We start from the raw sequence: 72,089 nt of genomic DNA on the forward strand, positions 1-72,089 counted from the left end.
TACAAATTGGTTATGTACAATTCATCTAGGCTTGCAATGCAATCAATCTTTACTAGTTTACCCTATTGTCGGCGTGCAGTCAAAAGAGATAGAATAACATTCAGGAAATATATACATGTAAAAAGCAAATTAACTTGATTCATGTGAGTTCATAATCAAATACAAATGTCAAACTTTTCCAATCAACCTCTACCTCCCAATTGATTGCCTATCAAGCAGATGAAATGAAATCGCATCACTAACCATTCTTATCCTGAAAGACGCTTTGAAAATCTGTACCTGTCTCCTCCGCTATGCTCCATATTAAGAATTGAAAGGATATCTGATGACATCCCAAACCATCTGTTGTTCATTTTAGATGTTACTTAAGCACATTTCCAGAATATTTTGCACTCGCATTAAGATGCATCAAAACTCCGCAAATCATGAGAGTGAGGGTTGATCTTGTGAGATTGATGGCAGTTTCATGTGTGAGATGATTTTGATTACCTCCATCAAGTTCTGAGTAAGTTGAAATGTGTCTTATTACATGAGATGTCATACAACTTCAGAAAATGTATTTGCTCTGGTTAATTCACTGGGTGGCCAATAATGCATTAATGCATAGTATTCCAAAATACACAGGGCCCAGCAGGACTGAAAGATGAAGAATGGTTTTAGAGGTATCAATCAAGAAAATGCCACCTAGGTGGTATTAAGTTCACCAAATGAAATATATTCTTTGACTTGGTATTACTGTATCTGTACAAGTTATTCTTGGAATATTAAGGAATATATGAAACTCTAAGGAGTAAGGAAGGATGAAAAGAGTGCTGAGATCTTTAAGGAATTGTGGACATATGGAAATGGGTATAAGAAAGCTGGGAAACGAGATTTTAGTGGTAAGAAATTGCTGGACAAGTATTAAATGAGAAGATAATGACCTTTTGTCTTTTATTTACGAACACTTTCTTCAAAGATTTGCACAGATGGTGAAAGGAAGAACTAGATTACTGAAAAGCCTTCATCATATATTACTAGTAATTCATCTAGATAGAAGTGTAGTAAGGAAAGGAAATTGGTGGAATTGCTGTAGCAATTCAAAGAAAAAACACTGAAGAATTGAATTAAAAATTCCACATAGACACTGCACACAAAATAAACAAGAAGAGAATGACCCACATTTATAAAGTAGGTTATGGCTGTTGTTGGCATAAACTTCACTGCTAAAACATGAAAAATTATAATGTGTGACATTTTAGTGGTAAAATGTGCGACATTTCTCATCGCTCGCCAAATTTGGAAAATGATGAGACATAGCTAAGCCTAGATTTATAAGAATAGGTGAAAATAGCATACATTTTGGTGCAAATCTACACCTTCTCATAGTTGGCATATTGTAGATTTCATTTCCTGAATGTCAGACAGGTGAAAATGCACCAAATATATCAGGAGGTGTATGCCTTTTAAAAGATTTGGCACAAATCATTACAACTACTATATTTGCTCAGACTGACGTAATCCAGGCTGGTGTAGTCTTAGACGTGGGTCAAAAATTTTTTCAGATGCTAAATATGTATGTGTATGTCATTTCAAATACTAGATTAAAAAAATAAAAACTACAAAAAATAACACAAAAACTATTTCGACCATTTAACAAGATGTGTTTAAAAACAGGTGAATTCAGATGTATTGGCAACATAATAAAGGACATGAACATCTATCTATCTATCTATCTATCTATCTATCTATCTATCTATCTATCTATCTATCTATCTATCTATCTATCTATCGCTATAGGGGTCACGATTGCGACCGGGCCCTGAAGCCAGGGGGGCCCACAGCCCCCCGCACCACATCAATAAAAAGTTACTATAGTAACTCGGGCCGCGGGCCCCTGTTACTATAGTAACAGACTGACCTTACCTTCCTGGTTCCGGATCGCAGCGGAGGTCCTGACGTCACAGTGCTATGCGCCGCGCACAACATCAAGAGGACAGAACTTTCGCCGCGGCTGAAGAGGAAGGTAAGATTAGTTGCCCTGACTGGCGGGGTCCGACTCCCGGGACCCGCCAATCAGCTGTTTTGAAGGGGCTGCAGCACTCATACGAGAGCTGCTCCCCTTCATTCCGGTCACACTGTGAATCGTGTCGGTGATTCACAGTGTGAGCGAGTATTGAAATGAAGGGGAAGCAGCTCTCGTACGAGTGCTGCGGCCCCTTCAAAACAGCTGATTGGCGGGTCCCGGGAGTCGGATCCCGCCAGACAGGGCAACTAATCTTACCTTCCTCTTCAGCCGCGGCGGAAGTTCTGTCCTCTCGATGTGCGCGGCGCATAGCGCTGTGACGTCAGGACCTCCGTTGCGATCCGGAACCAGGAAGGTCCCGGGAGTCGGACCCAGACACATCAGCTATTGATGGCCTATCCTGAGGACAGGCCATCAATGTTTAGGGACTGCACAACCCCTTTAAGCCTACGATGTAGCAGGCTTAGAGGGCCCATGAGACAGGATCACAGATTGTGTAATCCTGTCTGCTGGGCCCTGTATCTAAGACAATCACATGGTAGGCTTAGATACATGGCCCATGTGTGATCCTGTCTGTGGGACCCTGTATCTAAGCCTACCACACTGTCGGTTTAGATACAGGGCCCCAGCACACAGTAATCTTATACTGTATAAGATTACTGTCTGCTGGACCCTGTATCTAAGCCTACCTTGTGGTAGGCTTAGATACAGGGTCCCATAGACAGTATCACGCATGGGCCCTGTATCTAAGCCTAACACACGTGTTGCTAATAGTTTTTTGTGTGTTTTCTTACAGGTTCGGTCGTTGGACTATGTCGGATTCCAGGACTACTTCGATGACGGCTTTTTATCTTATCAATAAAATGGTTAATGAGGGCTGTGTGTTTTTTTTTTTTTATTTCAATAAAATATTTTTTCTATGTCTTTGTGGTTTTTTTTAAACTATATTACTACCGCCTTAGTAATGGCCGCCGGCCATTGCTAAGGCGGGGCTTAGTGTTAGCCGGTGCAGAGGCTATCACTAACCCCCTTTATTACCCCGGTACCCACCGCCACCAGGGGTGCTGGGAAGAGCCGGGTACGATCCAGTACCTGACCATCTGCAGTGATGGTCGGGCACCGGGGTGGCCGCAGGCTGTTATTATCAGGAGGGGAAAGGCCAAAAACAGTGGCCCTTCCTACCCTGGTGATGCTAGGCTGCTGCTGCTTTATTGTATCTGGCTCGTTATGAAAAATGGGGGGACCCCACGTCATTTAAAAAAAATAAAAAAAAAATTGGAAAGAATGATGTGGGGTCCCCCCCAATTTTCATAACCAGCCAGATACATTACAGCAGCAGCAGGCAGCATTACAAGGGTAGGAAGGGCCACTGTTTTTGGCCTTCCCCAGCCTAATACTACCAGCCTGCGGCCACCCCGGTGCCTGCCCGTCACTACAGATGGTCAGGTACTGGTTCGTACCCGGCTCTTCCCAGTACTCCTGGTGGCGGTGGGTACCGGGGTAATAATGGGGATTAGTGTTATCCTCTGCACCGGCTAACATTAAGCCTCGCCTTAGTAATGGAGGTTGTCAATCAGCCAGCGGCCATTACTAAGGCGGTGATAATAAAGTTTAAAAAGATACAAGCACATAGAAAAAATATTTTATTGAAATAAAAAAACACAACCCTCATTAACCATTTTATTGAGAATAAAAAAAAACGCCGTTATTGAAGTCCTCGAATCCGAAGTCCAACAACCGAACCTGTAAAAAAAAACACAAACACACAAAAATAATCAGTAACACATAAAGAAGCAAAATTATTATTCTTACCTATCCTGGGTCCAGCGCTGGAGCCGCAATGTCAGCGTGCTGAGTCCTGTATCTAATCCAATCATGTGTGATACTGTCTGCTGAGCTGTGTATCTAATCCTATCATGTGTGATACTGTCTGCTGGGCCCTGTGTCTAATCGTATCTTGTGTGATACTGTCTGCTGGGCCCTATATCTAATCCGATCATGTGTGATACTGTCTGCTGAGCCACTATCTAATCCTATCATGTGTGATACTGCCTTCTGAGCCACTATCTAATCCTATCATGTGTGATACTGCCTTCTGAGCCACTGTATCTAATCCTATCATGTGTGGTACTGTCTACTGAGCCACTGTATCTAATCATATCATGTGTGGTACTGTCTACTGAGCCACTGTATCTAATCCTATCATGTGTGATACTGTCTGCTGAGCCACTGTATCTAATCCTATCATGTGTGATACTGTCTGCTGAGCCAATGTATCTAATCCTATCCTGTGTGATACTGTCTGCTGAGCCACTGTATCTAATCCTATCCATAGTTTATAGGGTCGTAGTGCTATAGATATGCTATGCTGTCTCATATACACACTTTTTTTTGGGCGGACACATATGTATTGGGGCTATTTCCTTGACATTTTAAGCCCTGAGGGTATGTTCACACGGCAGCGTCTGTTACGGCTGAAATTACGGTGCTGTTTTCAGGAGAAAACAGCACCGTAATTTCAGCCGTAATGGCATGTGCAGGCGTCTTTCGCTGCGTCCATTACGGACGTAATTGGAGCTGTTTTTCTATGGAGTCCATGGAAAACGGCTCCATTTACGTCTGAAGAAGTGACAGGCACTTCTTTGACGCGGGCGTCTTTTTTACGCGCCGCCTTTTGACAGCGGCGCGTAAAAAAAAATGACCGTCGGCACAGAACATCGTAAGACCGATTCTAATGAATGGGCAGATGTTTGCCAACGCTTTTGAGCCGCATTTTCGGACGTAATTCAATGCTAAAACGCCCGAATTACGTCCGTAAATAGGGTGTGTGAACCCAGCCTTAGTGACGCCCCGGCTGCTAGTGCTGCATTGTTGGGTCACTTAGGAGACCCAGCGATTCAGTTGAAAGCTGCGGACCGTCGGCCATGAGAAGTTTGCGGGGGGGGGGCCCAGTAAGAATTTTTGCATCGGGGCCCATGAGCCTTTAGCTACGCCCCTGCCATGGAGGTCTATAGAGAGGGAAAGGGGGAGGAGGGTGCATGATGAAAGTAAAAGAGTGGCAGGGAGACACAGATGCTGCTGCAGCTTTTAGTAAGCATTCATCTCACCCCAGTGATAGGTTCTCAGCTACACTGCTCCTTACAGCTGTATAATGATGATGCTGCTGTTCTGCATATACACTCCTCAACATTGAAATTGCAACACCAAGAAGAAAAAGTTTTGGAATTGTGGAAATCACACGATCGAAAGACATGTTAATGATATGCAAATGATTTTTTTAAAAACGGAAAGAAAATATTCCAAACATCTTGATTTATTCAATAACGTGTATGAGCGCAACACACTGAAATACATTCACTTACACTCCTTGGCATGCTATCAATGAGGTTATTAATGTTTGCCTGAGGAATGTTATGCCACGCTGAATGCACTTGGTCACGCAAATAATGGCTGCTGGCATCTTCCTTTGCAATTGTCGACCAATGACGTCCCAGATATGCTCGATGGGAGACAAGTTCGGAGACACTGCAGGCCATGGTAGCACGTTTAGGCCACGCAGGCTGCTCACAGTAGCATGAGCAACATGTGGCCTGGCATTGTCCTGTTGAAAAACGGCTTATTGTATACTTTGGAGAAATGGCCGTACCACTGGTTCCACAACCAAATCAATGTCATGCCAAGCTGTAAGTGTACCTGAAATTGAGACTAGAGGGGTACGGCTACGGTACATTATGCAACCCCACACCATAATCCCAGGAGTAGGACTGGTGTGACTTTCCCTTGTGTAGGCCTCTTCGTGGCATTGCCCACATGGTGTCCAGACCAATCTCCAGCTATTATTGCGTCCAAGACAAAAGTGGGACACATTGCTAAAGTGGGACACATTGCTGTGCACCATCATAGCCTTTGAGAGCGATGGCGTGTGGTCTATGGAACATCTGTGGCTGGACGTCTGGCTTGTGGCCCAATGTTGTGCAAATACCTTCTGATGGTTTGTGTTGACACTGGTTGCTGCCCTAGGCTTGGGATGCGAAGTCCAATTTCACTTGCAGTACAAAATGGATCATTGTGCGCCATTCTTCCAATCAGACGATCTGTCCATGCACAGGTTCCCTTCCGCGCATATTTTGTTGTCATTCTGTTTAGTTTTTGTTTCCCAACCTCTGGCATACGCAACGGTGAACACTACTGACATCTCGGCCTAGGCGCGTAGCGATCTTTTTCCCAGAGTGATAAACCAAGGTCTCTCAGTTCAGGGATTCCGTCCCTCTCAGTTTGAGACCAGTGTATGCTTTAGGAATGGTATTTTATTTATTTTTTGCCATATCTCGGCCTATTTTCCTAATGTCACTTGGCAGGAAAATGGCTTCGTTTCAAGGAGTGATGTTTAACAATAAGTGCATACGGGGCCGCCATCAGGAATTTCTGGGCCCCATACAGCCAAGATGTTCCGCATCAAAAAGTAAAAACCGCACCTAAAAACTTATCAAAAAACGCACTAATACGTGCAGATTTTACCTGCGGAATTACCTGCAGTTTTGATGCAGATTTTGTGCACCGGATTCCTCAATGTGTGCGTTACAGAATTTGCTGGGGATTTACAGCAAATTAACCCTTTACATTGTAAAGGATGAAATACGTTACAATTCTGCAACATTAGGGTATGTTCACACAGCTTATTTTCGGCCGTTTTTCTGGCCGTAAACGCACGAAATATCAGAAGCAGAACGCCTTCAAACATCTGCCAATTGATTTCAATGAGAAAAAAACTGCGTTGTGCTCCGATGGGCCGTTCTTTTTACAACGGCGCGTAAAAAAACGGCCGCGAAAAAGAAGTGCAGGTCACTTCTTCAGACGTTTCTGGAGCCGTTTTTCATTGACTCTATAGAAAAACAGCTCCATAAACGGCCGTAAAAAACACTGCGAAAAACACGAGTTTGCGTAAAAAACTTCTGAAAATAAGGAGCTTGAATATCTCCGTATTTTCAGACTGTTTTTGCTAATTGTTTGAACATACCCTAATAGGCATGCAGCTTATTTAACCCCTTCCCTCCTCAGCCATTTTTGGGATTTTAACTTTTGTTTTTTCCTCTCCACATTCCAAAAGCTATAATTTTTTTTACTTGAGGGCTTGTTTTTTGCAGTACAAGTTTGTAGTTTTTCATGGCACCATTTATTGTACTGCATAATGTACTGGGAAGCTAAAAAAAAATTATTTGTGGGGTGAAATGCTGCACGTGCATGAGGTTTTGACAAACCCCATTCACATGAGTTGGGGCTTATTCAGACTAACGTGTTAATCGTCCGTGTGAAGGACGTTTTTTTAATGGCCGTCACACGTCTGCATGTATTTCTATGGGGTTATTCACATGGTCGTTGTTCTAACGGACCGCGTGAAGGGCCTGTTAAAAAAAATAGGACATGTCCTATTTTTGTGCGTTTTCACGGATCCCTCAATAGACTCAAGTCTGTGAAAACGGGTCCCGCACGGCTGCAAATCAGCCACGAAAAACGGCCATTCTTCATGTCTGATTTCACACACGTTGGTCTGAATATCGCCTTAGGCCTTATTCACACGAACGTGTCCGTTTTGCACGCGCAAAAAACGCTGCATTTTGAGCGAGCAAAAGTTCAGTGTGGCATCAGCATATGGTGCGTGGCTGCGTGATTTTCGCGCAGTCGGCATCATTATGACACTCTGTTTTGATGTTACGACACAGTAAAGAAAGAGGGGCTTTTATGTTTCCCTTCACTTCTTTACCTACTGTAGCGCGAATCACGCGCGTCACCGGTAAGTGCTTCCGTGTGCCGTGCGCGATTTGCACGCACCCAATTACTTCAATGGGTGCGTGCTGCGCGAAACATGGGCAAGTATAGGACATGTCGTGAGTTTTACACAGCGCACACACGCTGCGTGAAATTCACTGACAGTCTGAACGGCCCCATTCACTTACAGAAGTCCATGCGACGCCCGTGAAAATCACGCGCGTATCACGGACGTATAACACGTTTGTGTGATTAAGGCCTTATATTGTAATTTGTAGTGAATTTTCAGTGCGCAATCCGCACCAAAAATAGGAGACAAGTAAGTGGCTTATTCAGACGTCCATGTTCGTTTTGTGATATACGGACCGTGTATCGGCCATAATTCCTGGACTGACCACAGTTCAGGAAGCCGGGTTTCTAGCATTACAGTTATCTATGATCATAGGAGTCCCTCCCTTCCCGTGGGAATACTGTCCCCGGTCCCGTACTGAAAGCATCATTACAGTATGAGACAGTATTCCCGCGGAGAGGCAGGGACTCCCAGCAACACTGATAACTATGATGCTAGTAGTCCGGCTCCATGAATTGTGGTCAGCCTAGGAAATACGGCAGATACACGCTCTGTATTTTACGGACCGAACGCGGCCGTCTGAATAAGGCCTTAGTCTAGTTATACAGTGCGGTGAAATCCCATTTTTTTGCCACAATTTTTGAAAAATCGCGGCAAAAACGTGATTTGACCGCACTGTGAGAATATAGCCTAACAGCACTTATCAAGTTTTGAATCCTTTTTTTTATGCAATTTTCGTAATTGCGGCATAAATCACGCGGTTTTGCCGCAATTTTTATATCATCGCGGCAAAACTGCGCCATTTTTGCCGCGTTTATGAAAATCGCGGCCAAAAAACGCTAGAAAAACGAGAAAATAACAAAAAACATTTTAACCAACTTTATACATTCTACAAATAGGGTCAGGGGGAATGGGAAGCAGGATGGATAGGGGAAAATACTCACCAGCCTGCAGGTCCGGTCAGCAGAGTAGAGGAGCTGGCTGGGGGGCGGGATCTCCACACGGAGCTTCTGCACATGCTGATTCTTCCCCGTCCAGTGAAGCTACAACAGGTATGCAGGAAGTGCCGTGAGCGTTGCTAGGGGGTGCCGCGAGCGTTGCTAGGGGGGTGCTGCGGGCGTTAGTAGGGGCGGGGCGCGAGCATTGCGAGGAGGGGCAACAGTCTGAGGGAGGGGCGACGGCAGCCCAGCGGGCCCCTTTTCTTCATCCATGTGGCCGGGCCCCTGATGGGAGTACCAGTAATACCCCCTGATGGCGGCCCTGAGTGCATAGCGCCATGTCCCACCCTCTCCCGTCTAGGTGTGGCCACCATCGCCGCCACTCTTCTCTTGCATCTCAGCCTCTTTCTAGCACACGCTCGCGTTGACCCTTTCTCTCTTAAAAGGCCAGAACGTGACAATTAAATCACAGCTTTTCCCAGGCTATAAAAGGGTTCCACCCACACTAGTACCTTGTCTAAGCAATTAGGTTCCTCCAAGCTTGCTAGTGATACTCTGTATTATACTTTGTTTGGATTTTCTGTTAATGACATCTGCCTGTACCTTTGACTATCCTTTTTATGGCAAATCTTCTATTGAATGCAATTTAAACATACAATAAGTGAATCTTTTAAATCCAACCACATTAATGTATGTCCGGATCTCAAAGAGAGACATGAATGGGAACCATTAGAAAATTGGCTGCCAATAAAGTTATTGAAGGTTCCCAGAAAGCTCTCAGCTTCATCATTTTCCATCTTTATAACTAGCTGTAACAACTTATTGGTTGCAGCATATTTATCATGTTCTATCATTTCATAAACCATTTTATATAGTCTGCATTGTAGTACAATATTTTAGGTATAATTGAATTAAATGAGTTACAAATCTGAACCAGACAGATGATAATTATTTCTCAATCCCTCTATTTTAACATTTCTTTGTACATTATATGTAAGATCAGCATTTGCATATGACCTGATGTGATCCCACTTGAACCCTCCGGCAAGAGACATAATTGTTACAAGACAGATGTGCTCAGAAACAAGGACAAATAATATTGGCCGAAATGTTTCCAATTATGCAGATATTAGCATTTAAGACCGCCTTGACAGTATTCTTAGCATAACCAAGTTGACGATTAAATGTGTAGAAAGGTTGGATACTTGCAAGTTTTAAAAATCAAATATTTTAAAGCTTGGTGCATATTTTAAAATCAAAAATAATTAAACACCTACCCAAGTAAGCTGACATCTTTTGTAACCAAGTGGGATCAAGTATCACAGAACGGTAGTTAAAAAAATTCTTCTGATTATAAGAACCATGTGCTCTTATGCATAATTTATGAAACATTCCAAATTGACTTGTAAATTAATGTGGTCTCGAAATGAAAACAACGTAGAGCCTCCGTGTGTGTGTGTGTGTGTGTGTGTGTGTGTGTTTGTGTGTGTGTGTGTGTGTGTGTGTGTGTGTGTGTTATATAAAAATGACAGAAACCACCCTCAAGAAATGAGAAAATACATTTTTAATTTTTCCAGATCATTAATATAGAATATATATGTTTTTTAAAATGGTATAACAAATAAAATTAGACTAAAACCCACAGGTATGGGAATATGAACACAGATTCTACTTTTATAAGCATCTGAACATGGCTGAGAAGTGCTAACTGGCAATTGTGAATTAAATGTCTTTTCTGGACTTCCAGTGTTTTCTAAGAATGGGCTACTAAGTCTTGAGTAGCCATACTGTTTAGGGCAGTTGTGACCCTATATTTAAGGGCAGCATAGGGGACAGGTTCACTCTACTATTAGTTCAAACAGCAAAAACAATAAATAAATTGTGGGGTTTGACTAACAGCACCTAACAAAGAAAACAGCAGACTCATAGTAATGTGTCTGATGTATTTTAACCGGTTAAGGACTAGGCTGTTTTACAGCTAAATGACCAGAGCAAATGTCACAATTTTGCTATGCGCTTCTTTAGATGACTATAACTCTGTAGGTGAATAAAGTTCATCTTTGAATTTTACACTCTTTTTAAAGGACAGATAGGGCTTTGTTTTAGTGGCATTTGTCAGTATATATCATTTTTATTTTTTTCTCTAAAGTGGGCAAAATTGGAAAAAAATGCAAGAATTTAGCAAATGCGTCAGTTTAGGCTAGTATTTTTCACACACGGTATAGTCCACGGACAAAATTCATCTCCTTTCACATTCTTCCACTTCTCCCGTGCATGGGGATACCAAATATGTGTGCCTTATTCGCTGTGCGGGCATGTGCCAGGGCTTGGCATAAAAGGAGGCTTTTTGGCCTTTTCGGTCCAGGAATTTTGCATTTGATTTTAGAGCCGCATACTGTTTTCTGGGGGGCCTAATGCTGCTGAAACATTAGAAACACCCCATAAATGACTTCATTCACACAAGTAGACCCCACAAGGTTTTCTTCAAGGGGTTTATCATATTTGTAGACAGTCCAGTTTTCTTCTGAAAGTTTCTTGAATAAGATGGAACAAAATAAAATCAGCACTTTTTTAGCAAATGCGTCAGTTTAGGCTAGTATTTTTCACACACGGTATAGACCACGGCCAAAATTCATCTCCTTTCACGTTCTTCCACTTCTCCCGTGCATGGGGATACCAAATATGTGTGCCTTATTCACTGTGCGGGCATGTGCCAGGGCTTGGCATAAAAGGAGGCTTTTTGGCCTTTTCGGTCCAGGAATTTTGCATTTGATTTTATAGCCGCATACTGTTTTCTGGGGGGCCTAATGCTGCTGAAACATTAGAAACACCCCATAAATGACTTCATTCACACAAGTAGACCCCACAAGGTTTTCTTCAAGGGGTTTATCATATTTTTAGACAGTCCAGTTTTCTTCTGAAAGTTTCTTGAATAAGATGGATCAAAATAAAATTAGCAATTTTTTAGCAAATGCGTCAGTTTATACCAGCATTTTTCACACACGGTATAGACCACAGTCAAAATTAATCTCCGTTCACATTCTACCACTTCTCCCGTGCACGGGGATACCAAATATGTGGCCTTATTTATCACATAGAGATGTAGGAGGGCGGAGGATAGAAGAAGATTATTTCACAAATCGCTTTTTTTCAAAGCTGGTTTTACAAAACTCAACAGAGTTTCTATAACACTTCCAAAATATCTGCTCTTGAAGCAGAAATCCCAAAATATTCATCTAGGGGTATAATGGGAATTTATTTTTTGGGGTTTTCTAAAATAAGAAATTGCAGGTTAATGCAAATGGAGCTCTCCAGCAGATGAACTTTAGAAAACATCAAACATGACATCCACCCCCCACCCATTCCCTCCCTCACCCTTGGAGTAAAATCATGGGAAAAATAAAAACGTAATGTAGGGCAAATATATTTTCAACAAATTAACTAAAATCTAATAATTCAGAACAGTGTGGTATTTTTTAAAACATGGCTCAATGCACAGGCCTGGTTGCGAGGGACATGAGGGACAGAAATATCGGGAATCTTTGCGGTGCCCGTCTTTTCTGCAGACGCGGCACTTTTTCTGGGGGTTGCTTCTGGTTGCTGTTGGGGGAATCCGACTGATGAAGTGTCTTTCAGTCAGTCGCGTGACATCCTCAGACTGGGGGCATTCTCGGGTGTCCTGAACATCAAAAATGAGGCCTTCAATAATTTTTTCCTGGAAATCCAGGTATGTGTCTCTGCCTCTGTTTTTTTTATACAGCACAAATGAATTGTGGATTGCCACCTGTAACAAATAAATGGCCACCTTTTTGTACCAGGTTTTAGTTTTGCATTTTACTAAATAGGGCTGTAAAACCTGGTCGCTTAAATCCACCCCCCCCCATGTACTTGTTATATTCGGACACGCTCACTGGTTTGTGCTTGTCCGATGTTGCCCCTCTTTCCCTCACTGCCACTGTTCCTGCGGTATGAATCGTGCTTAGCACATACACGTCTTTGCGATCCCTGAACTTGACCGCCAGCAATTCTTCAGATGCATAAGCACAGGAGTCCCCCTTTACCATGCGCTTCCCCACTAATTGCTGTGGAAAACCAATTCTGTTTTTGCGCATGGTACCACATGCCCCAGTCCTTGCAGCATGCAAATGCCTAAACAGGGGCACACTCGAATAAAAATTATCACAGTACAGGTGGTACCCCTTGTGAAGTAGAGGCTGCATTATCTCCCACACGATCTTACTGCTGGTGGAAAGATCAGGGGGGCATCCAGGAACATTTATTGTGCGGTCCCGCCCTTCATAAATCCTGAAGGCGGTGGTATATCCTGACCCGCTTTCACACAATTTGTAGAGCTTAACGCCATATCTTGCCCTTTTGGAAGGTAGATATTGGCGAAAGCTAAGTCTGCCATGAAAGTTGAGGAGGGATTCGTCCACACTTACATTCTGCTCAGGGGTGTAGAGTTGCAGAAATAAATTATTCAGGGAATTTATTAGCGGTCTTATTTTGAACAACCGATCCCGGTTTGCATCGGTACTTGGGGGGGCCTGTGCGTTGTCATTGAAGTGAAGGAACCTCATTATTGTCTCATAACGAGACCTGGGCATTACTGCAGAATATACTGGGGTGGCTTGGGCGGGTCTTGTTGACCAGTAAGACCTAATGGAGGGCTTTTTGACAATACCCATATTTAGGGTGAGCCCCAAAAAAATTTTTAATTCCTGCAAATTGGTGGGCGTCCAATCTCTGGCATGGGTGGATGAAGGTTTCTGCCTTATATATTGCGTGGCATATAAATTTGTTTCGTGGACAATCTGATTTAGGATGTCGTCCGTTATAAATAAATGGAAGTAATCCATTTGGACAAAATTTGTATTGTCCACGGTTATGCCAGGAGTGGCCGTAAATCCATGGATTCTAGGCCCAAAAGATGGGGCAGGTGCCCATACAAGAGCCTGGACTGGAGGGACCAGGCTGTCCCGTGCTACAGTGCTACTTGGCCCTGCGCTTTCATGTTCTGCAGTTTCGACTGCATCAGGGACAACGTCCCCTGAAGATGAACCTGAAGTGACGCTGTCATCGTCACTACCTAAAACAGGTTCCATCTCGGACGCCATCTCTGATGCGGTCTCCGACTCAGACCACAGCATGGCGTATGCCTCCTCGGCGCTAAACAACTTCCTCGCCATAACGTAACTAACACTAACACTAACGAAACAAATTTTTTTTTTTTTTTTTATAAAACACACAAACTAACTGCTATATATATCTACACTACCGCTAACAAAAAAATAAACTGCTATTGCTATATATATTATATATATGTGGATATATATATAATTATATACTCCCTACCTGCCTATTCTAATAGAATAAAAGAAAGAAAGGTAGATAGATAGATAGAAAAAAAGATAGATGGATAGATAGATTGTATAGATAGATAGAAATCTATCTATACAGAGAATGTTTTAGAGTGTAACTGTATTTTTTTGTAACTGTAACTGTATTCTTCTGGCAGCAATTCTCCCGAGTCTCTTATTCTCCTCAAACTGAAACAATGTTTGAGGAGAAGAAAAGAAGCAGGAGATTTACTGCCAGAAAAGTCAAAATAAAACAAATGTGGTCGCTGTGATAGGTTTTCACAGCGACCACATGTTCAGGGACCATCAGATTGGTCCCTGATACTCTGCCCAGTGCCCAGAGCTGTTGGTAACAGCGTGGGCACAGGGCTGTGTGCACGCGATCGCGTGCACACTGTTTTATAAGCAGGAATGCATGTGATCGCTGTGATTGGTTGTCACAGCGACCACATGTTCAGGGACCATCAGATTGGTCCCTGATACTCTGCCCAGTGCCCAGAGCTGTTGGTAACAGCGAGGGCACAGGGCTGTGTGCACGCGATCGCGTGCACACTGTTTTCTATGCAGAAATGCATGTGATCGCTGTGATTGGTTGTCACAGCGATCACATGTTCAGGGGCCAAAAGATTGACCCCTGACAGTCTGCCCAGTGCCCATGGCTGTTAGCAACAGCCAGGGCATAGAGCTGTGTGCACGCGATCCCGCGTGCACAGTCTCTGAAGTGCGGCCGTATATATACTATATGCCGGACTTTAGAGACCCTGACCGCTGGCCGTATAAATACGGCCAGCGGTCGGGAAACTGTTAAGAAGAACACCCCCCCCCCTCACCACATGTCTATGTATGGCCACCCAGTGGTTGTGATGTGGATTGCAGTCTGTCAAGGGTTTTGCTAGCATGTCGCAATATTGTATTTAATTTGCTTAGTAAGTGTGGACACATCTGCATCTTTAATTATTTTGCTAGATTAATGACTATAGCATGTAAAGCTTGCGCTGCTTAGTAAAACTGAGATTTGGTTTTCTCTAGAATTATGAGACAATTGAAATCCACAATCAGTTTTTTTTATTGGAGGAACTGTCATAGATCATCTTATAATAAGAATTATTGTAATATGTCTAAAGGCAATCTTTATTGAGGAGTCCCTAAACTTTAGAATTATTTGTTAAAGGGGTTTTCTGGACATGGGCCGGTTTTTTTATACTGATGTCCTATCCACAGGATAGGTCATCAGTATATGAGCGTGGGGGTCCAACACCCCACACTAATCAGCTGTCCTGGCTACCTACTGCACTGGGAGGTATACAGTATTCGGAACCGGAAGCAGAAGGCTCCGTACTCTGTATAGCGGCCGTGCTGGGTTACTGGAGCTCTACTCCTCTTTACTTGAATAGGAGCACAGCTGCAGTACTGCTGCACGGCCGCTATACAGTGGTTAAAGCCTTCTGCTTCTGGCTCCGAACAATGTATAACTCCCGGTGCAGTAGGCAGCCGGAACAGCTGGTCAGTGCGGGGTCCTGGTGTCGGACCCCCACCGATCATATACTGATGGCCTATCCTGTGGATAGGTGATCAGTATAAAAAAAACACCCCATGACCAGAGAAACCCTTTAAAAAGAACCTTTCACCTCCCCATACATGTGCAGCTGAGTGCAGCATGTAATAGGCAGGGCTGCACAAACCCTGGGGCACTTTACATTTTTTCCTACCCTCCTCCGTTATTTAGATATCGGTGCCGTTATATTTGGCGCCCAATATTTAAATAACCCCCTGAACTGTCAATGGGGCGTGTAATGGCAAGGGGGCGTGTTACTATGGCTGTGACACTGTCCAATCAGCTACGGACAGTGTCACAGCAAGAGCTGGAGAGAGGAGAGCATGTGCGTGCACGCGCGCGCACGATCTCACTCACTCTTCAGCTCTCGGCAGACAAGGACAAGACTGTGCGATCTCTCGCGAGATCACACAGTCCACACTACATCTGTCCATGAAGCCATTTCAATTAATTTACTGATTAACAAAGATGAGTTAGTTGACTTGCTGGGTTCTAGTTTTGCACCGAAACTTGACAGTTTGCAAGATTCAGCAAAAGTACAACTTTTTCAGACTCACTCGCGGAAAATTGCAAACCAAAACAGCCAATCCGAAATGTGCTTTGGAGTATGTGATACATCATACAGCCACACTACATGTCATATAAGTCAATGCAATGTTGTCCTGGATTCATTTTCTAGCACAGATAGTATCAGTTTGACACTGTTAACCAACCATATCCCCATGTTATTTTTGTTAAGTGGGCAAAGTGTTTAGCAACAATGGCAAAAACATTAACGCTGCCCTACATTTGTGGAAACATTCACTTTGCTTATAACTGGTGGTGCAGATATGTTTAAGACTTTTCATAGGGGTGCAGAAGATTTCTACAAATGTTCTACTGGATTTGCAGCAGCATAACGGATTTCTACATCACCATTTGCTGTGTGATATTCTCACACATTAGAATACTATGCTCCACAGGATTCCCATTTTATGTACAGAACAGAGCTGTAACAGTTATCTCATGCAGCACAGCAGCAAATTGGAAAACGTGTTTCTGTAAGTCAGGCTGTAATGTCAGGATAGGGAGACAGACAGGTGAGCCCTAATCTACCCGCCACTGAGTCCCTGCCTACTTGCACAGCCCGTCCTAGGCGACGGCGTACAACTGGGCGATGGTCCCTACGCTAAATATGTGCACGACAGACAAACAAGACAAGGGAACACAAAAGCAAAGGAATGTGGGGCAGTTGCTCACGGCAACACCGTGAGCAACAGAGTAGTGGACCACCCGAGTCAAACCAGGAGTGTACGTGGTAAGAAATGCAGAACAGGAGAATAGTCAGTCAAGCCAGGGTCACTATGAAGCAGCGGTCAATAGTAACAGCAGGAACAGCAGAGTCAGGAAACGGAAGAAGCACAGGCAAAGGACAAGCAGCAAATTAAGGTATAAGTGGACCAAGGGTGGGAGCTAGAACCGTCTGGTCAGGCTGCGATAGGCTCTCCCACTCCTCAGCCTACCAGCCTGAGTGGTAGCAGATCGAGTCACTCTAGCAGACCTAGGAACAGATGCAGGCTGATTAACCACGGGCGTCGACACAGAAGCTGTGTTAGGCAAATCCTTAACAGTACCCCTCCTTTTATGAGGGGCCACTGGACCCTTCCTAGGTGGACCTGGCTTGTTGGGGAACCGAAGATGGAACTTCCTGAGCAATAACCCAGCGTGAACATGCCAGGCGGGTACCCAAGTCCTCTCCTCAGGCCCGTATCCTCTCCAATGGACCAGGTACTGGAGGGAGCCTTGGACCATCCTGCTGTCCACAATCTTGGCCACCTCGAATTCTACCCCTTAAGGGGTAAGAACAGGGACCGGAGGTTTCCTCGAGGTAGCCAAGGACGGGGAGCAGCGTTTCAGGAGGGAGGCATGGAACACGTTGTATATTTGAAAAGACGGGGGTAACTCCAGCCGGAAGGAGACAGGGTTAATGACCTTAATGACCTTGTACGGCCCTATATACCGGGGAGCAAATTTTTGGGACGGAACTTTAAGGCGCAATTTTTTTTAAGACAGCCACACCCGATCCCCGACCACAAACAAGGGGTTAGCAGAACGTCTTTTATCTGCCTGAGTCTTTTGTATGCTCTGGGATGCCTCAAGGTTCTTCTGAACCTGGGCCCAGACTGTGCACACTTCGCGATGAATGACATCTACCTCGGGATTGTTGGAACCACCGGGTGAAACGGAGGAGAACCGTGGATTAAATCCAAAATTACAGAAAAAGGGGGAGACCCCTGACGAGTTACTGACCCGGTTATTGAGGGAAAATTCGGCGAGGGGAATGAAGGAGACCCAATCATCTTGGCAGTCAGAGATAAAACACCTTAAATATTGTTCTAGAGACTGATTAGTCCTCTCGGTTTGGCCATTAGTTTCAGGATGGAAGGCAGAGGAGAAGGACAGATCAATCTCCAACTTTTTACAGAAGGCTCTCCAAAACAATGAAACAAACTGTACTCCTCTGTCAGAAACAATATTGACAGGAACCCCATGGAGACGCAGGATGTGTTTGACGAACAAGGTAGCTAACGTCTTAGCATTGGGTAGTTTCTTGAGGGGCACAAAGTGGCACATCTTACTGAAGCGGTCTACAACAACCCACACCACCGTCTTGCCTTGGGATGGAGGCAGATCGGTGATGAAATCCATGGAGATATGAATCCAAGGTCTCTGGGGAATGGGCAAAGAACACAGTAAGCCCTCCAGGAAGTGGCGCCACTCTTCAAATGCCCATTTAATAGCTAAGAGTTCGCGGTTGCCAACGTCGTAGTTACTCTCAGTGGGGGAGAACTTCCTGGAGAAGTAGGCACAGGGACGGAGATGGGTGAGAGACCTAGTACCCTGGGACAAGACAGCACCCACTCCCACCTCGGAGGCGTCAACCTCCACGATGAATGGCTCCATCTGGTTAGGCTGAATCAGCACTGGGACAGAGATAAAGCATCTCTTGAGGACCTCAAAAGCCTGGACCGCCTCTAGAGGCCAGTGGAGGAGATCGGCACCTTTGCGAGTAAGGTCCGTAAGAGGCTTAGCGATGACCGAGAAGTTAGCAATAAATCTCTCAAATTTATTCTGGAGCACCCTCACTTTAATGTGGCAATATAGGTGAGAATTTAACATTCCTAGTCTGATTTTAGGACATGTTTATATTGAGGAACTAGGTAAGGGGTGATCTGCACCGGAGTGACTGGAAAGGAAGGGTGATCTGCTTCTTGTTCAAGAGAGGAAGGAGGTGGAAGAGGAGGAGATAGCACATCTGAAAGCAATCCAGCTTCGAGAAAAGGAACACTCTGACTTGATACTAGTCATATGTGTACAACTTGGTGACAATTGTAACTTACTGGGCTGCCACCCACCCACATTCGCTTGGTGTTCCTAAAACCTTACCTAACCGACCTACCATACGTTGAGAAAAAGTCTCTTTAAGTGAATTCCCACCTTTTAACCAACCATGTTGTATTTAAAGAGACCCTGTCACTAGGTAAGTTGAACTGGTTTAGTTACCTGAATAGCACTGTCTCCCTGATTCCAGCTCTGTTTTTCTTTTCTTCCCTGGAGCCACCTCGTTTCAGAGATATGGCTTACTGTTGTGTTAGCTCCTTCTATGCTAATTTGCTGTAGTTAGCCAACAGGGTGTGAACTACCCTCAAGCTGTCTTGCGCTAATTGGTCAGCATCTGAGGCAGGGAAGCTAGCTCCAACCTGTTGGCTAACTACAGAAAATTTGCATATAGGGAGCCATATCTCTGGAACGAAGGGGTCCATGAAAAAAACAGCTGCAATTAAGGGAGACAGCACTATTCAGATCAGATAACCAGTTCACTTATATGACTTAGTGACAGGTCCAAGTTCCTGTGCTGATAATTTCTTCATAGTCGTTAGAGCTTCATTTTTCTGAAACAGAGCTCCAAATCCCCTGCATAGATGTGGACTAGTGGGAGTGTAGGAGCTTATTGTAAACTGTTTTATTTTTTTATTTCAATGAATAACGGTATCCAGTAAGCTCCTTTGCTCCCTCTAGTGGGCCAGAATGTTATGTTAAGGAGAATGTGTCATCAGAAAATGACCTATTGTTTAACCAAGTTTTTATGTTAAACATAATTTGAAGAATTTTAGGTGATGTTTTTGAAATTGTCTTTGTCATTCTCTATATTAAAAATAAATCCCTAAATCTTGCCGTTTTCACACTAGCCACTGATCCTCATATTAGACTGACACCTCCTGTGCTATAAAGATAACTTTTCATCATCACAGGCAGGATTACAATGACAGGTAACACCTATATATAGATAAGACACGATCCACCATTGAAAATAGGTGATCGACATAGTTCAGCTCCTATTCCTTTCTGCACAATGACCTATGCACAGGTCACAGAGCATGCCTAGAAAACACTCCCATATAAGTCAATGGCTCCTGTTCACAAGTTCCTATGATCCATCAGGCAAGATGACTGCCCCCATAAGCATGTGCAGGAAATTAATTTTAAAAAATCTAAAATAAAAGAATGAAAACAGATTAGCGAAAAATATTATTTTTCACTGTCTGGTTTTAATTAGAAAAACAATATATATATATATATATATATATATATATATATATATATATATGCAACAAATTACTTTTAAATCTGTGTCTACATTGGGGATTTAGAGCTTTGTTTTCAAAACCGAAGAAATTAACTCTATAACGATAAATTATACAGCACACAATTTTTAACCTATTTAGATAAAAAAAAACAAAATGGTATTCAAGGGTAAACATTGAGGCTTTAGATCAGGGGTCTCAAACTCGGCCGGGTAAATGGGCCTCACATAGAAAAAAATGTGAAGTTGACGGGCCGCATTACTTTCAAATTTGAAAAAACACAAAATTATTGTCAATCAATTAGTTATTCGGACTACTATAATAATACTGCACTACTATAACAATACTACATTACTATAACACTACTGCACTACTATAATAATACTACATTACTATAACAATACTACATTACTATAATAATACTACATTACTATAACAATACTGCACTACTATTGTAATGTCGGGGTAGGGAGACAGACAAGTGAGCCCCAATCTACCCGCCACTCAGTCCCTGCCTACTTGCATCGACCCGCCCTAGGCGACGGGGTACAACTGGGCGACGGTCCCTACACTCAATAGGTGCACGACAGACAAACAGACAAGGGTACAAAGAAGCCAGGGAAATGGGGAAGTTGCCCACGGGGACACCGTGAGCAACAAGCGAAGTGAACGAGGCGAGTCAAACCAGGAGAAGAGCGAGGTACAAAAACGCAGAGCAGAAGAGTGGTCAGTAAAGCCAAGGTCAAACACAAGCAGAGGATCAGTAGTTCAAGAAGCTGCAGCAGGGCCAGGAAACCAGCAGAGAAGAATCACAAGCAAAGGAGGAACAGGAAAGGCAGGTATAAATAGACAGAGGGCGGGAGCTAGCTCCGTCTGGCCATGCTGTGATAGGCTCTCCCACTCCTAAGCCTGCCATCCTGGGTGGTGGAAGATGGAGTCAGTCTCACAGACATAGAAGCAGGTGCAGACTGATTACCTATGGGCGTCGACACAGAAGTTGTGTCTGGCAGATCATTTACAACTATAATAATACTACATTACTATAATAATACTACATTACTACATTACCATAATACTACATTACTATAATAATACTACTTTACTATAACAATACTATATTACTATAATAATACTAAATTACTATAATACTACATTATTATAACAATGCTACATTACTATAATATTACTACATTACTATACCAATACTACATTACTATACTACTACTACTACTACTACTACATTACTTTAACAATACTACATTACTATAATAATACCGCTAGGTTTAAACGTACCGTAAATTTGCCTGCTTACTTCTCGTGCATATTTTACCAATCCTGTTTTCTAGTTTAAGTGTGGCTAAATGTAGTCTGGCTGCACAGTTGGCAGCCTTTGGCAGACACAAGAATGTCAAGATTCGGCAGCCCTTTTTTGAAAGTGCCACAGTGCCCTCTGTAGATACTGCAACCCCCCCATAGATAAAGCCACAGTGCCCTCTGTAGATAGAGCCACACCCCCCTAGATAATTCCCCAGTGCCCCTTGTACATAATGCTACAGTGTCCACTGTGGATAATGCCACACAAAGCCCTTTGTTGATAGTGCCACACACCCCTTTGTAGATAGTGCCACACATATCCTCCTATAGATAGCTCCATTGGGGCTACCTCTAGGAGTGGAATCCCCAGCCAAAGCGTTGCCGGCATTTTGGTGAGGATTCCTCTCCTGGAGGAGCCCCTGGCATCACTGTCCATATATGGACAGTTACGTGAGAGGCCTCGTCTATCAGTGGAATCCCTGAATAGTGCATCGGCAATGCGCTGGCCGGGCATTCCGGTCCAGGAGGAGCCATTGACGTCACTGTCCATATATGGACAGTGATGTCAGAGGGCTCGTCTGTCAACTAAATCCCTGACCGCTCTGGCTGGGGATTCCATTCCTAGAGGGAGCCCCAATTAATCTATCTATAGAGAGGGGGTGCAGCGCTGTCCACAGGGTGGGGTGTGTTGCGTGGCACTATCTACAGGGGGTGTGTGTGGCTGTCCTCCTTCGGCTTGCTCTCTGCTCTCCCGCTGTCAGCGGGCCACAGATGACAGCTTCAGGGGCCGGATAAGACCTCTGCTTTAGATAGACCAATATAGAATAGAATATATTTTTTTTTAATGAAAAGTATGTATGATTTTTATTTCAATGGACATATGGCCATATTTGCCGAAACGCTGGAAAAATATAATTGTTCCAGAGTTGTCTACTGCTCAAAATATTTATATGTATAAAAACCTATGATTTATATGGTCACCTATTTATATGTAGTTGTCGCAAAAAACGCAATTGAAAAAACAGAATTATAGCATTTTTTTTATTTTTTTTTAAAGGTGGAATCTCCCTTTAAATGTATAGCATATTTTTACCATAGGATTCTTTAAGGTTAATGTTCTTTAGTAAAAAAAAAAATGTGTGTAAATACCTTTGTGCAAAGGCATTACTCTTTTATATATTGTTTTGACCTGAATAACTTTAATGGTGGTGATTTTTTTTTTAATAGACCCAATTTTTTATATTTTAGATGACAGTATTTCTATCAGATGTATTTATATGATGTGTGTAACTTTGCTTTATTTCATGTGACCTGTAGAGCTGCTTCTGTAGTTTTCTTGACCTAGGTGTGAAATCCATACCTTAGACAGAAAACATGTGCCTTCTCATGCCGCTCTGTGTACATTTGTTGAAAGATTTACTAGGAAAACATTAAAAGGGAAGAAAGCCCTAATAAAAATGGCTCTAAATTGTCAAATATTGCTAAGTTATATTTTTATAGTAAAGAATCATGTACTTTGTCTGACATCACCTAGCCTGCTAAAGTGTTATGAGAGAACAGCGAGTTTTGCCACACAATTTGGCAACATTTGTGCTTATTTTATTATTGAGTAAAGTGGCAAAAGGTAAAAAACCAGCAGAGCCATAAGGATCACAAATTTGAATCAATATTCTTATAGCACTATTTATATTCTTACTGCACTAGCTACTACATTGTTTGAACAACTACTTATGCAGTGCTTTATCTGAAACCAGGTCCTGAAATCATCCCCTTGTAGTCAAACCCCTGTGTGGCACTTTTATTTTAAGTTAGCATTGTGTTTGCCACAATTGTATTCAGGGGCACAATGTGTGAAGTGACTGTATTTGGAGGAACAGTGTGGCAGTATATTCATGGACACAGTGTGTGGCAGTATATTCAGGGTAAAATGTGTTGCAGTATATTTGGAAGACAGTATAATTAGGTGCACCGTGTGAGGCATGTGTTGGAAAAGAGCGCAACCGAAAACATCTGAGTGGCAAACTCTACAGAGAGGAGTCATGTCGAAAGAAGTCCTCATGGTGGTCTGGACCGGAGAAGGAAATGAAAGAGAACGACTTCAGTCAAATAAGCTGTCACCTGTGAGTCACTGAATGTAAATGTTTATTCTCTCTCTAACTGATCAGTACTGTAGTTACTGTATGAACTTCAGCGAAATAGCAACTCCCAGCATAACCATACCATTGTTTAGGCCATACTGGAAGCTGTAGTTTCACATGGTACAAATCGCAGAGGTTAAACTGAATTTTCATATAATCTCTGTGCTGATCTGTATTTGTGCTGGTATTGTACAAATACTGAACTTGGTCCTGGTGCTGTATTTATGTACTGAGTTTTGTTCTGGTGCTGTATGTATAAACAGAGCTTAGTTCTGCTGCTGTATGTATGTATTGAGCAATGATGCGGCCCGTGCCACCTGCCCCGACACATAACATTATGTGCCGGCCCGGGCGGTACGGGCCCGCTCATTCCCGATGGCATTGCTAACACTGGGCATCTTGGGCCCCTGGCGACTGCCACGTTTAATTGTATGTGCATCCTTAGGATGCAGATACAATTGAATACTATTGCAGAGCAGGGAGCTAGCTCCCTGCTCTGCTGTTTACTAGGCTCTCGGCCACATTAGGCCTGCAGCCTATAAGGCACTGGGACAGGATCCCTGCGCAGGCCGGTGCGATTACGTCACTGGATCATGCCAGCCTGTGCACGGGTCCCCTCTCAGGCTGCTGAGGAGGCTGTGGAGCAGCTCCGTTCGTCGTGGAACAGGGCTGGGGGAATATAAGGTTTTTTATTTTTTTGAGGTGGCACTATCTACAAGATGGGGCTCCCGGGGGGCTGTGTGGCACTATGTTCAAGAGGGGGTTCTGTTTGGGACTATCTACATAGGGGGCTATGTGGCACTATCTACAAGGGGGGTTGTGTGTGGCACTATCTTCAAGGGGGCTTGTGTGTGGCACTATCTACAAGGGGGCTTGTGTGTGGCACTATCTACAAGGGGGGTTGTTTGTGGCACTATCTACAAGGGGGGTTGTATGTGGCACTATCTACAAGGTGGTTGTGTGTCGCACTATCTTCAAGGGGTTTGTGTGTGACACTATCTACAAGGGGGTATGTGGCACTATCAACAAGGGGGCTATGTGGCACTATCTACAAGGAGGTTTGTGTTTGGCATTATCTACAAGGGGGTTATGTGGCACTATTTATAAGGGGGTGTATGTGGCACTATCTACAAGGGGGGTGCATGTTAACTATTTGTTACAATTTTTGTAACCCTGTAACTAAAGGTTAATAAAGGTACACTTAATGGCCTAGCTGTATTTTTACATTGCACACAGAACTGATAAATGTTCATTGTTGGGAGCAGTGGCATAACTATAGGGGTCATAGCGGGCCCCCATTACTATAGTAACTGACAGTAGTTACCTTCCTGGTTCCGGAGCGCAGCAGAGGTCCTGACGTCACAGTGCTGTGCGCTGCGCATGACGACACAATGCTATGCGCTGCGCACAGCATCCCGACCCTGGATGGAGTCAGGACGACCACTGCGGCTGAAAAGGAGGGTAAGTTTTATATCACTGTCTGCTCGAACTGATGGGTCGGAGTCCGACTTCTGGGACCCCCGCCAATCAGCTGTTTTGAAGGGTATGCAGAGCTCGTATGAGAGCTACTTCCCCCTTCATTCCGGTCCCTTTCTCATACTGAATCTCTGACATGGACATGTCAGCTATTCACAGTGTGAGCAAGTGAGGGAAATGAAGGGGAAGCAGTGCTCGTGTGAGCTCTGCACCCCCCTCAAAACAGCTGATTGGCGGGGTCCCGGGAGTTGGACCCCGACCCATCAGCTTTGATGGCCTACCCTGAGGATAGGCCATCAATGTTTAGGGACTGGACAACCCCTTTTAAACCTACCGTGTGTTAGGCTTAAATACAGGGCTCCAGCTTATACTGTATAAGATTACTGTCTACTGGACTCTGTATCTATGCATACCTGTTTTTTCTATGTCTTTGTATTTATTTTAAGCGTCATTACTACTGCCTTTTTAATAGCTGCTGGCTGATTGACAGCGTCCATTACTAAGGCAGGGATTAGTGTTAGCCGGTGCAGAGGCTAACACTAACCCCCAATATTACCCAGGTACCCCCTGCCAGCAGGGGTATCGGGAAGAGCCGGGTACGATCCAGTACCCGTTCATCTGTAGAGATCACCCTCGTTATCCATTTTATTGAGAATAAAAAAAACGCTGTTATCGAAGTAGTCCTCGAATACGAAGTAGTCCAACAACCGAACTTGTAAAAAAACACAAACACACAAAAAATAATTAGTAACACTTAAAAAAGCAAAACAGTTTATTATATTTATCTTTCCTGGGTCCAGCGCTGGAGCCGCAATGTCAGCGAGCTGGGCCTTGTATCTAATCCTATCATGTGTGATACTCTTCTGCTGAGCCCTGTTTCTAATTCTATCATGTGTGATACTGTTTGCTGAGCCATTGTATCTAATCCCATCATGTGTGATACTGTCTGCTGAGCCATTATATCTCATCCTATCATGTGTGATACTGTCTGCTGAGCCATTGTATCTAATCCTATCATGTGTGCCACTGTCTGATGGGCCTTTTATCTAATCCTATCATGTGTGATACTGTCTGATGGGCCTCATATCTAATTCTATCATGTGTGATACTGTCTGCTGAGCCACTGTATCTAATCATATAATGTGTGATACTGTCTGGTGATACTGTCTGCTGAGCCACTGTATCTAATCCCATCATGTGTGATACTGTCTGCTGAGCCACTGTATCTAATCATATCATGTGTGATATTGTCTGCTGGGCCGTATATCTACTCCTATCATGTGTGAAAATGTCAGGTCCGTATTTCAGGGTAGCTTCCTTCTCCCTGTTATTTCACACAGAATAACCACCTCTGTAAATTGAGAGCTGAAGGCATGCCTGGAAAGAAGTAAACCAGCCGGAGATGTTGGTACACAGCTTTCCTCAGATAGGACAGGAAGTGAACTGAACTTTATTCAGAACAAAGAAACACAGGAAAAGACACATGCCCCACCGGCTTCTCAGCTGCAAGTTCTTCTGTACACTCCTCTTGCATTCCAGGGGGCGGTGCCTTCCATAGGCGTGTCCGACATGAACAAAGAACTTGTTATATATCAGTATATTACACAAAGAACTGAAATGTATATACATATGTGTGAGGATAATATATTTGCAAACAATATACATGGTAATGATCCCTGACAGTCCCCCCTAAAAATATTATTACTCTATCCCTGAGTCTTGCCTAGCAACCTACCACTGACCACTCGAACCAGACGGGTAGGGGTTTTGGATTTCTTCACCAGCTTGAGACGAGCTACTACTTATAAGTAACCCCCCTTTGTACCTGGACTTCCAAGGTTTCGGAGTGGTCCTAACTTTCCCTATTCTCCTCAGGATACAGGATGGTTGTCTTGATATAATCTACAAACCGCTGCTGGTTGTAATATATATAATTAATCCAGTCTACATTTTTATTAATGGTAATAATTGTCGCACTGTCACTTACTGTCCTAATAGGACTTTTACCCCTGCAGATATAACAGGTCATGGGCAGCACAGTGACCTTCACCTCACACCCTCACATAAAACTCCTCAGATTGTAATTTGCAGCCCCGTGGCATATTTACACACATTATAATTATAAACCTCAGACATTATAAACAATAGGGCCTCAACTAATAATATAATGCTATCACCAATTTCATGCTATAACCCTGAGGTTTCGGGTCCCATCAGTTCATTGCCAGTCCTGTACATCATTGTCCCCTTCTTTTCCTGTCTTCTGCTCTTCACTGACTGTCACCCTCAGGGTAACCCACACAATTGTGGAGTCAGACTACGTTGGTGTCCAGTGGGGGAGTTGTTATTACCCCCTCCTAGCCACTTACTTATCAAAACACTTGATACTGCTGACGGATTCACTCAGGTCTGTGGTCTTTACTTTGATCTTTGCTGATGTCATCAGGACTTGGTTTGGTCCTTCTCATCTGTCCGACACCATCTCTTTTAGTTTACGTCACCAGGCTGTACATAGCACCTCATACTGTGAGCCTGGGGTGAGATCTCACGTAGACGGAGTAGTGGAGTTGTATTGTGCCTACCACAAACCCTTCGCATCTGTACTCTTCCTCTGGCAAGTTACTTGTCTGGGCGGCTGTTTAGAATTGTGACACTGCCGTCAGTTCATGATAAACGCATTGTAGTGGCTCAGGCTGCGCCTGCCGCATCTCAGTGATGGAGTTCATCGTGTTAAAAGTCTTTTAGTTCATATTTACTGGCACTTGCTGGGGACCCCCAACTATTGTCAATTGTTAAAATAAATACTAATCTGGTGATAACATCATCCGCATACATTATAAACGTTGTTCTAAGTACATACAATAATGTCAGGCCCTTAAACGACATCAAACACCTTTATATAAGGAAAAAACTTCTCTGTTACAATGGACAGGGCACCTAGAAGTTGTGTGATTACTGGGTACATTTCATTTGCACATGGTGATACTTTTTCAGCAGGATTTGTACCTTGATCTCAGCTGATTGCCGAGAACATCTCCACTTCACAGAAATTATACACAGATTCCACATGTTTATCTGACAAGTGTCTCAAACCAATTTTTCTTATTCTAATCTGGTTCGTTCTACCTGGGAAGGCCTCTCAAGGTCGTTTCTCTTTGTGGGAGGCGGGTATGATAAGGTTGGCACCGGTCTGCCAGGACTATTCTGTAGGCAAATCAAACAGCTCTAACAGAATTTAGCAGCAACAGCTGTAAAACCTGGGACATACCAATTAGATCTTACCACGTCAATCCTTGCAGTCTTGGGGCATATGTGAGGTCATACACCATCAATACAAGTGCTATCAAGAATGCATTGGGCGCTACCGGTTTACCTTCCTTTATCCGTCCACATTCTGTCAGAATCTGGTTCTCACGCCTTCCGCTCGAAGTTGGACTCTTCCTGTGAAGAACAAGCTTTTCATAGCCTAATCAGTAATTGATCTTAATCAGATAATTAACTTGAAGAAAAACATTAACAATGACAGATTTATGTTAAACGTTCACACTGGTCAGTAACTAAAACTGATACCTACAAACTGATTCCTCTTCTCTTTATATATATATCTATACATACACATATACATTGCACAGAATTCTCTGCTCTAAAATGTCCCTTTCACAACGACAACAAAATAAACAAATAAAAATGTTTTCGAATGGGAATATTCCGCTTTTGCACCTTTTATCTGACGCTTCCAATAGTCCAATGCTGAGGCTGGTGTAGAACTTTACATAAAACTTAACCTCAGTATTTAATATTCCCACAATACTTCTTAAATACAGTTATTAAACAAACTAACCTTGGGACAACGTTTAGAGAACTGCTGACATCTTATAATTGTACAAACACCAGATCAATACTTGGGATAACACTGTTCCCCTGAAGATAACGGCCGGGCTTCAGGCCCCCCTTGAGAACAGGTCTACACATACGAGCACATTGTCATACACTTCTACCTCTGGTAGTTGTATGTTCTGCAGTCGCTGGGACGGGTAATCTGGCTGGGCTGCACTTTTCACAGGTACCTTTGCTGTTTTACCTATGTCATGCTGTGCGCACATCATGCCGGCTGCTACAAGCCTAGTGGTGACATTATTGTATCCAGGGACAAGCCAATTTACTGATACCTGGCTGCACATACTCTTGTTGTCAGGTCTGTCTTCTCTCGCTCTCTCAATTGGCTTACCCGATGATCCAATGAAGTTCCTACTACCAATGGACCCATAATTGTGGGCAATGCAAAAAGCGTACCTAGAGTCAGTGTAAATGTTGGCCGTCTTACCTTTTGCCAGGTTACAAGCCTCAGCAAGCACCTCCAGCTCCGCTCCTTGAGATGAACAAGAAGGTGAGAGTGGTTTCTGGGTAATTTACCTTGTGCCTCGTATCCTGTCTTGTACATACTGTATATGATGAAGTATTTCTACATTACAAATTTACATTAAAACCCATGTCACATATAGATAGAACATTTCAAGAACATTTCAAAGGGATGGCGTCTTCATTCTCTAAAATAAAACCAAATGTTATACTCTTCTCCACACTCATCTGATAATCCAGAACACTTTGAGAATTTCACTTTTATCAGGGTCTGTAAATACTTGATTAATACAAAAACAAATAAAAAATTCCTAAAAACTTTACATCAAATTAACAATGTTCAGATAATTTTCACCTCCTTCCTATATTGCTTGCGAACAGCGGTTTATAATTTTCACCTCCTTCCTTACTAAATCTGTGAAGACTCATCTGTGAGTGACGTCACCTCGCCTCCTGTGTAAATTTGCTGGAGGGGGATGGTCTTTTACACACTACCTCATATTGGGTGGAGCCTACAGCACAGCTTACCCAGTGCCATATTCACTGTTCTGGAAAGATCTGGAACCATCTACACAGAAATACCTCAAAATGTAGGTTACTGTCATACACATTTAATCTGGATTACTCATTGGGGTCTCATACACATTTTGTAGATCTCCTGAAACCAAATTCATTAATTCAAAACAAACCAAAATTGTACCTGATCAGTTCCTTCACCATTCCCCCCTTTGTGGACTCTGCGAAAGTAATGTAGCAGAGATCAAAACTACATCTCAACATAACAAAGTCGGGCACTCTATCTGGGGGGCACTAGTTTAACCCCCTGTAATGCACAACAGCCTGGAACAAAAATGACTTTCTCCTGACAAAAATACATTTTATCTTTAAAATGACTTGCAACCATTTACCTGTAAAACATCTCACATTTTCCCAAATAACATTTAGGCCACACTATAGCACGTGCCTCATGTGTGAAAACAAAAATAAAACAATTGTAATTAGTTATTCAATAAAACGGAAAATATTATATCTGATAACATTAATTACTGCAAACCAATAAACTGTACATAAAAATAGGGAACGGTGGGGGGCACATACATTTTCGAAACCCCGTGTCTCACAGTATCTATAGTTTAATACATCTGAATTATCAAAATATTCCAACATTAAATCTTATCACATCATAACACATAAATATGCATCGTAACTGTTATCTTTTTACAAACAGATCCAGCGGTCTGTAATATTTTTCTCACTTGGTGTAGTTACAGACGACAGCGCGTGCGCAAAGATAAGAAACATTCCATTAAAAAGTGGAACTGAGTTAAACCCCATACACAAAACACTAAGAATTTTTGTTTTTTAGACATTACTTCTGTTAACAATAAGAGCATAGAATATAGATCCAAAAGCAGTCCACGCCCTGTATAGCACAGCACACAGCACACAGCCCACAGCCCCCCGCCGCCTCCTCTTCAAATTCTACAGGAGGGGGTCACACACTCATTCCTCACAACTTCTATTCTCACAATCTTAACACTTTCAATGCCGGCAAAACAACGTACGTATCTGCAATCATTCATCACACCATTGTATAGGAATTATCTACGTTCAAAACATAAAACACATAATCTGGAACTGTCCATTCTGTCGGCCACCATCCCTATATAAGGATGACGTGTTGTTTCATCAGTGAACAGCGTCCTGCACCCTGGAATGGAATCTAAAATAGAAAAAAAACATGTGTTACCAATGACAAATTTAACAAAGCGATTATTTCATACTGATTTGGTTGGGCCGGCGTGGCCACATCAGGGGTGGGTGGGGGGCAGCCTCGAAACACATTGTGCAGCTGTGAGGGGGGGTTTCCCGCCCACAATGAGGACACACTCAACATGAGGTACGGACGCCATTACCGGGCGTCGGCTGGTCCTGTGTTTTCTAATACATATAACATACAATGCCTTTCTTATTCCTAACTTCCATTCGCTTCACCAAATCATATGAATAGGATCAACCATTTATTCTAACAGTCTATATTATGCACACAATTTATAACAATTTTCGGTCTACAACTCTTGGTCTGGCCGGAAATATTACAATTTCGCAGTCTGCAACTCTAAGTCTCGCCGAAATATTACAATCTCTAGTCTGCAATGTATTTATTACATCTCGCTAGGATATAACAATTTCCCGGTCTGCAACGCACAGGTCTTGCCGGAAAATTACTTACGACTTATCGTGCCCCTGTATAAAACAGGTTATATTTTCTATCTAGTCCCTAATTACCTAGAGGATGGTTAGTCGGGCGCGACTAAGGTCTCACAGGTTTGCGACCTCACAGCGGCAAATATCGCCTCTGTCGCCTGAGATAATCCAGGAAATCAACAAAAGGGTTCTACAGATCACCACAAGACTGTCCACTAACACAGATAAGTTGAAGATTTATAAAATCAACTGACTTACCATGCTTAGTGGAGGTGATCAAGCTCTTATCAGTGGGCAACCTTGGGTCCTCTGTTTCAAACAATATACATGGTAATGATCCCTGACAATACTGTCCACTGGGCGTTATATCTAAACCTATCATGTGTGATACTGTCTGCTGAGCCACTGTATCTAATCCTATCCATAGCTATAGGGTCGTAGTGCTATAGATATTCTGTCTACTACATGCATATATACATCAGGGGCGTAGCTAGGGGGGGCAGGCGGGGCATGTGCCCCGGGCGCAACCCGGTGGTAGGGAAAGGGGGGATGCCAAAGAGCAGCTGATCGCTGCTGACAGGCGCCCCGTTTGTTGGACACCTGCAGCAGCTTTAGGAAGAGCCAGGAAATTACGGCGTTCTGACTGGTGTCTGTGACGGCCAGGGAGTGGACCAGTCCAGTCACCTGACTTGTCACCTGACCTCACATCAGTGACATGAGGTCCGATGAGACTCAGGTCAGGGGACAGGTCCACTCCCGTGCTGCAGCCTTCCAGCATCTGCCTCTACTCTGTGCCCTACACAAACACACGCCGAGAAGCAGGGAGGAAGCTCCGCCCACAGCCCATCCTGACCTGTCAGCAAGGAGACATGGTGAGTGTCTGTGTGTATATGTGTGTGTAGTGTGAATACAGTGTGTGTCTCTGTGTTTGTATGTGTATATGTTACAGTGTGTGTGTGTGTGTCTCTGTCTGTCTGTGTCTCTGCATGTGTTTCTCTCTTACATCTACTACATTATCTGTACTCAGAGAGCTATCACTGTGTGTTATCTGTGGTGTTACATAGGACTGCAGGTAACACTACTACATTATCTGTACTCAGAGACTTATCACTGTGTTATCAGCGGTGTTACATAGGACTGCAGTAACTACTACATTATCTGTACTCAGAGTTATCACTGTGTGTTATCTGTGGTGTTACATAGGACTGCAGGTAACAGCTACTACATTATCTGTACTCAGAATTATCACTGTGTGTTATCTGTGGTGTTACATAGGACTGCAGGTAACATCTACTTCATTATCTGTACTCAGAGAGTTATCACTGTGTTATATGTGGTGTTACATAGGACTGCAGGTAATATCTGCTACATTATCTGTACTCAGAGTTATCACTGTGTGTTATCTGTGTAGTTACCTAGGACTGCAGGTAACATCTGCTACATTATCTGTGCTGTGTACATATGTGCCTGTGTGCGTATATATGGGTCTGTTTGTGAATATGTCTTTGTGCTTGTATATATGTGTATTTTATGTATTTGCATATGTTCCTGTCGGTGTATTTATCTGCCGCTGTGTGTGTGTGTGTGTGTATATGTGTCTGTACATCTATAGATTTACCTGTATGTATATATTCCAGATGTGTGTATATATATTTGCCTGTATGTCTAAATATCTGTCTTTATGTATGTACAGAATATATGTTCCAGCGTGTCCATATATGTGGTTAATTTTTGGTTTGTGTAGGGGGCGGCAATAGAGAGTCCAGCACAGGGCGCCATCCAAGCTAAGGCCGGCCCTGGCTGTCACCAACCCTAGTCAGAAGAAACTCTGTCGCTGCCTGCGCCGAATGACCTCCTCGGCTTCTCCGGTAAATCACACCAGGCAGAGCAGAGAGTGGTAGCGGTAGGCTACGCTCACTGGTCTGTTCACAGTGTGGCGCTATTTACAAGGGGGGGTAGTGTGGCGCTATTTAAAAGGGGGTGAATGTGGCACTATTTACAAGGGGGGGGGAGTGTGGCGCTATTTACAAAGGGGCAGCGGGCTGTGTGTGGCACTATCTACAAGGGGGGCTGTGTGGCGCTATCTACAGGGGGCTGTGTGGCCTCTTTAATTTATTTTATTTTCATCTATTTTTATGTTAATTACATTATAGAACTACATCGCTTGTAAAATGTAGAAATGCTTTTATACTCGAGTTACATTAAAAAAATTGTGAAAAAAAAATTACACCTCATTGATTGGTAGGGAAAGAAAACATGGCGAGGGGGGAGGAGATGTCGGGAAATAAATGGGGGGGGGGCGCCAATCTGAATCTTTGCCCCGGGTGCAGGAGAACCTAGCTACACCTCTGTATACATACACGCGCACACATTTTTTTGGGGGGTATATGTATTGAGGCTATTTTCCCTGGCGTTTCAAGACCTTAGTGACACTCTTAGCTGCTAGTGCTGCATTGTTGGGTCACTTAGGAGACCCAGCGATGCAGCTGAGCCACTGTATCTAATCCTATCATGTGTGATATTGTCTGCTGGGCCGTATATCTACTCGTATCATGTGTGATACTGTCCACTGGGCGTTATATCTAATCCTATAATGTGTGATAATGTCTGCTGAGCCACTGTATCTAATCCTATCCATAGCTATAGGGTCGCAGTGCTATAGATATGCTTTCTCTTACATACATATATATATACACGCGCACACATTTTTTGGGGGGGTATATGTATTGGGGCTATTTTCCCTGGCGTTTCAAGATCTTAGTGACACCCTTGACTGCTAGTGCTGCATCGTTGGGTCACTTAGAAGACCCAGCGATGCAGCTGAGCCACTGTCTCTAATCCCATCATGTGTGATACTGTCTGCTGAGCCACTGTATCTAATCCTATCATGTGTGATATTGTCTGCTGGGCCGTATATCTACGTTTATCATGTGTGATACTGTCCACTGGGCGTTATATCTAATTCTATCATGTGTGATACTGTCTGCTGAACCACTGTATCTAATTCTATCCATAGCTATAGGGTCGTAGTGCTATAGATATGCTGCTCTCCTACATAGATATATACATACACGCGCACACATTATTTTGGGGGGTATATGTATTGGGGCTATTTTCCCTGGCGTTTCAAGACCTTAGTGACACACTTGGCTGCTAGTGCTGTATCATTGGGTCACTTAGGAGACCCAGTGATGCAGCTGACAGAAGTTTTTGGGGGACCCAAGAAGAAACTTTGCATCGGGGCACATAAGCCTTTAGCTACGCCCCTGTTTGGGAGGGATACGTGGGGGAGGGGGGCCCAGTCAAAGGTTTGCTATGGGGCCCAGTCTTTTCTAGTTATGCCACTGGCATTGAGCTTGGTTCTGGAGCTATATTTATGTACTGCTATTGGTTCTGGTGCTGTATTTATGTACTGAGCTTTGATTCTGGTGCTGTATGTATAAACTGAGTGATTTGATTTGATTCTGGTGCTCTATGCATTTATTGATCTTGGTTGTGGTGCCATATGTATGTACTGAGCTTGGTTCAGATACAACACAGCAGAAGCAGCCTAGCATTACCAGGGTGGGGAGGGCCACTGTGTTTGGCCTTTCCCACCCTAATAATACCAGCCTGCGGTCGCGCCGCTTCCCGGCCATCAATACAGATGGTCGGGTACTGGATCGTACTCGGCTCTTCCCGGTACCCATGGTGGCGGAGGCTACAAGGGTAATAATGGGGGTTAGTGTTAGCCTCTTCATGTCTAACTTTAAGACCCGCCTTAGTAATGGATGCTGTCAATCAGCCAACGGCCATTACTAAGGTGGTAGTATTAAAGTTTCGAACAATACAGAGACATAGATAAAATATATTATTGAAATAAAAATCCCACACACAACCCTCGTTATCCATTTTATTGAGAATAAAAATAACGCCGTTATCAAAGTAGTCCTCGAATCCGAAGTAGTCCAACAACCGAACTTGTAAAAAAACACAAACACACAAAAAATAATTAGTAGCACGTAAAAAAGCAAAACAGTTTATCATACTTCTCTTTCCTGGGTCCAGCGCTGGAGCCGCAATGTCAGCGAGCTGGGCCCTGTATCTAATCCTATCATTGTTTATACTGTCTGCTGAGCCACAGTATCTAATCCTACAATGTGGGATACTGTCTGCTGAGCCACTGTATCTAATCCCATCATGTGTGATACTGTCTACTGGGCCTTATATCTAATCCTATCATGTGTGATACTGTCTGCTGAGCCACTGTATCTAATTCTATCCATAGCTATAGGGTCATAGTGCTATAGATATGCTGTCTCCTACATACACATATACATACATGCGCACACATATTTTTTGGGGGGTATATGTATTGGGGCTATTTTGCCTGGCATTTCAAGACCTTAGTGACACCCTTGGCTGCTAGTGCTGCATCGTTGGGTCACTTAGGAGACCCAGCGATGCAGCTGAAAGCTACGGGCCCTCTGCCATGAGAAGTTTGGGGGGGGCCCAAGAAGAACCTTTGCATCAGGCCCATGAACCTTTAGCTACACCCCTGGTTTCTGAGGGAGGGAGACGTGGGGGAGGGGTCAGAGTCAAAAGTTTGCTATGGGGCCCAGTCTTTTCTAGTTGTATTGATCTTGGTTGTGGTGCCATATGTATGTACTGAGCTTGGTTCTGGCACCGTTACCATGCATTAAGCTTGAATCTGATACTGTATCTGTACACATTGGTATTTGGGGGTTGTATCAAATAACTGGGAGATTTTCTGTGCACGCTGTACACTTCTCCAACCTTCTCACGGTGCACAGCCTAATTACATAGGCTGTGCATGCTTAGAGTACTGAATGCGCACATACAGATCTATAACTTGTGTGGATTTATACCGTTATGTCCACAATTATTTGGACAGTGACACAATCTTCATGATTTGTGCTCTGCATGCCACCACATTGGATTAAAATGAAACACATGAGATGCAATTGAAGCGTTGACTTTCAGGTTTAATTCAAGGGGTAGAACAGAAATATCCTGTGAAACATTTAGGAATTGAAACCTTTTTTCTACACAGCCTCCTCATTTCAGGGGCTCAAAAGGAATTGGACAAATTAACATTAGCATAAATAAAATGTTATTTTTGTAATACTTTGTAGGGAATCCTTTGCAGGCAAACACTGCTTGAAGTCTGGAACCCATGGACATCACCAAACGCTGTGTTTCCTCCTCTGTGATGCTTTGCCAGGACTTTACTGCGACTGCGTTCAGTTGTTGCTTGCTTGTGGGTCTTTCTGCCTTAAGTTTTATCTTAAGCAAGTGAAATGAATGCTCGATCGGCTTGAGATCAGGTGATTGAATTGGCCATTGCAGAATATTCCACTTCTTTGCCTTAAAAAACTCCTGGGTTGCTTTCACAGTATGTTTTGGGTCATTGCCCATCTGTACTGTGAAGCCACGTCCAATCAAAGTTGATTTAGCAGAAAGTAAATCCCTGAACACTTCAGAATTCATCCGGCTTCTTCTGTCTTCAGTCACATCATCAGTAAACACTAGTGACCCAGTGCCTTTGGCAGCCATGCATGCCCATGCCATCACACTGCCTCCACCATGTTTTACAGAGGATGCGGTGTGCTTTGGATCATGAACCGTTCTAAACCTTCTCCATACTTTCTTCCTCCCATCATTCTAGGACAGGTTTATCTTAGTTTCATCTGTCCAAAGAATGCTGTTCCAGAACTGGGCTGGCTTCTTTAGATGTTGTTTGGCAAAGTCTAATCTGGCCTTTCTATTTTTGAGGCTGATTAATGGTTTGCACCTTGTGGTGAACCCTCTGTATTTGCTCTCATGAAGTCTTCTCTTTATGGCAGTCTGATACACCTACTTCCAGGAGAGTGTTCCTCACTTGGGTAGATGTTGTGAAGGGGATTTTTTTCACCATGGAAAAGATCCTGCGATCATCCACCACTGTTGTCTTCTGTGGCATCCAGGCATTTTGGAGTTCACGAGATCCCCAGTGCGCTCTTTTTTGTCAAGAATGTACCAAACTGTTGATTTGGCCACTTCATTTTTTTCAGCCTAATGATGATCTGTTTCACCTGCGTTGAGAGCTTCTTTGACCTTATGTTGTGGGTTCACAGCAACAGCATCCAAATGCAAATGCCACACCTGGAATCAACTCCAAACCTTTTGCCTACTTAACTGATGATGGATTAACGAGGGAATAGCCCATGCAGCCCATTAAATAGCTTTTTAGATATCTGTCCAATTACCTTTGGTCCCTTGAAAAAGGGGTAGCTACATATTAAAGAGCTGTAATTCCTAAACCCTTCCTCAAATTAGGATGTGAATATCCTCAAATTAAAGCTGAGAGTCTGCACTTTAAGCCCATATTGATTAAATAACTTTATATTTAATATGGTTTGGTAAACAGCTAAAATGCCAAAACGTGTATCACTGTCCAAATACTTCTGGACCTAACTGTATGTATACTTTTGTAATTATATACATAGAATGGCAATCCAGTTAAACATTGTGGATGGGGAGCCACATGAGTTTAGAGCATTTTTAGGATATTACTTATACATAAAACATATTTTATTTAGGATTAATATTTCATGTATTTGGAATATTGTAATTGCTCTATTTCACTGTTAGAGTTAAAATATTATTACTTGGCATGACACACAACAAGCCTCTGGGCACGTACATCTTTGTTGGCAAAATAAGCTGTTGCTAAAAATTTCAATACAAACCCCTGCATTCACCTGTATCTACTTTGAACTATCTAAATAACTGAGAATTATGTCAAATACTAATATAGTAGATATGTGCATTTTCATTGACAATTTGCTTGTTTAATATTAAAACCCCCAAATCATCAGAATATAAGACCAGAAATCAAAACCTAAAAGAAGGGAGGTGATAACTATGGTGCTCAGTCGGAGTGCCATTCTTTTCAATGCAATTACGCCAGAAAAATTGCAGTGATAATTGTGATTTAGACTTTTTCCGCATGCGCTATATAAGACAATATCAGAGTTGCATGTGGCCCCATATGTATACTAGATTATTTGTACACTATATTCCAAGGTTTGGAAATCTTTGGCTCACAGATGTTTTGTCACTATATACATGCAATTTGTCAGAATATTTCACATCACAATTGTTAAATCTTGATGAGCAAAGATTATACAGCATGCATTTTTTTTAAAAACAACAAAAAACCAAAACCTTATTTAAATTACAAATAGAAGATGTTTATGGAAATATTTCAGCATGTAATGATGATCATTATGACAAATGGATATCAGTTTATTGCACACACATTGCAGTAAATCATTTCTGATGCATGTATTACTATAAACAAATAATTGCATTGTAACTGCCGCTATCATAACAATACTTGCAACAGCTGATAAGAAACATCACACAAAATCAAATATTAGTTATTAGTAAAGCATGCAATTTATAAACATTACTGCCATATATATATATATATACATATATATATACATATATATGTATATATATATATATATATATATATATAAATACGCGTGTGTGTGTGTGTGTGTGTGTGTGTGTGTCTGTGTGTGTACAGTACATGAATAAATCAATTAAATCTATTTTCAGAAAAACAATATGGTATAATACTTTGGCCTCGAATACACGGCAGAGAAAGATTTATGCTGGCACACCCCTTTGGCCTCCGAATTACTGTGTATATATATATGTATATATATATATATATATATATATATATATATATATGCACTGGCGTAGCTATAGGGGTCGCAGCGGTCGCAATTGCGACCGGGCCCCGAAGCCAGGGGGGCCCACGGCCCCCCCGCACCACATCAATAAAAAGTTACTATAGTAACTCGGGCCGCGGGCCCCTGTTACTATAGTAACATACTTTACTTACCTTCCTGGTTCCGGATGGCAGCGGAGGTCCTGAGGTCAGGCGCTGTGCGCAGCGCATGACGTCACAGCGCTATGCGCCGCGCACAGCATCGAGACGACAGAACTCCCGCCGCGGCCGAAGAGGAAGGTAAGATAGCCCTGACTGGTGGGGTCCGACTCCCGGGACCCGCCAATCAGCTGTTTTGAAGGGGCCGCAGCACTCGTACGAGAGCTGCTCCCCTTCATTCCGGTCACACTGTGAATCCGTGTCGGCGATTCACAGTGTGGGCGAGTAGTGAAATGAAGGGGAAGCAGCTCTCGTACGAGTGCTGCGGCCCCTTCAAAACAGCTGATTTGCGGGTCCCGAGAGACACATCAGCTATTAATGGCCTATCCTGAGGATAGGCCATCAATGTTTAGGGACTGCACAACCCCTAAGCCTACGATGTAGCAGGCTTAGGGGGCCCATGAGACAGGATCACAGATTGTGTGATCCTGTCTGCTGGGCCCTGTATCTAAGCCAATCACATGGTAGGCTTAGATACATGGCCCATGTGTGATCTTGTCTGGTGGGCCCTGTATCTAAGCCAATCACATGGTAGGCTTAGATACATGGCCCATGCGTGATCCTGTCTGCTGGGCCCTGTATCTAAGCCAATCACATGGTAGGCTTAGATACATGGCCCATGTGTGATCTTGTCTGGTGGGCCCTGTATCTAAGCCAATCACATGGTAGGCTTAGATACATGGCCCATGCGTGATCCTGTCTGCTGGGCCCTGTATCTAAGCCAATCACATGGTAGGCTTAGATACATGGCCCATGTGTGATCCTGTCTGCTGGGCCCTGTATCTAAGCCTACCACACTAGGTTTAGATACAGGGCCCCAGCACACAGTAATCTTATACTGTATAAGATTACTGTCTGCTGGACCCTGTATCTAAGCCTACCTTGTGGTAGGCTTAGATACAGGGTCCCACAGACAGTATCACACATGGGCCCTGTATCTAAGCCTAACACACGTGTTACTAATCATTTTTTGTGTGTTTTCTTACAGGTTCGGTCGTTGGACTACGTCGGATTCCAGGACTACTTCGATGACAGCTTTTTCTTTATTATCAATAAAATGGTTAATGAGGGTTGTGTGTTTTTTTTTTTTATTTCAATAAAATATTTTTTCTATGTCTTTGTGTTTTTTTTTTAAACTATATTAGTACCGCCTTAGTAATGGCCGCCGGCTGATTGACAGCATCCATTGCTAAGGCGGGGCCTAGTGTTAGCCGGTGCAGAGGCTAACACTAACCCCCTTTATTACCCCGGTACCCACCGCCACCAGGGGTGCTGGGAAGAGCCGGGTACGATCCAGTACCTGACCATCTGTAGTGATGGTCGGCCACTGGGGTGGCCGCAGGCTGGTATTATCAGGAGGGGAAAGGCCAAAAACAGTGGCCCTTCCTACCCTGGTGATGCTAGGCTGCTGCTGCTTTATTGTATCTGGCTGGTTATGAAAAATGGGGGGGACCCCACGTCATTTAAAAAAAATAAAAAATTGGGAAAGAACGATGTGGGGTCCCCCCTAATTTTCATAACCAGCCAGATGCAACACAGCAGCAGCATTACCAGGGTGGTAGGGGCCACTGTTTTTGGCCTTCCCCAGCCTAATACTACCAGCCTGCGGCCACCCCGGTGCCTGCCCGTCACTACAGATGGTCGGGTACTGGTTCGGCTCTTCCCAGTACTCCTGGTGGCGGTGGGTACCGGGGTAATAATGGGGGTTAGTGTAGCCTCTGCACCGGCCAACATTAAGCCCCGCCTTAGTAATGGAGGTTGTCAATCAGCCGGCGGCCATTACTAAGGCGGTGATAATAAAGTTTAAAAAGATACAAGCACATAGAAAAAATATTTTATTGAAATAAAAAAACACAACCCTCATTAACCATTTTATTGAGAATAAAAAAAACGCCGTCATTGAAGTCCTCGTATCCGAAGTCCAACAACCGAACCTGTAAAAAAACACAAACACACAAAAATAATCAGTAACACAAAGAAGCAAAATTATTATTCTTACCTATCCTGGGTCCAGCGCTGGAGCCGCAATGTCAGCGAGCTGGGCCCTGTATCTAATCCTATCATGTGTGATACTGTCTGCTGAGCTGTGTATCTAATCCAATCATGTGTGATACTGTCTGCTGAGCTGTGTATCTAATCCAATCATGTGTGATACTGTCTGCTGAGCTGTGTATCTAATCCAATCATGTGTGATACTGTCTGCTGGGCCCTGTATCTAATCATATCTTGTGTGATACTGTCTGCTGAGCTGTGTATCTAATCCTATCATGTGTGGTACTGTCTCTGAGCCACTATCTAATCCTATCATGTGTGATACTGTCTGCTGAGCTGTGTATCTAATCCTATCATGTGTGATACTGTCTGCTCAGCCACTGTATCTAATCCTATCATGTGTGATACAGTCTGCTGGGCCACTGTATCTAATCCTATCATGTGTGATACTGCCTTCTGAGCCACTGTATCTAATCCTATCATGTGTGATACTGTCTCCTGGGCCCTATATCTAATCCTATCATGTGTGATACTGTCTGCTGAGCCACTGTATCTAATCCTATCATGTGTGATACTGCCTTCTGAGCCACTGTATCTAATCCTATCCTGTGTGATACTGTCTGCTGAGCCACTGTATCTAATCCTATCCATAGTTTATAGGGTCGTAGTGCTATAGATATGCTATGCTGTCTCCTATACACACATTTTTTTTGGGCGGACACATATGTATTGGGGCTATTTCCCTGACATTTTAAGCCCTGAGGGTATGTTCACACGGCAGCGTCTGTTCAGGAGAAAACAGCACCGTAATTTCAGCCGTAATGGCATGTGCAGGCGTCTTTCGCTGCGTCCATTACGGACGTAATTGGAGCTGTTTTTCTATGGAGTCCATGGAAACGGCTCCATTTACGTCTGAAGAAGTGACAGGCACTTCTTTGACGCGAGCGTCTTTTTTACGTGCCGCCTTTTGACAGCGGCGCGTAAAAAAAAATGACCGTCGGCACAGAACATCGTAAGACCCATTCAAATGAATGGGCAGATCTTTGCCAACGCTTTTGAGCCGCATTTTCGGACGTAATTCAATTCTAAAACGCCCGAATTATGTCTGTAAATAGGGTGTGTGAACCCAGCCTTAGTGACGCCCCCGGCTGCTAGTGCTGCATTGTTGGGTCACTTAGGAGACCCAGCGATGCAGCTGAAAGCTGCGGACCGTCGGCCATGAGAAGTTTGCGGGGGGAGGGGGGGGCCCAGTAAGAATTCTTGCATCGGGGCCCATGAGCCTTTAGCTACGCCCCTGTATATATATATATATATATATATATATATATATATATATATACATAAATAAATAATTTTATGCACTGACTCTCTTTGCTTTGTTATCCTTTGCATTTCTGAATAGGTATAAAGGACAGAGAAGTCTATCATGAGTCAAGGACACAATTTGTAAAATTTCTTATCAATGACAGATGCTAAATACGGCAAGAGAAAATCTAAACATTTTTCATTAGTAAGAAAGGAGCGCTTGTCATAACCTATTCAGAGATACATGGGACACAGAGTTTACCACTTTATACTTCAGTAGTAGCAAAGATTTTTAACACCTTTCAATACTGTAGACAAGAGGGATTTCTTTTTCCCAGATAGAGAATGAAAGGACCCTTTGTAGTCTCTGGAGCTATTTATCTGGAACAGATTGTCAACATAACTCTTGCACATAAATGATGTAGGCAAGAGAATAGGATGAGTTTCTCATGTATATTTAGAATGGACTTCTGACTTTTATGTTCTTTATTTTAATTTCTTGCTATAAGATATAGGTTACTGTGTATGCATTTATGTTGTATAAAGGATAAGTATTTCACATTAAACTATACTTAATATGCTGTTTATATGAAAGGGTTTTCAATATTCAATATTATATCAAGGAATTAGTCACCAATAGATTATTTGACAAATTCTACTAGGCAACAGTTAGGTCATATTAGCATCATGGTTTCATTTCTTAACGGAGCCATAATGACACATGTATATATTCTAGTTTCATTAAATAAATGTAAGGCCCCATGCACACGAACGTGCTTTTGCGGCCACAATTCCCCCGAAAATCCACAGGAGAATTGCGGCCCCATTCATTCCTAAGGAGCCATGCACACGACCGTGGTTTTCACGGTCCGTGCATGGCCCCGGAACCCGGACCGCAGAAAGAACGGGCAAGCCTTATTCGGCCGTGTTCTGCGGTCCAGGCTCATTGAAAATAATGGCCGCGGCCATGTTCAAAGCCCACGATTTGCGTGCGGCTCGCGGCTGTCACTCCGTGGCAGGCCGACCCAAAAATCACGCCCATGCACAGGGCTACGGTCATCTGCATGAGCCCTAAGTCTGTAGAAAAAGTCTTTTTTTTCTCATTTTGAAATGCTGTAATTTTTTATTTTTTTTTTAAACCAAATAAAGTATAATTGTCTTATAAGTGGATGATAATATCAGGATACAGTAGTATTTATTTTTTATCTTTAATACATTTCCTGGGAGAGTACATACTAAAGACACACACTTCAGTACAGTACAGCAGGGTATGTGCGCTTTATGGTAGCTTAAATGAATGGAAGTCAATTAACAGCGAAATCTCATAGATTTTAAGGTCTCCAGGAAGTGATAGGCCCCATGCACATGAACGTGCTTTTGCGGCCGCAATTCCCCCGAAAATCCACGGGAGAATTGCGGCCCCATTTATTCCTATGGGCCCATGCACACGACCGTGGTTTCCACTGTCCGTGCTTGGCCCCGGAGCCTGGACCGCAGAAAGAACAAACATGTCTTATTATGGCCGTGTTCTGCGGTCCAGGTGTAAAGGATCTGCCAGACACAGCTTCTGTGTCGACGCCCGTGGGTAATCAGTCTGCACCTGCTCCTAAGTCTGAGAGAGTGACACGATCTTCTACCAGTCAGGCTGGGAGGCTGAGGAGTGGGAGAGCCTATCATAGCCTGGCTAGACGGAGCTAGCTCCCGCCCTCTGTCTCCCTCGAGGAAACCTCCGGTCCCTGTTCTCACCCCTGAAGGGGTAGAACTCGAGGTGGCCAAGATTGTGGATAGCAGGATGGTCTAAGGCTCCCTCCAGTACCTGGTCCATTGGAGAGGATACGGGCCTGAGGAGAGGACTTGGGTACCCGCCCGGGATTTTCACGCTGGGGTATTGCTCAGGAGGTTCCATCTTCGCTTCCCCAATAAGCCAGGTCCACCTAGAAAGGGTCCAGTGGCCCCTCTTAAAAGGGGGGGGGGGGTACTGTAAAGGATCTGCCAGACACAGCTTCTGTGTCGACGCCCGTGGGTAATCAGTCTGCACCTGCTCCTAAGTCTGAAAGAGTGATATGATCTATTACCAGTCAGGCTGGGAGGCTGAGGAGTGGGAGAGCCTATCACAGCCTGGCCAGACGGAGCTAGCTCCCGCCCTCTGTCTATTTATACCTGCATTTCCTGCTCCTCCTTTGCCTGTGATTCTTTTCTGTTTCCTGGCTCTGCTGCTCCTGCTATGATTATTGACCTTGCTTCATTTTTGACCCTGGCTTTACTGACTACGCTCCTGCTCTGCGATTTGTACCTCGCGCACTCCTGGTTTGACTCGGCTCGTTCACTACTCTTGTTGCTCACTGTGTTGCCATGGGCAACTGCCCCATTTCCCTTAGCTTCTGTGTACCCTTGTCTGTTTGTCTGTCGTGCACTTATTGAGCGTAGGGACCGTCGCCGAGTTGTACGCCGTCGCCTAGGACGGGCCGTTGCAGGTAGGCAGGGACTGAGTGGCGGGTAGATTAGGGCTCACCTGTGTGTCTCCCTACCCCGTCATTACACCAGGTTCATAGGAAATAATGCATGATTTGTGGGCAGCTCACGGGTGTCACTCCATGGCCGGTTGACCCGAAAATCAGGCCGTGCACATGGCTACGGTCGTGTGCATGAGGCCATAGAGTATAGCCCAGTCCCCCAGAGAACAGGAAGTGATAGAGGAGATGCACACAGAGCCTTATCTGTTTGTATAGTGTAAAGGCCCTTTTACACAGGCCAATTATCAGGCAAACGAGCGTTCATGTCCACACTTGTTCTCGATCATTTCCCTGTGTAAACAGGGCAATGATCAGTCAATGAATGAGCGAGCGCTCATTCATCGACAGAGTGTATAGTTTATTCTGCAATAAATATTATAGTTGTGCTACCAACATGAAAGAAATGTATGAGGATGAGCGATCACAGTAACAATCGCTCATCCCCAAACATAGCTATTTGTGAAAGGAGCAAACGAGCATCGATCAACGAACTGTCTCGTTGGTCGGCGGTCGTTTACATGACCCATGTCAGCACGTGTAAGAGGACCTTAAGGCTGGGTTCACACGACCTATTTTCAGACGTAAACGAAGCGTATTATGCCTTGTTTTACGCCTGAAAATAGGGCTACAATACGTCGGCAAACATCTGCCCATTCATTTGAATGGGTTTGCCGACGTACTGTGCAGACGACCTGTCATTTACGCGTCGTCGTTTGACAGCCGTCAAACGACGACGCGTAAAAATACAGCCTCGTCAAAAGAAGTGCAGGACACTTCTTTCAGACGTAATTTGAGCCGTTCTTCATTGAACTCAATGAAGCACAGCTCAAAATTTACGGCTGTCAGAGAAGCCTCGCAAAATTCGAGGAGGAGCAATTACGTCTGAAACGAGGCAGCTGTTTTCTCCTGAAAACAGTCTGTCATTTCAGACGTAAAAGCCAGCTACCGTGTGCACATACCCTTACTATCCTGCCATATCTAGGCCTCCAGCAGAACAATAGATCTGTCATTTACTCGCCCACCTTCTAATGATAATGACACGACTCTGCTAATCTGTTTCCATATATACAGCAAGATTGAGAAGTGAGCTACAGAAAACAGGAAATATCAGCCTATTGTGTCTGCTCTAGTGGCCAGTGTGAAAACTGAAATATTTTAACATTTTATGGATAGTCAAATAAAAAAAAAAACACCATAAAAAAAAATGTTTCCAATGATAACTGAGTTTTTTATTCCAAGAAGCAACTTGCAGAATTTTTAGCTTTGAATTGAAAGTAAACTGAGAAGAACATATGATATAACCTAGATCAGTGTAAAATAAGTATTTTTACAGTTAATCCATTTTTCTATAGATTTAAATTGTTATATATTGTGAATAAGTGACCAATACTATACATTTAAAACAAGGGAGCATGTTACCATTCAGCGCCAGTTGACGCATGTAACAGAGGAGGGGTTGGGACAACATTTTCTTTCATTTTTAAGAAGCGAATTGATGCTTTTTAACCCCTTAGCGCATTATCACGTAACTGTACGTGACAAGGGTTAAGGGGAAGTATGGAGCAAGCTCACGGGCTGAGCTCGCTCCATACACAGCGGGTGACAGCTGTGTTACACAGCCGACACCTCACTGCAATGGGCAGAATAAAAGATCACTTTGATTCCTCCCTCTTAACACCTTAAATGCCACGGTCAATCGCGACTGCGGCATTTAAAGTGTTAGAATCAGGGGGGCGCCCCCTCAAACAAGCCATCGCACCCCCCCATGATCAGCCGGTAACAATGGTTGTTATGGCAGCCTGGGGGCCTAACAAAGGCCCCCAGGTCTGCCATGTTTGTACTTCTTTGAAGCTTCAAAGGAGACTGTCAGAATCACAATATACTGCAATACATTAGTATTGCAGTATATCATGCAAGCGATCCAACGATTGCTGCTTCAAGTCTCCTAGGGGGGACTAAATAAAAAAAGTAAAAAATAGTTAAATAAAGGTGTTTTTTTTTTATGGTACAAAAAAAATAAAGTATTAAAAGTTCAAAAAAACACTCTTTTTCAATTTTTTCCCTAAATCAATGTTAAAAAAAAATAAAAGTTAACATAACTGGTATTGCCGCGTCTGTAAAAGTCCGAACTATCACAATGTAATGTTGTTTAACCCGCTCGGTGAATGCCATAAAGAAAAATATATATATATATATAAAACATGCAAATTCCTGGTTTTTGGTCACCTTAGCACACAACAAAAATGAAATAAAAAGTGATCAAAAAGTTTCATATACCCCAAAATGGTATCAATGAAAACTACAGTTCGCCCCACAAAATTTAAGCCCTCACACCGCTAAATTGATGTAAAAATGAAAAAGTTCTGGCTCTCAGAACATGGCGACACAAACGATTTTTGGAATTTAGCAAACAGTTTTATTTTTTTAAAAGTGGTAAAACATAAAACAAAACATATAAATTTGGTATCGCCGTAATCGTATCAACCTGTAGAATAAGGTGAATATGTCGTTTTTACCACCTGATGAATGGCGTAAAAATAAAACCCCCCAAAAAATTGCATAATCGCTGTTTTTTGCCCATTTCACCCCACAAATATATTTTTTTCAGCTTCCCAGTACACTATGCAGTACAATAAATGGTGCCATGAAAACCTACAACTTGTCTCGCAAAAACAAGCCCTCATATGGCTTATATAGACGGAAAAAATAAATTATACCTTTTGGAATGTGGGGAGGAAAAAACAAAAGTGAAAATCAGAGTGAATGGATGGGTTTTATGTGAATGAAGGGGTTAATATGTGAATGAATAGAAAATGCACATGTAAGCCAAGGATAACCTAACAAGTGGGTGATTACGTTTTTTGAGTTACATTTTAAATAGTATAAATACCTTTATAGTTCCTTCAGCAGTATTTAGGTTTATATTGAACAAAAACCGACCTCTGCTACTTAATAAAATTATTTGTTTTGTCTGCAGCAATTTCTGAATCTTATCTCACATTGCCACTTCCTGTCTTGTATGCCGCAAACAGTAGTTTATCAACTTGGAGATATTTTTATAGAATATCTAAGGGCATGACCACACATGGCGGAATTCCTCCGCAACTGTCCGCATCAATGCCGCACAGAATCTGCGTTGCAGATTCTGCAGCGGATCTGCACAAAATGTGCAGAAAATTGATGCGGACTGGCCGCTGCGGACTGCAGGAAAAGTGCTTCTCTTCTCCCTATTCAGTGCAGGATAGAGAGAAGGGACAGCACTTTCCCTAGTGAAAGTCAAAGAATTTCATACTTACCGCCCGTTGTCTTGGTGACGCGTCCCTCTTTCGGCATCCGGCCCGACCTCCCTGGATGACGCTCCAGTCCATGTGACCGCTGCAGCCTGTGCTTGGCCTGTGATTGGCTGCAGCCGTCACTTACACTGAAACGTCATCCTGGGAGGCTGGACTGGAGACAGACGCAGGGAGTTCTCGGTAAGTATGAACTTATATATTTTTTTACAGATACATGTATATTGAGATCGGTAGTCACTGTCCCGGGTGCAGAAACAGTTACTGCCGATCGCTTAACTCTTTCAGCACCCTGGACAGTGACTATTTACAGACGTCTCCTAGCAACGCTCCCGTCATTACGGGAGCCCCATTGACTTCCTCAGTCTGGCTGTAGACCTAGAAATACATAGGTCCAGCCAGAATGAAGAAATGTCATGGTAGTAAAAACAATACGCTCCGCAGCACACATAAGATCTGCGGACTTCATTGCGGAATTTTGACTCTCCATTGAAGTCAATGGAGAAATTCCGCCATGAGTCCGCAACCAGTCCGCCACTGCTCCGCAACAGACAGAGCATGCTGCGGACACCAAATTCCGCTCCGCAGCCTATGCTCCGCAGCGGAATTGTACGCATCGTGTAAACGAACACTGCTAAATTAAAGTGAAAGTCAATGGAGAAACGGCTCCGCTGCGGATTAACGCTGCGGAGTGTCCGCAGCGGAATTTAAGTGAAATTCCGATATGTGTGAACCCGCCCTAAGTCTCCCACTGAGGTTCTGCACATTGTCACTTGCATTAACACTTGCTGTTCCTCCTCTGAGAAGAATGCAGACTTGTTATTCCAAGTTTACCTAATATAAATGTGTTCATGCAGTGTAAAGTTTTAGAGACCTACCTACCTATTTCATTTTTTTTTATATACTGTTGATTCACTTTTTTTACATTTTATAAAATAATTATAACTAAACAAACAAAAAACAAATCTAAAAATAAAAAATATATAAAAGTAAAGAAAAGTTCTGAATATATATAAAATGTTATATTATTGTTTAAAATATCTTTCCTATATGATTTAGACACATTTGCTAAAAAGAATTCTCAAATCATATAAAGCAAGATATAATATTAAAAATAGATGGAAAAAAATGAGTAATGATAACAATAATAATAATAATAATAATAATAATAATAAACTGACAGTATAAAATGATATTAAACAATTATGACAGTTTTAATGTGAAATACAATTTTTGCTTATTATTTAACAACAATTACTTTTCATGCTTCAGATTCGGTTGATTTGATTTTACAGACTCGTCTTGCCATCACTACTTTCCTTAGGATGGTACATGTAAAGTGCACTGCGACGTAAGTCAGAGAGAATCAGTATGGTGGCAGATAAAAATATGCAATAGTATGATGTTTTGTTACAGGTTCAAGTAACAACAGAGTAAAGTATTATTGTACAGAAAAAGTAATGGACAAACCAGGCTTCTAGCTGACATAGCGGAAAAACCAACTGTAAGGGCATGAAACTAGCCTAGGATTGACTTGTATTCATGCTAAGACCAAGATGATGCTTTATATTCTTAAAAAGCTGAAAAACATAATTAAAAATACAGATGAAAATCAACAATTTGGAGCCTAGGAGATGAGAAGGAGCAGTTGACATTCTTCTGACTTCATTACTCTATATTTCTAGGTGGTAATTATACAGAGGGATAGCTCCTAGAACCCAATGCAGAATCTTTACTGGCCAACTCTTCCCCCCCCCCCCCCACTGTCATGTGCAATTTACTGCTATTCTTATATGTCACACAGGGGTCTATGGGGCCCCTGATGTGAGTGCAACCTCCGTAACTATACTGTTACACCACTCGAATATCTGATTTTAACTAAACTTAATTATATAAAATTATGTGCAAAATATTAGTGATCTGTACTTGGTAAAGGAAAACATACAGTTTCAATCAATAAAAAAGACAAGTCAGTCATATAAAATTGTACTTAGATGAAGATCTCAAAATTTACATAGAATTTTTTTATTGTTATCACACTTATTGTTCTATATAGAGAAAGTGACAAGTACTTAATAGCTTTGAACTGTGTTCTTTTAATTAACAGTTAAAATCGGTTGCTGACATATTGTAACATGTGCATAAAATCTGTGTACTTTATAATAAAAACCTCACACATACAGTAATGCCTATATACAGGAAAGAACAACAAGTATGCCATAAAAAGGTTCTAAATCTGTGCCGCATTGTATGTACTAAAATCCATACATAACAGTGTACCCTCCAGCTACTGCAGTATTCTATAGAAACCAATACATACAGTAGAACAGTTTTAGCATCAAAACATATATGTTTCAAATTTCAATGTAAAACATTGTTAAAAGCTACAAAAAAATGCTACTGTTTCAAAATAAACCATAAGGTGGCACTCCTGGCATCTAAATGTAATGCAGGAACTCTTCAGCACTGGAATATCAACACACATACATACAGTATAGAGAGAGATAGATAAAAAGGAAAAAAGTTTATATAAAATAAGAATATAAATGATTGATAAGAGAAGATAATGATGATAATGATGATGATGATGGTGATTAGTAGTAGTAGCAGTAGTATTAGTATGTGTCCATTTTGAGCTCCTCTGAAGGTAAGGATTGTTGTGTATGTACTATCTATGTAATGCTCAAGAATATTTTGGCGATATATAATTAATGCACAATGAATATGAATGTTAAGATGGGGAAGAAAAAAATTACACATAAAAGAAAAAAAGAAACATACTGCAGGATATACTGATTTTAAAGATTCTTAGATGTGACAGTATCAAGAGAAGGAAAGGAAAACTATTTGTAAACAGTACAAAATAATCTATCTTTTATATATATATATATATATATATATATATATATATATATATATATATATGATTCATTACTTGTTCATAGGAAAATGATGGAACACATCTGTGTTCAATAGCATAGCTTTGTTAAACAATGTTTAATATTTCATGTCAAGACAAGAAGAGTGACAGAACATTTCTGAACAACTGGGTAGGGAGAGTTTATAAAATTTCTCTATATCGTCTGGTCTTTGTCATTCACACCAATAACAAATGTGCTATGGTAAATGACCATAATGGGGCCCATGGTGATTTGCATAGTAATCCTACACTCTTGTTTCATTTGTTACATAGCTGTAGAGCACTGGCATTTCAGCAACATTTTTCCCATATTTTATTTAAGGTGGCAAATTGCCACATAAAAAGACTATGTGGACATGTCGTGAATGCAAGGGATGCATGTATGATCTGCTCAGTAGTACTATTACATATATACTCGTCACTGGATTAAAAAATGGTAAACCATGACTATTTAGGGTCTATATGCCATCAAGCTCGTTGTAGTCTGAAAACAAATGAAAGGATGTGGATTTGAATAAATGTTTTTTGTAACTCCAAGTCATTTCAATTTAAAACATGTGATATATTGTTTCAGATATCAGATCTGTTTGAGGACAATAAATGATATCACTAGACAATATATATATATTGCTTGTACATGAATAACAGTAAATAAATACATAGTTTTATTGTAGAACTGTGTATTTGCAAACAGCTCTAGTTACATACGGTACAGTAGGTTGGAAAAAATATTAAAGTCCATCAAGTTCAGCCTTTTCCAGACGCAACTGTTTCATCCAGAAGGCGAAACAAAACCATTGAGATAGTTTCCCTAGATCAATTTGAAAAGGAAGGAGAAAAATGGACCAAGGTGCTGCTAATAATAATCAGGCAGGGTAGTTCAAAGCATAAAATGGTATTTAATAGCAAATAGACAGGCTACGCGTTTCAACGCCGGACCTGATGAAGACGCCTGCCTATTTGCTATTAAATACCATTTTATGCTTTGAACTACCCTGCCTGATTATTATTAGCAGCACCTTGGTCCATTTTTCTCCTTCCTTTTTATTGTTACCTGACAGCAAAAAATTGTTTTGCTGTGTTACGGTCCCGGCAGCAGCTCTATATACACCTCTCCCCCTGTTGTTGACACCTGCCAGTGTCTACAACCCAAGGTGAGCACTTTTTACCATACTAGTAGCTCTAACCTATCCTGCTTTTATTGCGCTTTGTGGCGCCGTGTCTCTTTTTCTCTTTAATAGTTTAGATCAATTTGACACCCCCCTTCTGTTTATGATAACTTGTATATAACTAACCTGTATTTGCCATTATTACCACCATATTGTGAGAGTACCCTGCATGTGAATTTACACTCCTGAAGATCTCACCCTGGACGGCAACATTCACAATCTATAGCTTGCTCCATGCCAGGTTCATTTTTAATATCAATTATGTAACTATAGGGGAAGAAGAGACAGAACAACTGCTCCCCGACATCCTGGGGCTCATAGTCACCTACACTACTATAAGGAGGTGGTTGCAATAGCTTTTTGTAAAAACACAGTAATGTAATTTAGTTAGAATGTGCTATTACACTAGACAAATGAATATCTTTATAATGTTCATATCATCTTTAGATACATGGTATGTGACGTTCTTGGAGGTTTGGTGAAGGGCTTAGGTATAAGTGTTGCTGTGGGACGGAGGACATCTAGGTCTGTTTAACACTATCATTTTGATATTGCTCACCTAAGAATTAACATTTTATCTCTTCTGTTGTCTTATAAACAGTTAATAATATATTAAGCTATGTTTATTCCCTAGATTTTAGAAATAAAGTCACATTTTTCTGCTGTCTGACAGTAATAATGAAACACGTCAGAAGGTAAAATAAATGAAACCTCTGCAGTCCATAGTAGCAAAGTCCTAGTTGAAACTGCACAATCTTATGAAATATGATTCCTGAAATTTCCCTGATCCTTGTGTGGGGCCTGCTGATGTGCCAGGTACAGTCTGTATGATGTCAGCTAGACTGCTCTGGTCTAAGTACACACTAATAAACAATGAAAGATGTAAGTGGATAGGTTTAAAAAGTTAGCCAACTCAACTAGTGGGGTCATGCATACACAGCATATAATACCCACATTTTGGGAGGCGATCCTATTATTGCAACTGCATTCAAACATCTGGCCCAGCAGACGGGATGCAGAATAAACTTTTTGCCCCCACATCTATAGGAAAAGGATGTTACTCCTTAATTTCTTGATTAACCTACATGCCCCATGATGAAAATGTATGTCATGAACGACTATCAGTTGCTGAACCCCGATGTATATTTTCATCGTAATGAAATTGCAAAGAGGGGGACTATACTGTATAACGGGCACCACAAGAAAAAAGATACACAAAAACAGGCACAGAGAAACTCTGAGAATTAGTGTGCACACCTGAACCCGGGTCACCCCTGACGAAGCTGCACTAGGAGGGAGCGATAGGTGTGGGGGATCCTGTCTGTGGTACATTGGGACATGTAAAAGGAGTAAACTTTCCTCTTTATTCCTTAGCACACGTGTCTATTTTGTGTGTTTTCCCTATTTTATCTATATTAATGTTACATTATTGAAATACTTTGTTGTATGCATTAGGCACTTTACTCGACTAGAGTTTATGTGAGAGGTTACTATATTAGTTTTCTTGTAACCCCCTCCCCCCCATTCTTCTCACTGGCTTATCAAGGAAATGTACTGCAGTGGCACCATGTATTTAATGGCTTCCTGGTTGGGCATTTGTTTTTAATTGCTTTTTTAAGACTGGCCTAAAAATTTTCTTAGAAAGCTTTTGCAATACATTATAAAGGTGTGCACATTCATGTAATCTGTCCTCTTCCCCCTGTTTTAACATGGTCAAATTGCGGGCACTGCCAATTAAATTTAATTAATAAAAAAGTGAAACGCTAATGTTTATGTTCTCCAAAATGGTATGAAAAGACAGTACAACATAACTTGAAAAAAACCAAAAAACAATCCCTCATTTAGCTGCATCGATGCAAGAAAAAAAAGTTATATGATCTGAAATGCTGAGACACAAAAACTAAATTTGTGTCTGGTTCTTGAGCCAAAAATGGCCTGGTTCTAAAAGGGGTTCTCCACTTTGGACAATCCCTACTTGTTATAACGGTCACTTGACCATAAGCATATTATAAAGTGTACCCCTGCTAGGACCACGAGGGATCAGGTGTAATTTGTGGGGAGCCAAAAAAGAACAAATTAAGGCAATAAAAAAATACAACTTAATATTAGAAATATTATTTCACAAGTAAAGAGTGTAACAAATATATAATAGGCAAAAAAACAAAACTCAATTCATTCCTAACCTATACTAAATGCAATATAAATAGACATGAGAGACATATAGTGCTAAAAAAAAACAACAACAATTATGCTTCTATGGAAAAGTAGCCACAGGGCTAGTTTGCTGCACTAAGTATATTTTCCCTTAGGGCATGACCACACGTAGCGGAATTGCTCTGGAATTCCGCTGCGGACAGTCCGCAGCGGAAATCCGCAGCGTACACGTTTTTCCATTGCCTTCCACAGCTTTGTGGTTGGGTTCGTTTACACGTTGCGGACAATTCCGCTGCGTAGCATAGGCTGCGGAGCGGAATTTGGTGTCCGCAGGATACAATGGTTGTTGCGGACGTGTAGCGGACTTGTTGCAGACTCATTGCGGAATTTCTCCATTGACTTCAATGGAGAGTCAAAATTCCGCAATGAAGTCCGCAGATGTTATGTAGATGTTATGTGTGCTGCGGAGCGTATTGGTTTTACTACCATGACATTTCTTCATTCTGGCTGGACCTATGTATTTCTATGTCTACAGCCAGACTGAGGAAGTCAATGGGGCTCCCGTAATTACGGGTGACTACGTGTGTGCACCCGTAATTACGGATGACTACGTGTGTGCACCCGTAATTACGGGAGCGTTGCTAGGCGATGTCAGTAAATAGTCACTGTCCTGGGTGCTGAAAGAGTTAAGCGATCGGCAGTAACTGTTTCTGCACCCTGGACAGTGACTACCACTCACAATATACATCAACCTGTAAAAAAAATAGAAGTTCATACTTACCGCGAACTCCCTGCTTCTTTCTCCAGTCCGGCTTCCCAGTCTGACGTTTCAGTCTAAGTGACGGCTGCAGCCAATCACAGGCTGCAGCGGTCACATGGACTGCCGCGTCATCCAGGGAGGTCGGGCTGGATGCCGAAAGAGGGACGCGTCACCAAGACAACAGCCGGGTAAGTATGAAATTCTTTTACTTTCACTAGGGAAAGTGCTGTCCCTTCTCTCTATCCTGCACTGATAGAGAGAAGGGAAGCCCTCTTCACCTGAATACGCAACGGCTAGTCCGCATCAATTTAACGCCCATATTGAGCAGAGCCGCAACAGAATCTGCAACGCAGATTCTGTGCGGCATTGATGCGGACAGTTGCGGAAGAAATACGCCATGCCCTAAAAGAGACCCTGTCACCAGATTATAAGTGCCCTATCGCCTACATAATCTGATCGGCGCTGTAATGTAGATAACAACAGTGGTTTTTATTTTGAAAAACGATCATTTTTTACAAAGTTATGAGCAATTTTAGATTTATGCTAATTCGTTTCTTAATGACCAACTGGGCGTGTTTTTACTTTTTACCAACTGGGTGTTGTACAGAGGAGTGTATGTGTGTCTGTGTGCATCTCTTACATGGGGAAGAAATGGCCCCAGGATGCATTTTGGGAAGAAGGCAAGCCAGCAGAGGCAGTGTTATGCTCTGGCCAATGTTATGCTGGAAAACCTTGGATCCTGGCATTCATGTGGCTGTTACTCTGACACGTACCACCTGCCCAAACATTGTTACAGACCAAGTAAACCCCTTTATGGCATCAGTGTTCCCTAATGGCATAGGTCTCTTTCAGCCGGATAATATGCCCTGCCACATTAAAAAGATTGTTCAGGAATGGTTTGAAGAGCACGACAAAGAGTTAAAAGTGTTGACTTGGCCTCCAAATTTCCTAGATATTTAATCTGATCGAGCATTTGACGGACGTGCTGGAAAAACAAGTCCGATCCATGGAGGCCCAGCTCTCTACTTACAGGAAAAGGATTTGCTACTAATATATTGGTGCCATAAGCAATAGGAAACATTCAGAGATTAAATGGAGTCCATGTCTCAACTGGTCAGAGCTATTTTGGCTGCCCAAGTGGGAATATTGGGCTGGTGGTTTTAATGTTATGGCTGAATGGTGTATATCAGCTACATACAGAGGTGTAGCTTGGCTTTCCTTAAACTGGGGCAAAGATTATGTTTGCTGCCAGAGTCCTATATCTAAGTAGGGGGACTCAGACCCCACGACTCCAGCTGTCTCGGGCAATGAGATGTGATGGTGTTTCATGATATCTGCACAATCATACCTGTACACATAGCTGTATTACTATATAAATTAAAGGTTATGGGGTAGGCCTTGGTACAAATTCTTGCACTGGGGCTCAAGAGCTTCAAGTTATGGATCTGGATCAGTAAAAGAAAAATAATTAACTAGTAATGCAATTAATTTGCAAAGTTGCTCAAATATTTTATTTAGATTGTAACTATATACAGTAGCTGTAAAATTGGTTTAAGTGATAACATAAGTATTAAAGGTGTTAACCGGTGACATAAAATTGATGTGCTATCCTCAGGACACCACAACGCCTTCCCTTTATTGAATACATAGCTCCGTACTGCATAATGCTGTCACATTGATAGCGGCTGTGCACAATATTACAGCTTCCTTGCATTCAAGTGAATGGAAGAAGTTGTTAGGGTATATTCACACAGAGTGTTTTCAGACGTTTTTCGGGCCGTAAACGTCCCGAAAAACGGCAGAAAAATCGGAAGCAGAAAGCCTCCAAACATCTGCCTATTGATTTCAATGGGAAAAACTATGTTCTTTTCCGACGGGGGCGTTAAAAACGCTGTGAAAAACACGACTTAGACTTGAAAACAGCTCCGTATTTTGAGACGTTTTTGATTTTGTGTGTGCACATACCCTAATACTGTGCACAACTGCTATGAATTTTACAGAGTTGTGGAGTACGGAGCAATATAAGCAATGAACGGAAAGCAGCACTCGATTCCATCCATTTTACATTACATAATTTATTTAAACTTTATGTACATAAGACTATACGGAGGCGGACACAGACTGCAGAGGGCCCCTGTGCAAAGAATGTGCCTGAGCCCCCCATAAACTAACCAAGCACGCGCGCATATAAAACTATACATATCTAGATCACACATTTTATTACTAGTTTAGAACACAAGCAACAAACATAAGTAATGCGAATAATTTCCATGTTTAACAACTGAGTATAACACAAAGCACTCATGTAACTAACTTATAGTGACTTTATCGTGCTACGCTGCTTCCGTAACTGCCATTCACTTCTATGGGAGTTATGGAAACAGCGTAGCTCAGCAAGCTTTGCTGTTTTCGCAAGTCCCGATCGGCTAATCAGGAAGTGGCCAAGAAGCAGCAGGAGCCGAGAAAGGCAGAACGGGGTTTAGGGGGCCCCGGTCTAGAGATAAGCGCAGGTCCCAGAGGTGGGACCTGCATCTATCGGACATTTATGGCATATCCTGTGGATATGTCATATAAATATTAAAGAAGGGCAAATCTCTTTAACTGTCCACTGAGCTCCACTCCACGCCAAACATTTTCTGCAGACAGGGCAGCAACCTGTTAGGGATCTGCCAGGTACTACGTCTAGGTATACTCCTGGGATTAATCAATCCACACCTGAGGCCAGACCTGTTCGACTGACACCATCTCCCACCAACCAGGGTGGCAGGCTCAGGAGTGGGAGAGCCTATCGCGGCCTGGTCAGTCGGAGTTAGCTCCGCCCCCTGTCCTTTATTACCTGCCGTGTTCTCTTCCTCAGTGCTTGTAATTCTTCTGGATTCCTGGCCTCACTGCTGCTTGCTCCAGCCTGCTTCTGCCGTGCTTCTGCCTTGCTGCAGTTCCGCTTAACCTGCTTTGCTTTGCCCCTGGCTTGCTTCCTTCTCCGTGCTCACTTTGGTATACTCCACTTCATCCTGGTCCTGACTACTCATTCACCGCTCCATAATATTTAGAGAGTCTCTCATGACTGGTATAGTGCCAAGGGACTGGCGCAGGGCAAATGTTTTGCCTATTTTCAAAAAGGGCTCTAGGTCTTCGCCGGGTAATTATAGACCAGTAAGCTTAACATCAATTGTGGGGAAAATGTTTGAGGGGCTATTGAGGGACTATATACAGAATTATGTGACAATAAATAGTATTATAAGTGACAGCCAGCACGGTTTTAAAAAGGGCAGAAGCTGTCAAACCAACCTGATTTGTTTTTATGAAGAGGTAAGCAGAAGCCTAGACAGAGGGGCCGCTGTGGATATAGTGTTTTTGGACTTTGCAAAGGCATTTGACACTGTCCCCCCATAGACGTCTAATGGGTAAATTAAGGACTATAGGTTTAGAAAGTATAGTTTGTAATTGGATTGAGAATTGGCTCAAGGACCGTATCCAGAGAGTTGTGGTCAATGATTCCTACTCTGAATAGTCCCCGGTTATAAGTGGTGTACCCCAGGGTTCAGTGCTGGGACCACTATTATTCAACTTATTTAATAATGATATAGAGGATGGGATTAATAGCACTATTTCTATTTTTGCAGATGACACCAAGCTATGCAATATAGTTCAGACTATGGAAGATGTTTGTGAATTGCAGGCAGATTTAAACAAACTAAGTGTTTGGGCGTCCACTTGGCAAATGAAGTTTAATGTAGATAAATTTAAAGTTATGCACCTGGGTACGAACAACCTGCATGCATCATATTTCCTAGGGGGAGCTACACTGGGGGAGTCACTTGTTGAAAAGGACCTGGGTGTACTTGTAAATCATAAACTAAATAACAGCATGCAGTGTCAATCAGCTGCTTCAAAGGCCAGCAAAATATTGTCGTGTATCAAAAGAGGCATGGACTCGCGGGACAGGGATGTAATATTACCACTTTACAAAGCATTAGTGAGGCCTCATCTAGAATATGCAGTTCAGTTCTGGGCTCCAGTTCATAGAAAGGATGCCCTGGAGTTGGAAAAAATACAAAGATGAGCAACGAAGCGAATAAGGGGCATGGAGAATCTAAGTTATGAGGAAAGATTAAAAGAACTAAACCTATTTAGCCTTGAGAAAAGACGACTAAGGGGGGACATGATTAACTTATATAAATGGCACATACAAAAAATATGGTGAAATCCTGTTCCATGTAAAACCCCCTCAAAAAACAAGGGGGCACTCCCTCCGTCTGGAAAAAGAAAGGTTCAACCTGCAAAGACGACAAGCCTTCTTTACTGTGAGAACGGTGAATTTATGGAATAGCCTACCGCAGGAGCTGGTCACAGCAGGGACAGTAGATGGCTTCAAAAAAGGCTTAGATAATTTCCTAGAACAAAAAAATATTAGATCCTATGTGTAGAAATGTTTTACTTCCCCTTTCCCATCCCTTGGTTGAACTTGATGGACATGTGTCTTTTTTCAACCGTACAAACTATGTAAAAAAAATTTCCTCGCGGCGTTCCGTGGCTACTGCCCCTTCCCTTGCGTGTTCCCTGTTTGTTCTCCCGTACACTTAGACAGCGTAGGGACCGCCGCCCAGTTGTACCCCGTCGCCTAGGGCGGGTCGTTGCAAGTAGGCAGGGACAGGGCGGTGGGTAGATTAGGGCTCACTTTCCCTTCACCTCCTTCGTGCCATTACATAATTACAAGCCCATACCTAGTCTACCATTTCTCCTACGCTGACGCTATCATGGACCCCCTTGAGACCCTGACCCAGCAGATGCAGGGCCTCTCCCTACAGGTCCAGGCCCTGGCCCAGAGGGTCAACCAGGGTGACGCTGCCTTAGTAGTACCCCTCACCTCACCTCTAGAACCCGACCTCAAGTTACCTGACCGGTTCTCAGGGGACCGTAAGACGTTTCTCTCCTTCCGGGAGAGTTGCAGACTGTATTTCCGCCTAAAACCCCACTCCTCAGGTTCCGAGAACCAGCGGGTGGGTATCATCATATCCCGACTCCAGGAAGGGCCCCAAGAGTGGGCCTTCTCCTTGGCTCCTGACGCCCCTGAACTTTCCTCTGTTGATCGTTTTTTCTCTGCCCTCGGACTCATTTACGACGAGACTGACAGGACTGCTTTAGCCGAGAGTCAGCTGGTGACTTTACGTCAGGGTAGGAGACCGGTTGAGGAATACTGTTCTGATTTTAGAAAGTGGTGCGTAGCTTCTCGGTGGAACGATCCGGCCCTAAGGTGCCAGTTTAGGTTAGGATTATCTGACGCCCTGAAGGATCTGCTGGTTAGCTACCCCTCTTCTGACTCCCTTGACCAGGTTATGGCCCTAGCAGTACGACTTGACCGACGTCTCAGGGAACGTCAGCTTGAACGCTTCAATGTGCTCCCCTCTGACTTTTCTGCGATCCCCCCCGAGGTCCCGTCTCCTCGCCCCTCCACGGAGGACTCGGAGGTACCTATGCAACTCGGGGCCTCCATGTCCCCTCGACAACGTAGGGAGTTTCGCAGAATGAATGGTCTCTGCTTCTACTGTGGGGACGACAAGCATCTACTGAACACCTGTCCCAGGCGCAAGAATAAGAAGCCGGAAAACTTCCGCGCCTAAGTGATCATCGGGGAGGTCACTTGGGCGCACAGGTATTTCCCGTTAATGTGAAACGCAATAAAATTTTGCTTCCCTTTCAGGTCTCGTTTGCTGGCCGGTCTGCCACGGGCAGTGCTTTCGTGGATTCTGGCTCATCTGCTAATATCATGTCTGTGGAATTTGCTATGTCTCTAAAGATGCCTTTTATTGATTTACCTTATCCTATCCCTGTAGTAGGTATCGACTCAACTCCCCTTGCTAATGGTTATTTTACTCAGCATACTCCTGTTTTTGAACTCCTGGTTGGCTCCATGCATTTGGAGCAGTGCTCTGTACTGGTGATGCAGGGATTATCGTCTGATCTGGTATTAGGTCTTCCCTGGTTGCAGTTGCATAATCCCACGTTTGATTGGAATACTGGGGAGCTTACCAAATGGGGTAATGAATGTCTTATGTCATGTCTTTCTGTTAACTCTATTTCTCCCCGGGAGGAGGTAAACACGCTTCCTGAGTTTGTTCAGGACTTCGCCGATGTGTTTTCTAAGGAGGCCTCCGAGGTGTTGCCCCCCCATAGAGATTACGATTGCGCCATCGATTTGGTGCCTGGTGCCAAGCTTCCTAAGGGTAGGATATTTAATCTTTCATGTCCTGAACGTGAAGCTATGAGGGTGTATATCCAAGAATGCCTGGCCAAGGGTTTGATTCGCCCCTCGACTTCTCCTGTAGGTGCAGGCTTCTTCTTCGTGGGGAAGAAGGATGGTGGTCTTAGGCCGTGCATTGATTATCGTAACCTGAATAAGGTCACTGTAAGGAACCAGTAACCACTTCCTTTGATTCCGGATCTTTTTAATCAGGTTCAGGGAGCCCAATGGTTTTCTAAGTTCGATCTACGGGGGGCATATAACCTTATCCGCATCAAAGAGGGGGATGAGTGGAAAACTGCGTTCAACACACCCGAGGGTCATTTAGAATACCTGGTCATGCCCTTTGGGTTGTGTAATGCCCCTGCTGTCTTCCAGAATTTTATTAATGAAATCCTGAGAGATTACCTGGGTAATTTTCTTGTTGTGTACCTTGATGACATACTGGTGTTTTCCAAGGACTGGTCCTCCCATGTGGAGCATGTCAAGAAGGTGCTCCAGGTCCTTCGGGAGAATAATCTGTTTGCTAAGACTGAAAAATGTGTCTTTGGGGTACAGGAGATACCATTTTTAGGGCAAATCCTCACTCTTCATGAATTCCGCATGGACCCTGCCAAGGTTCAGGCTGTGGCGGAATGGGTCCAACCTGCCTCCCTTAAGGCGTTACAGTGTTTTTTAGGGTTCGCCAACTATTACAGGAGATTTATTGCCAACTTCTCGGTCGTCGCTAAGCCTCTTACGGACCTTACTCGCAAGGGTGCTGATGTCCTCCATTGGCCCCCTGAGGCCGTCCAGGCCTTTGAGACCCTCAAGAAGTGCTTTATCTCGGCCCCCGTGCTGATTCAGCCCAACCAAGAGGAGCCATTTATTGTGGAGGTTGACGCATCCGAGGTGGGAGTGGGGGCCGTCTTGTCCCAGGGTACCAGCTCCCTCACCCATCTCCGCCCCTGTGCTTACTTCTCTAGGAAGTTTTCGCCCACGGAGAGTAACTATGATATTGGCAACCGCGAACTTCTAGCCATTAAATGGGCTTTTGAAGAGTGGCGGCACTTCCTGGAGGGGGCCAGACACCAGTTAACGGTCCTTACGGATCACAAGAATCTGGTTTTCCTAGAATCGGCCCGGAGGCTTAATCCTAGACAAGCTCGGTGGGCACTATTCTTTACCAGATTTAATTTCTTGGTTACCTATAGGGCTGGGTCCAAGAATATTAAGGCTGATGCTCTGTCACATAGTTTCATGGCCAATCCTCCTTCCGAGAAGGATCCTGCTTGTATTTTACCCCCTGGTGTAATCGTTTCTGCCACGGATTCTGATTTAGCTTCTGATATCGCGGCTGATCAGGGTGCAGTTCCCGGGAACGTCCCTGGGGACAAACTGTTTGTTCCCCTGCAATACCGGCTAAGGGTACTCAGGGAAAACCATGACTCCGCTCTATCTGGTCATCCTGGCATCTTGGGCACCAAACACTTCATTACCAGAAACTATTGGTGGCCTGGGTTGCCTAAAGACGTTAGGGCTTACGTCGCCGCTTGTGAGGTTTGCGCTAGGTCCAAAACCCCTAGGTCTCGACATGCGGGCCTACTACGTTCCTTGCCCATTCCCCAGAGACCTTGGACCCATATCTCCATGGATTTTATCACCGATTTGCCTCCATCTCAGGGCAAGTCGGTGGTGTGGGTGGTAGTAGACCGCTTCAGCAAGATGTGCCACTTTGTGCCCCTTAAGAAGCTACCTAACGCCAAGACGTTAGCTTCTTTGTTTGTGAAACACATCCTGCGTCTCCATGGGGCCCCAGTCAATATCGTTTCTGACAGAGGGGTACAATTTGTTTCCTTATTTTGGAGAGCTTTTTGTAAAAAGTTGGAGATTGATCTGTCCTTCTCCCCCGCCTTCCATCCCGAAACTAATGGCCAAACGGAAAGGACTAACCAATCCCTGGAACAATATTTAAGGTGTTTCATCTCTGACTGTCAATTCGATTGGGTCTCATTCCTTCCCCTTGCTGAATTTTCCCTGAATAACCGGGTCAGTAACTCGTCAGGGGTCTCCCCGTTTTTCTGTAATTTCGGGTTTAACCCAAGGTTCTCCTCCGTTTCCCCTGGTTGTTCCAATAATCCTGAGGTAGAGGATGTTCATCGGGAACTGTGCACTGTCTGAGCCCAGGTTCAGAAGAACCTAGAGGCGTCCCAGAGCGCACAAAAGATTCAGGCGGATAGTAGACGTTCTGCTAACCCCCGGTTTGTCGTCGGGGATTTGGTCTGGTTGTCGTCCAGGAACTTGCGCCTAAAGGTCCCGTCCAGGAAGTTTGCTCCCCGATTTATTGGACCTTATAAGATCATTGAAGTCCTCAACCCTGTATCCTTCTGTCTGGAGCTGCCCCCATCCTTTCGCATACATGACGTCTTCCATGCCTCCCTCCTTAAACGCTGCTCCCCGTCCTGGTCCCCATCGAGGAAACCTCCTGTTCCCGTTCTCACCCCTGAGGGGGTGGAATTCGAGGTGGCCAAGATTATGGACAGTAGGATGGTCCAGGGCTCCCTCCAGTACCTGGTCCATTGGAGAGGATACGGGCCGGAGGAGAGGACTTGGGTACCTGCCCGTGATGTTCACGCTGGGGTATTGATCAGGAGGTTCCACCTTCTCTTCCCTACTAAACCGGGTCCTCTTAGTAAGGGTCCGGTGGCCCCTCTTAAAAGGGGGAGTACTGTTAGGGATCTGCCAGGTACTACGTCTAGGTATACTCCTGGGATTAATCAATCCACACCTGAGGCCAGACCTGTTCGACTAACACCATCTCCCACCAACCAGGGTGGCAGGCTCAGGAGTGGGAGAGCCTATCGCGGCCTGGTCAGTCGGAGTTAGCTCCGCCCCCTGTCCTTTATTACCTGCCGTGTTCTCTTCCTCAGTGCTTGTAATTCTTCTGGATTCCTGGCCTCACTGCTGCTTGCTCCAGCCTGCTTCTGCCTTGCTGCAGTTCCGCTTAACCTGCTTTGCTTTGCCCCTGGCTTGCTTCCTTCTCCGTGCTCACTTTGGTATACTCCACTTCATCCTGGTCCTGATTACTCATTCACCGCTCCATTTCCTCGCGGCGTTCCGTGGCTACTGCCCCTTCCCTTGCGTGTTCCCTGTTTGTTCTCCCGTGCACTTAGACAGCGTAGGGACCGCCGCCCAGTTGTACCCCGTCGCCTAGGGCGGGTCGTTGCAAGTAGGCAGGGACAGGGCGGTGCGTAGATTAGGGCTCACTTTCCCTTCACCTCCTTCCTGCCATTACACAACCACTACCTCCTAGTTCTTTTTATTTTCAGTCAGTCCCCTTCACGACGCATAGCACACACACCACAAGGTAAAAGCACTGTCAGGCTTAGCTCAGCCAACCAGTATTAGGCTTAATTTCAGCAGCGCCGCTATCTCGGATCAATAACTGGTCCGTAGATAGCGATGTTGCTTGCTAGGTGCGGTGCGCTCTATCTGGTGGTCTTGGTCACCTAGTGAGTGTCACTATCATATGTTGCACTGCATCTGACAGTGATGCTGGTTACTAGGGGACGAAGACCACCAGACCGAGCAAGCCTCGCCAGGCCCAGCCCCTCCTAATACGTTTTCTAAGTAAAAAGTAGGCGCGGCCATGTGGCAGACTGAGGGGGGCCCCTCCCACACTGTGCACTTTTGGCATCTCACAGATCGGGCCCCCTTCCTTAACCTATGTTATTGATGGCATCAATAACATAGATGTAAGAAAGGGGGCCCGATCTGTGAGATGCCGAAAGTGCACACGGAGGTAAGGGGCCCCCCTGCATCTGCTAAACGGCCATGCCGATCTATGTGTCGATCTGTGCGCACAGCATTTAGGGCAGCTGAGCAGGCCCCCACCACCCCCTCCGGGCTCCTGTGCAGCCAAACCGGCTGCATCGGCGATATGTCCGCCCCTGAGACTATACAACCATTTTAAACACATTGAAGCTATATGTTTGCCTTTGTTTTCTGTTGTCAGCCCTTTTGGTCCTATGGGATACTGTAAGTGGGCAGAGTCACCATGAACTATTAAGTCACTGCTAGCACCAGCAACATCAAGTTTACTGCTCCTTTAATCCCCCTGTCTTGTGAATGTCCCAAACTTTCAATAAGGGGAGTGATACAAAGTTTGTATGCCAGGCATAGAAATGTTGCAAACTTCCCAAAAGTTGCAAAAATTGGCGCAGTCTTAATACATCTCCCTCAATGTATTTTGGTTTCCTGGGGCTTATAGTATTATACCGCTAGGGTATGTATTGGATAGAGCCTAATCAAAATACAATGTCATCTCCTTCATCTTATCTTACTTTCAGCAGTCTCCTAAATGCAATTTCCCTGCAAGTAATTTTGTATAACCTGTAAAAGTGTGCACTCATTACAAATCTGTTTTAGCAGTGTGGTAATGGTAGCAGAAGGGCGCAGACCATTCTTTCCCAACACTACCATGGGTCACATCACATCTTCTCAAACTTTCTTCTGTGCTTCCCCAATTCTTATATGTCCCAAGTCGCTCCTTCCCCTGATCTCCTTTGTGCCAAACCACTCACTTTTTCCCCAGCTTTATGATGTGTCAGGCCGCTACCCTCAGGACCGCTGCAGTGAGGAGTGAATGGCTGAAGTCTTCACCCACACCCCTTTTCAATGCTGCAAATCATAATAGATATGTTCTTTGCAAAGTCGACTATGAGGTTGATAATAAATTGCCACAAAGTTGTTCTTGAGCCTGAACTAACTTGGTTGGTAGATATATTCATGAAACTTTTCAACATCTTTTAAATAAGTGTTATTATGTCTAACCTGGTAATAAAGTTTATACACAACATATGTAGAAAATAGTCTCCTTTAGCAAGTGGTGTTAAAGGGAACCCTAGTTACTGCAGACAGAATACTGGTATTAAAGAACATAGCAGCTGCACTGTATATCCCCAGGCTGTTTAGAGGTACAACCACGCCATGATCTGTAAATAGGGCTTCACGGTTTATGGATATTCTATTTTTGAAAGTTTTGGAAGACTTGCTAATGCCATTAAAAACATCAGTCTTTCTTTAGCTTGTGAGTCCTCTGTGAATAGAGAAAGAATTTGTTACCGTGGCAAGATAACTTGAATGTCATAATAATGAGCTGTGATCGTTCGTGATTCATCCTGCAGACATAGCTGAGACTCTTTAGCCCATCTTCCCTTTATTTATATATGTTGCTCTCACCAAGCAATAGATTTGCTCTTTCTTAGTGTTGCTTAGTGCTAACTTTTCACCACCTTTTATATAACTTACTAATGTAGCACATCTGTAGGAGCAGCTTTCCAATACAAAGGATTGAACTGTGTTGACACTCAAATGTTTCCGGATTAAAGTATAGATATAAACTGACAGAGCTATTTTTATTACACAAGTATAGAAATAACATGTAAGGCTATGTGTGTTCTGTTGTTCTGCTCCGTCAGAGGAGCAGAACAAGGGAATAACGGAGGCAACGGTTCCGTTGTATGACGGATACCACTGGCAGCCGACTAAACCCATTGACTTTAATGGGTTCCATCGGCTTTCAGTCGGGGTGTTCACTGTTGTACTGGAGATAGCGCTTTTTTCTCCGGTAATCTCTGTCGGATCTGAATCGGAGGCCCCTAACAGAGCATCCCTCCAACGCAGATATGAATGAAGCCTTAAGGGGGTTTCACACAGGACGATTATCGGGCAGACGAGCGTTAATATAATATACCTGCTCGATAATCTGCTGGTCGTATAGTTTAAAAAAAGTAAAAGACATGATAATAATGGATGGGGTCGGGCGTGATTGTTCAGTGAAAGAAGCTGGGCTGGAACAATGAGAAGTGTAGGACACTGATTGGTCTGCCTCATACACTCCTCTGTACAACACCCAGTTGGTAAAAATTAAAAACACGCCCAGTTGGTCATTAAGAAACGAATTAGCATAAATCTAAAATTGCTCATAACTTTGTAAAAAATGATCATTTTTCAAAATAAAAACCACTGTTGTTATCTACATTACAGCGCCGATCAGATTATGTAGGCGATAGGGCACTTATAATCTGGTGACAGGGTCTCTTTTAGGGCATGCCCAGACATGGCGTATTTCTTCCGCAACTGTCCGCATCAATGCCGCACAGAATCTGCGTTTCCATAACTCCCATAGAAGTGAATGGCAGTTACGGAAGCAGCGTAGCACGATAAAGTCACTATAAGTTAGTTACATGAGTGCTTTGTGTTATACTCAGTTGTTAAACATGGAAATTATTCGCATTACTTATGTTTGTTGCTTGTGTTCTAAACTAGTAATAAAATGTGTGATCTAGATATGTATAGTTTTATATGCGCGCGTGCTTGGTTAGTTTATGTGGGGCCCAGGCACATTCTTTGCACAGGGGCCCTCTGCAGTCTGTGTCCGCCTCCGTATAGTCTTATGTACATAAAGTTTAAATAAATTATGTAATGTAAAATGGATGGAATCGAGTGCTGCTTTCCGTTCATTGCTTATATTGCTCCGTACTGCACAACTCTGTAAAATTCATAGCAGTTGTGCACAGTATTAGGGTATGTGCACACACAAAATCAAAAACGTCTCAAAATACGGAGCTGTTTTCAAGTCTGAGTCGTGTTTTTCACAGCGTTTTTAACGCCCCCGTCGGAACAGAACATCGTTTTTCCCAATTGAAATCAATAGGCAGATGTTTGGAGGCTTTCTGCTTCCGATTTTTCTGCCGTTTTTCGGGACGTTTACGGCCCGAAAAACGTCTGAAAACACTCTGTGTGAATATACCCTAACAACTTCTTCCATTCATTTGAATGCAAGGAAGCTGTAATATTGTGCACAGCAGCTATCAATGTGACAGCATTATGCAGTACGGAGCTATGTATTCAATAAAGGGAAGGCGTTGTGGTGTCCTGAGGATAGCACATCAATTTTATGTCACCGGTTAACCCCTTTAATACTTATGTTATCACTTAAACCAATTTTACAGCTACTGTATATAGTTACAATCTAAATAAAATATTTGAGCAACTTTGCAAATTAATTGCATTACTAGTTAATTATTTATCTTTTACTGATCCAGATCCATAACTTGAAGCTCTTGAGCCCCAGTGCAAGAATTTGTACCAAGGCCTACCACATAACCTTTAATTTATATAGTAATACAGCTATGTGTACAGGTATGATTGTGCAGATATCATGAAACACCATCACATCTCATTGCCTGAGACCGCTCAAGTCCTGGGGTCTGAGTCCCCCTACTTAGATATAGGATTCTGGCAGCAAACATAATCTTTGCCCCAGTTTAAGGAAAGCCAAGCTACACCTCTGTATGTAGCTAATATACACCATTCAGCCATAACATTAAAACCACCAGCCCAATATTCCCACTTGGGCAGCCAAAATAGCTCTGACCAGTTGAGACATGGACTCCATTTAATCTCTGAATGTTTCCTATTGCTTATGGCACCAATATATTAGTAGCAAATTCTTTTCCTGTAAGTTGAGAGCTGGGCCTCCATGGATCGGACTTGTTTTTCCAGCACATCCGTCAAATGCTCGATCAGATTAAAAATCTAGGAAATTTGGAGGCCAAGTCAACACTTTTAACTCTTTGTCGTGCTCTTCAAACCATTCCTGAACAATCTTTTTAATGTGGCAGGGCATATTATCCGGCTGAAAGAGACCTATGCCATTAGGGAACACTGATGCCATAAAGGTGTATACTTGGTCTGTAACAATGTTTGGGCAGGTGGTACGTGTCAGAGTAACAGCCACATGAATTCCAGGATCCAAGGTTTTCCAGCATAACATTGCCCAGAGCATAACACTGCCTCTGCTGGCTTGCCTTCTTCCCAAAATGCATCCTGGGGCCATTTCTTCCCCATGTAAGAGACGCACACACACACATACACACATGGCCATTCACATGATTGAAAAAATGAGATTCATCAGACCAAAACATCTTCTCTATTACTCCGTTGCTCCATGGTCCAGTTCTGTCCAGCAGTGGACAGTGGTCAGCATAGGCACTCTGACTCGTGTGTGTCTACGCAGTCCTAAACCCAGCAAGCTGGGGTGCACTGTGGGTTTATATGTTTCTGTCATAGCTAGCATTAACTTGTTCAGCAATTTGTGCTACAGTAGCTCTTCTGTGGGATCGGACCAGACGGGCTAGCCTTCACTCTCAACGCGCATTGATGAGCCAGCCAGAGTCTCACACTGTGTGAAACAGCTTCATGCTGATAGGACAGTGTCAGAGCTGTGAGGTAGCTCCACCTCTCTCACACTGTGTGAAGCAGTTTCATGCTGATAGGACAGTGTCAGGGGCGGTGAGGTAGCTCCACCCTAGGAGAATTGCTGGTGTTGACACCCACTTGCCTAGTATAGCCTCATTTGCATATTTAGAAATAAGCTCATAACTTTTAAAATAATAAACACTTTGTAACACAATTTTCACTAGCATTATCAGTGTGACATCGCCTATTAGATTAGCTATGAGATAGAGCATTACTAAACTAGTGACAGAGCCTCTTTAAAGGCTTTTCTTTTTAATAAAAATGTGTATTAGTGTGATTGGTGCAACTTTGTAATTACATTTTATGAAAAATTATTTTAACATTTTGAGATACAGCTGCTTTGTATCCTGTATACAGAACAGCTGTATCGTGTGCTGAGACCTGTATCCGTCAGGTCTGCGGGACCGACGGGTTCAGCGTCAGCAGGTCCTGGGTGTCTCTGACATGAAGGATCCACCTGTAATTGATCACACCTAAGTTATGAATTTAGATGTGATCAATAACAGCTGGATCCTGCCTGTCAGAGACACACAGGACCCGCTGTCACTGAACCCGGCAGTCCTGCAGGTCTCAGCACACGATACAGCTGCTCTGTATACAGGCTACAAAGCAGCTGTAGCTCAAAATGTAAAAATGTACAAAGTTGCATCGAACACACTGATAGACATTTTGATTTAAAAAAAGAAATCCGTTAACAAACATTATATTTTGAAACAATCTAAAATCATGTCAAAACATTAAGCTTGTTTATTCTGCTGTGGATTGTCATACCTACGAATACAACACACAAAAAATATATCTCACAGCACTCCAGGTAAAGAGGTAAAGAACTCAGTGATATATTCAACCATCATGGTGCAATGTATCATTCCCACATTGGGACCTTTTTCATGCTTGAATAAGGTCCCAATGTGGGATTTATACGCTGCACCATGATGGTTGAATATATCACTGTGTTTTTTACCTCTTTACCTGGAGTGCTGTGAGTTATATTTTTTGTTCATTGGAACAACCCTTGGATCTGGATTAATCACAGGCACACACTCTTCCTTAATTCTTTCTTAATTGATTTTTTATGAATACAATACATGATATAATTGCTTCAGTGAGGTGACTATGGAAATTTAGAGGTTAGTGCTGTTTTCCCTAACATTTGACTCCACAAGATGTTTTCTAGCACTTCAGCAATGGTGAATTTAAATGAAGGGTGTAACTTGTAAGAAACTGTGCAATGTCAATAGCAGATGTTCAAAGACAAGTGGGATTTTAACTGGTTAGAAATCAATGCCTGCTCTACTTACCCATGAAATTACAACGCCAGAAAAGCAATTAATACATTTTTCCCACACACTTTTTTTTTATACTTCTCTCATTTAAACTGTTAGTCAATATTCTGACAAATTGTTAATTGATAGTTGGCCACTAGGTGACAGTATTAGCATCAAATCTGCGAAAACATTAAAACGAAGAGCAACGGGCATTACTTTGTTGTTTATATACTCTGGTTATTATAGACAGAATGTATTATAATAATGTATTTATATAGCGCCAACATATTCCACAGTGCTCTACAATTAGGGAAGTAACTAACAAGTAAAATAAAAAATAGTCAAAAAAATAAACAATGAGACAAGAGATGACATATTCAGAACTATTAAAAAAATGAAAAAAAGGTTTAA

The sequence above is a fragment of the Rhinoderma darwinii genome, chromosome 4 (genome assembly GCF_050947455.1).
Source record: "Rhinoderma darwinii isolate aRhiDar2 chromosome 4, aRhiDar2.hap1, whole genome shotgun sequence".
Classification (NCBI taxonomy): Eukaryota; Metazoa; Chordata; class Amphibia; order Anura; family Rhinodermatidae; genus Rhinoderma; species Rhinoderma darwinii.